The following is a 72,089-nucleotide window of genomic DNA, read 5'->3' as shown; positions in this document are numbered from 1 at the left end:
AAGATAACCTGCAAGCCCCTGGTACCAGCTACCAGGTGCGTGAATGATGTCAAAGGGAATTCACTTGACCTCACCTGTCAGAGAAGCCTAGAGGAGGGCCCAAAGAGGGGAGCAAGTGAGGTCAAAGACAAAACAAGCAAAACCAAAAAAACCAAACAAACCAAAAACCATGGTCTTGAAAACTGAATACTTGAGTGACCCTCTGAGGTATCCTTTTGTGTGCTGGCTGGGTGTCACCATGGGCATAAGCAAAGAGCTGAAAAATGCACTGACTAGCCCAGGTAGTCTCATGATTGTTGTCCTTCGTTCTGGAAGAGGACCAAAATGACACTACTATGTTGGAGTCAAGTTAGAGTGTGTCCACGTGTGGCTGATTTAGACCAGTACAAGCTTGGAATGTTCTACCACAGGTCGGGCACAAATAGTCCGTGTGAACATTTGGGATGGGTTCTCTAAATTTGCACATTTCACATTTCTTTTGAGCTACTGCAATTCTGCTTTGCTCACTGAGCACAGCACTTTCTTTGACATAGGCACAACATGCTGAGTGGTCCTGTGCCAGCATCTCCCATGTCTTACAAACAATTCCAAAGTTCTTCAGAGAGATCTTGAGTGTCCTTGTATCACTTCTTCTGACCTCCATGTGAGTGCTTGCCCTGTGTGAGTTCTTTACAAAACGGTCTTTTTGGCAAGTGCATGTTTGGCATTGGAACAATGTGGCCAGCACATTGGAGTTGCACTCTCTGAAGCAGAGTTTGAATGCTTGGCAGTTTTAGTTCAAGAAAGGACCTCAATGTCTGGTATCTTCCTGCCAGGTGAATCTTCAGAATCTTCCTAAGACAATTCAAATGGAAGCAATTCAGTTTCCTGGCATGGCGCTGGGAGACTGTCCAGGTTACAATAATGAGGTCAGCACAATGGCTCAGTGGACCTTCAGTTTGGTAGTCAGTCTAATACCTCTTCTCTCCCACACTTTCCTTAGGATTCTCCCAAACACTGAACTAGTTCTGGTGATGCATGTGTCAACCTCACTATCACTGTGAACGTCTCTGAAAACTACCCTCCCAAGGTAAGCGAATTTATCTGTAGCATTCAAAACTTCTCCATTTGCTGTAACTGATGATTCCACATGTGGATGGTGTGGTGGTGGCTGATAGAGCACCTGTGTTTTCCTGGTGTTAATTGCTAGGCCAAAATTAGCATAAACAGCAGAGAAACGATACATATTTTTTTGCATCTCAGCTTCCGAGGCTGCACTGAGTGCAGTCAACTGCAAACAGAAAACGATGTACCAATACTACCTCCACTTTAGTCTTGGCTTGTAGCCTTTTCCAGTTGAAGAACTTACCATCAGTGCGGTAGCTGACCTTGATGCCATGTTAGTCCTCATTGAAGGCATTTGACAACAAGGCTGAAAACACGCTAAAAATCAGGAATAAGCACACAAGTTTTATTTCACTCCATTGGTGACTGGGAAAGCATGAGAGCACTGTCCAGAGAAGAGCTCTAATCTATTGACATTAATTCTTTTGGTAGCCATTTTGCCTCGGGGCTGCCAATTTTGTTGAAAGGATAAGTCTAGATCAGTCCAGCACTGTGTGCTACACATTGTCTTCATCACTCTCACGTCTTGTCTGTCTCTTCTCCTTACAATCACATAGTCTATTAAAGGCCAATGTTTGCTGCAAGGGTGCATCCATGAAGTTTTATTGCATTTAGACAAATGGAAGACAGTGTTCGTGATGAGAAGGTCATGAGATGCATAGGTCTTCAGTAGTGAGTGACCACTGCTGTTGCTGTTTCCAACTCCATTCCTCCCAAGGACTCCCTGCCAAGTCTGAGCCTACTCTATCATTAAAGTCACCCGGAATTGTAAGCTTGTCCTTTTTTAGCACATTGATGAGAAGGATCTCCAGGTCTTCATAAAACCTTTCTTTGACATCATCAGGGTTTGTCATAGTGAGAGCATAGGCACTGATGATGGTGATGTGTTTTCCTGCAAATGGTAATTGCACTGTCATGTGCCTGTCATTCACTCCTTTTGGTCGGCATACCAGCTTGTTGACTAGATTAGTTTTGGTTGCAAAACCAGCTTCATAGCACTCCCTTCACTGTGGCCACTCCAGAAAAATATGTATCCAGCTCCGACTTCATTAAGTTGGCCTTCATTTGGCAGCCTTGTTTTACTCAGGGCTGCTATTTGGATTCTTGCAACAAGAGCTGTTCATATTTCAGGTCTACTGGATTTTGTGTTGCCCACAAGTGATTTATTATGTTATTGCTCTCTAGACTTGAGAAAATGTTGGTAATGCAGATTAAACTTCAAAGTGTATATTGTGCAAAATTTTTGGAGAGCCAGTTGTTAAACACAGAACAATGCCCATGTGGTCCAAGCAATTTCTCTCTCCATGTTCAGGATGTTCCCAGGGACTTTCCTCTCTGGAATCCAGATGCTTGGACTGACTCAAGAGGATCCTTCTTGAAGTAATCCCTGAGGCTGGTGGAACACCATAAATCTCCTTTGTCTGCTAGAAGATTCATCTCCAGGAACAGATAAGAAAAGAAGCATCTTCCTCCCTGGCACTACTGGCTGGGGTTAGAAACATGGTCTGTGATGTTCTCCTTTACACCGAGTGACCAAGCCTGTGTCTACTTCTGCCGTAGGTTCCTACAGGTCTTTTCTCACTGCCCCGACTACTGTCATCCCAGAGGTCCCATCCCAGAGGCTCTAAACACCTTGAACTTAGAGTCAGAGGACTTGGCTTCAAGGCTCAGCTCTGCTATTTAATTTTTGGACCTCAATGCTAATTAATAAGAAACAGTCCCTGCCCTCAAGGAGCTTACAATCTAAAGGAAGAGAACACATAAATGGAAGCAAGAAAGGGGTGGAGGGAGCCCATGGAGACCCAGTGTGGAGGCATCTTGTTCCTTGGAGTTGAGATCAGGAAAGATAGCAGATCCAAAGTAGGGTGGGCTGAGAGTCGGTTCTGCCCTGCATAGGCGAAAGCATTGGGAGGAGTTTGCTCCTCCACCCTGCAGCCTCCAGTCATGGGGAAGAGGAGGCTGAGGGGGGGGTTGTGTCAGCTAAGGTTTGACTTAGCAGCCTGGTGGTAAGACGAGCAGTGATGAGCTTCTCCCGGGAGAGGTGCCTTGCTCAAACCAGGCAGATCAGCAGCTGCAAAGTGGACTAGGTGACTGTGGAGATATTTTCCAACTCCAAATCTATGGTCAATATCCAGCGAGTGCTTTCTATTAGTTAAATATTTCAATAATTCTGTGCTTAGAGGCTGTTTGGGGAAAATGTTTGGATGGATCATTAATTATTAGCAATAGAAGTTGACAGAAGGAAGCTAGGTAGATAGAGTGCCAGGCCTAGAGCCAAGAAGTCTCATCTTCCTGAGTTCAAATCTGACCTCACACACTTACTAGCTATGTGACTCTGGGCAAGTCACTTCACCCTGTTTACCTCATCTGTAAAATGAGCTGGAGAAAGAAATGGCAAACAACTCCTGTATCTTTGCCCAGAAACCCCCAAATGGGGTCAAGAAGAATAGGACATGAGCACCGGCCCTGGAGTCTGGAGGACCTGAGTTCAAATATTGCTTTAGACATGTGATACTCACTAGGTGTGTAACCCTGGGCAAGTCACTTAACCCTGATTGTCTCACTGAGAGAGAGAGAGAGAGAGAGAGAGAGAGAGAGAGAGAGAGAGAGAGAGAGAGAGAGAGAGAGAGGAGTAGGACAACTGAAAAATGACTGAGCAACAATAGAAGTGTGCATTTATCTATAGTTTAAGTTTTACCAAATACTTTATGAACATTATTTAATTGGAGTCTGCTAATTTAGCAGAGAAATGCTAGAATGGTGAATGAAGAGCCAGCCTCAGACTCAGGAAAGTCTAGGGTCAAGTCCGCCTTCTGACACATCCTGACCATGTGACCTGGGCCAAGTTACTTAAATTCCCCGTGGCCCAGGCAGCTCTCTAAGACTATTAATGGCAGAGTTGTTTTGCACCTGTGTCAATTAATGTGTTTTATCACCATGAGTCCTCCCAGTGAAATGATGGGTCCAGTCCAAAAACCCCCAAAATACAAATAAACCCAGAAAAAGCTCTGGAGGATGGAAGAATGGACACTGTCCTTCACTCCACTTTGCAGATAAGGAAGCTGAGGCTCAGACAGTCTCAGTGACTTGCTCAGGGTCACACAGTATCTCAGGCTTTGGAGGCTTTAGTTCTTTCTGCCCAGTTTTCCATCCGCTACACCAGAAGTGTAGCAGATATCTCCTGCAGGCCAACAATACTTCCAAGTGCAGCCTGGACCAGATTCAAATGCAGTCCTATCTGATTTTAACATGTCAAGTTATAAATAAAGAAAGGAAGTCTATGAACACATGTGGCTTTCTAAGTCCTTGCACGGCCCTCTGGGGTCTTGACGTGCAATTTTATGGCCCTCTCCTGCATCGGAGCCAGACCTCACTGTTCAACACCTGGCTGCCTCTTAAAGAAGAATTTAATAACAATAGGATGTCAAACCGGAAGCAGTTCGACATATTGGGTAGAGAGCTGACCTTGGCATCAGGCTGACCTCGGTTCAAGGCTCTGACACATACTGCTTAAAACCTCAGTGCCCAAATGTCTCTTTAAGATTATAATGTGCAGAGCATCCATCCATCTACACTGGTAAGAGCAAGTTTCCTCACTGGAGAGCTCCTTGCACTGATGAAATCATGGGTTTGGACCATGTCCAACAGACTCCTGTTTCTTCCCCACTTACCCCAACCCTAGGCATGAAGCCTGGAGAATTGTCCTTTTGTTCCTCAATCCATCCCCTTAGAAGAAAGTGCCCCCCTTGAATGAAAGTTTGTGACCGAGTCTCCCATTATGGACACTTGCTGAAAACTCTGCACTGAAAATGGATTACAGGAAGATCTGGAAGAAGTAGAATCAAAATCTCTTCAAAAATTTGGTCTCAGATTTTTTTTTTCATGTGATTCCCAATTTTATAGTGATGTTGCCTTGTGTGATAGAGACAAAAAAAAAATCCCCCTGCTGTTTGAGAAGGGTTATACGGCTCTAGGAAATTCAGATGATCTGGTGCTCATATGATAGCTAACAAGAACAGGACACAGTTCTTTCAATATTTCAAGGATGTGATGAGGATGGCTGAGATGGGCCTTCTACTTCTTAAAAAATTCTAGGTGACCAACTTCACTTGCTTTATACTGGCTTCATCCACCCAATAGCTATTCATAGACTAATAAACAATGAGACAATGGACTAGTCATAAGAATAAAAACATAAGGATTGCTGCTGGATTGATTTGACCGTGTTCTGCCCACTATTTAAAGAAAATACAGCTTGCCTGTCAATGAAAGCACCTCCAGCTTTTCCCTTTGCCCCGAGATCTTGTCCTCCCTCTTCTTCCATGACCCTTCAGTTCCCCAAGCCACAAAGGGAGGTGAAATTTACACCATGTGGATACCACTTAAAGACTCAATCGTATACATGTATCGTGTTATTGGAATAATATTAGATCAACACATGGCCAAGTGCAGTGTCACAACAAGCAGATGTGCAATTATGAGGACAAAAATACCCCAAGGAAATCACCACAAGTCTTATTAATATCCAGCACTGCTGAAGACAACTGTCAGACAATTGGTCAACAAACTACTTGTATCAGCTCGATACGGACTAACCCATTATGATCTTTATGAAGTGTCCTTTTGGGGGGTCTAGATCCTCAAATACGAGTTGGAAGACCCTTTCCTTTTATTAGTTGCTAAGCTCTTTATACTTTTACCATATTGCGGCAGGTTAGAAGTCTAAGCTTTATTGTCTTATGTTATTGAAAATCCAGATTCCTGCAGCCTTCTCCCTCAGGTCAAGATTTGTCTGCGAATACATTCTCATTTTTCCTTGTACAAAGGCTGTCTGGAGAGAGGCAGAAAAAGATTATGACTGTAATATACTTAAATCCAATTTATTTGCCTGACCAGAACCTTCCACACTCCACAATTGCTTCCTACAAAGATTTTGTATTTAATTCTTCTATAACAATAAGAAGCAAGAGTTATTCTAGTTAGCCAACAGGTGACATATATATATATATATATATATATATATATATATATATATATATATATATATATATATATACATATATATATATATATATACATATATATATATACACACACACATACATATATACACACACACATATATATATATATGTTTGTATGTATAAAAATATCTGAAAGCAAAAGAGGCCTTGGCAGAAACATTCTATTTGGAGCTATATCTCAGGATTATACATGTATAATCTATATCAGATTCTTGCTGTCTTGGGGAGGGGGCAGGAAAGGGAAGGAGGGAGAAAAATTTGGAACTCAAAATCTTAACAAAATGAATGCTGAAAACTATCTTTACATGTAATTGGAAAAAATAAAATGCTATTTATGAGCTATTTCTTAGTCATTAACTTTTTTCTCCCATTTCTAAATGACTAATTTGTTGTTTAGAAATAGGTGTTCAAGTCCCAGGGTAAATGTGAACATTTGTCTATCAGTGGAGGATATAAAATTGTTCAGTAGTCATTCTGGTATGATTCTGTCTCTGAGTATCTTTGTCGTGGCCTCCATCCACAACGACAAGCTTTGGGAGCTGGAACCCTTCTAGGCTTCAGCTAAGGACTTTATTAGTCTGAGTTAATATTTCCCTCCTGGCTTTAACTCAGTATATGAGATTTCAGCCTTGGAGAAAAATGATTCTGGAGGGGGAAGAATTATTTTCTTAATTAGTGTTTACTCATTTTAAGTGAATAGAATGTAGATAGAAATTCAATAGTCCAGACTGGATTCTTCACCTTTTGGAAGGGGCTGCCCTTTGCGACTAACATAGGCGATTTGTCAGCCTGGCCAAAAGGGGGCCCACAATGAGCTTCAGCCTCCCCCATTTTTAAGGTGACCCACAATGGCTTCAGTTAGGTTCATGGGTTGACTAGTCTCTATCACTAGGCCTAGGAGTACATGATGGCCAAAGCTCTTAGCTCTCATTTTTCTTATCCCTAATACAAACATTCCCTTTTTAAAGCAAGATACTGATATAGATTGTGCTGAGGCAATATGCTCAGCCTTGGTATCAGAGAACAGCTGATAAAAGACACTTCCCTCCTCTTGGTAAACAGGTGGGGGGCTGTGGGTGGGGAGTGGTGCATGTGTCATGACCACTGTGTCAGTCACTTCAATAAATTTTTTTCTTTGTCATAAAACTGGATTATTTGGAGGGAGATGGGCTGAGGGCAATATCAGAAATAATCATGATGCCAAAAAAAACCCCAATAATTTTTTTTGGAAGTTAGCTGAATTTTTGGAAAACTGCTTCTTTATATCCTTTGACCACTTCCTATAGAGAAATTGTCTTTGGTCTTATATATCTGTGTCAATTCCATTTCTATCTTGGATATCAAATTTTTATCCATGATGTCTGATGCAAAATTTTTTTTCACACGAGTTTCTTTTCTTATTCTATCTGTATTGTTTTTGTTCATGCAAAAACTAAAATAAAATTAATACAATAAAAATTTCCTATTTTATCCCATGATCAACTGTCTCCCTTATTTGGTCAAGACTTCTACTCCTAGAAGATTTGGAACTATGTCCCAAGGGCTATAAAACTGCTCATACCCTTGAACTCAGCAATACCATTACTAGGTCTGTATATCAAAGAGATATAAAGAAGAAAAAAAAAGGAAAAGGACCCATATATGCAAAAATATTTATAGCAGCTCTTTTTGTGCTGATAAAAAATTAAAAACTGAGGGGATACCCATCAATTGGGAGATGGCTGAACAAGTTGTGGTATATGATTGTGGTGGAATACTTAAGATAGAATACTTAAGAAATGACAAGCAAGATGTTTTCAGAAAAACCTTGAAAAACTTAAATGAATTGGTGCAAAGTGAAGTGAGCAGAACCAGGAGAACATTGTACACAGTAACAGCAATATCATATGATGATCAACTGTGAATGACTTAGCTATTCTTAGCAACACAATGATTCAAGACAATTCTGAAGGACTTATGATAAAAGATGCTATCCTTCTCCAGAGAAAGAACTGATGGAGTCTGAATGTGGATCGAAGCATGCTACTTTTTACTTTATTTTTTGCGGGGTTTTTTGTCTGTGTTTTCTTTCTTATAACTAATATGGAAATATGTTTTGCATGATTATGACTTTTTAAATTTAGATTTCATATCCATTTGGAACTATTGTGGTATTCAGTGTAAGATGCTAATCTCCACTTAACATAGGCCAAACTGCTTTCCAGTGTTTCCACAATTCTTATAAAAAAGGAAGTTGACTTAATTTATGTTCATGTACTTATCAAACACTAGACTGTAATTTTTGATTACTCCTGAATCTTGCTTATCTTGTCTGTTCTACTGACTTGCTTTTCTATTCTTTAATGAATATCAGATAGTTCTGATGATTGACAGTTTGAATTATTATGGTATGAAGCCTGATAATATGATGCCTTCTTCATTCTTACTTTTCCTCCATTATATCCCTTGAGATTCTACAACCTTTGTTCCTCCAAATGAATTTTTAAAAATTATTTTGTTTATCTCTGTAAGGTAAACTCCTTTGGTAACTTATTGAAATAGGAACAAATCTGTATATTAATTTAGGTAGTTTCACCATTTTTATTATATTGGCTCAGCCCAACCAAGAGCACTGAATATCTTTCCAATTATTTGTCTTTATTTCTACAAAAAAAAGTTATATTTGCATAAATCTTGGATGTGTTCATAGTTAACATTCACTTATTTTATAAATGTCATGGTAATTTTGAATGGAATTTATCTTTTCATTATTCCTTTCTGGGTTTCGTTAGTACTGCATAGAAATACCGATTTTGTTGTGCGTGTATTTTATATTCATCTACTTTATTGAAACTACTAATTGTTTCAATTAACTTCCTTGAAAATTCTCTGAATAGACCATGAAAAAGAAACCCAACTCTGAGTAAATGAAAAACCAATAACGAACATTATTTGAAAAGAAATAATGAAACACTGCAGCTGTCCCTCCCCCACACACACACACCCTGCCTCATCCATGCCCCACCTCAGCAGAGAGATGGGAGACAACTATGGTGCAATGTTGAATAGGGTTCTGGTCAGAGTTGAGGTTAGAGTGCAGTCAGAGAGTGTTGGCTTAACCATTTTATTTTGTTATGAGAGAGGATTCAGCTCTGGAGGTAATGGAAGGAGGGAGAGTAATTTTCAGAAATTTTTGTTTTTGTTCAAGTCTTTTCAGTCATGTCTGACTCTTCATGACACCATTTGGGGGTTTCTTGGCAAAGATACTGGAGTAGTTTGCCATTTCCTTCTCCAGGTCATTTTACAGATGAGAGAACTGAGGCAAACAGGATTTTGCCCAGCAACACACAGATAGTAAATCTGAAGCCAGATTTGAATTCAGGTCTTCCTGACTCCAGGCCCAGTACTCTATCCATTGTCCCCCACCCCACCCTCCTAGTTGCCCACTTTCAGAAATTACTTTAATGTAATAACTAAGGTATGACTAGAAAAATAAGTCATCCTCAAGTATTTATTAAGGACCTACTGTGTGCCAAGCATGGTATTAAGTGCTTGGAATAAAAGAAAGACAAACCATAGTCCTCCTCCCCAGGAGCTCAGAATCTAAAGGGGAAGACAACCTGCAAAAAACCATGAATGGAAATGACCCATACAGGATAAATTGGAGATGACTGATTGAGGGAAGGCACTGGCATTATGGGAGATTGGGACAGGCTTCTTGCACAAAGTGAATTTCAGCTGGGCTTTGAAGGAAGCCCAAGAAGCCAGAAGCAGAGATTTCACCTGGCAGCATTCCTTTGGACAGAATTCCAATACGGAAGTTCCTGGGAACTTCCTTCTCAGGAAGCTCATTCTCCTGCCAGATTCCATCTGGCTTGGTACTTAGCCCTCATCAATACCCTTAGCCCCCTCTGTTTCTATGATTGAAGAACTCTTCCTAAAGCCTGCATTTAAGAGAGGTCTCCCAGGCCCACCAGGTCTTCATTTTCTTTTCACTGGACTCTATTAGGTCCCTTCCCAGGACCTACCTTCTCTCCCCACCCCCTTTTCAGCATTTTTTGTGTGTGTGTTATCTTCTCAATTGGACTATAAACTCTTGGAGGGCAGGGAATACCTTTTTCTTTCATATTTACCTCCCCAGGGCTTAAGCACAGTATTTGGCACACAGTAGCTATCTGGGTCCACTGGCAAGATATAGATCCAGACTACTGGAGATGGCCCCAGATGCAGTGGGAGGCCTTGGCCTTTTTAAGTTCTTTCCCAGGTCTCAGTTTGACTGTGGCGGTTCCCATTCAGTGATTGAAGCTAGGTAAGAAATGAGACAAACACGTTGTATGATGATTAATATTGATAAACTTAATCCTTCCCAGTGATGCAAGGGTCTAAGACATCTCCAAAGGCCTTGTGATGGAAAATGCTATCCACATCCAAAGAAAAAACTATGGAGTTTGAATGCAGATCAAAGCATACTATTTGTTATTTTTTTCTTCTGTTTTGTTTTGTTTTCTCTTTCTGGTGGTTCTTCCTATTGGTTCTAATTCTTCCTTACAACATGACTAACGTGAAAATATGTTTAATTGGAATGTATATGTATAGCCTATTGCACACTATCTTGGGGGGTGAGGAGGAGAAAAATTTAAAACTCAAAAACTTATGGAAGTGATTGTTGATAAATCAAATTAAATTAATTATTAAAAAAAAAAGAGAAATAAGGCAAAGAATGGCGTCTTTTACCTAGTCAGTTCATTGTTATTTGCTGTGCTATTTTCTCTTAATTAAATGCCCTCTACTTTTGAATTCATGTGTCATTCTATGTCATCTGACATAGAAATGTATTGATGGGGTCCACTCTGTGCTTTAGAATAAATAAGGATCCCCAAGCCCCTGTGACCTTGGGTGTAGCTAAAAGGGGTGTGGCAGTTAAAGGAAAACAAAATGTAAAATAGAAATTCTCCAAAATACGCCCAAATCCCTTGTTGTGTAGAGATTTAGTACATTGTTGGAAAATGGTGCCACTATTTAGTAGACCATTAAAAAAACCTCCTGCCTTATGTTTGAGATCAATGGGATAGTTTATGCAAGGGTCTGTGGCTAAAATCCCGCCCTTTTCTGATTTGCCTCTCCAGGGGCCCAAGGAGCTGTCCTTCAGCTACGGATGCCCCACTGGACAATCAAACACCATGAAATACCTCAGAGATCCATGACCCCAGAGAAAGAGAGAAATCTCTACAACACAACATCCATTCTGGTCTCTCTCTTTTCCTTTTTGGGACACCAAAACATTGATAGCATTTTTTCATTTTATTTAATATCTTCTAAAACATTAAAGAGGAGAATTTGAGCCTCAAAACGGCCTCCTGATAGAACAGGCATTACTCTGACCATTTTGCAGATGAGAAAATTGAGTCACAGGGAAGTTAAGGGGCTTTTGGTCCAGAATCTTTCCCACTCTACCTTGATGGCTCAAGGTCTGAGGAAACTTCCATGATTTGAGGAGGCAGCTCAGAACAGTGGAGTGAGAGGATTAGAGTTCACATCCAAGTTCAGGCACATGCTAAAAGTGTAAACTTGCCAAGCTTGGCTATCTTTCAGGTCTGGAATGTTCTTCCTCCTCCCTTCTGATTACTGACCTCTTTGGCTTCCTTTAAGTCCCAACTAAAATCTTACCTTCTTAGTAGCTGTGTGACCCTGGGCAAGTCATTTAACTCTTTTTGACTCAGTCTCCTCATCTGTAAAATCAGCAGGAAAAGGAAACAGCAGGAAGCCTCCACCAATCCCTCTTACTTCCAGTGACTTCCCCCTGTTAATTATTTCCTGTTTGTGTTGTATATATTTATTTGCATGCTGTCTCCCTTGTTAGATTGCAAGCTCCTTGAGGGCAGTGACTGTCTTTCGCCTCTTTTTGTATCTCCAGCACTTAGCAGAATATCTGGCACATAGTAGGTGCTTCCTGGCTTTCTTCTAACATCACTGGGATGTTAATGGAGCACACAGGCAGTCCTGTCCATCAGGCATCCCTTGCTCTTGCCCCATGAGTCTCCATCTTTCTTTCTCCTCCCAGACCTTCCCTAGAAGATCTCATCTAGGCTGGACCTCTTTCATGATTCGGAGCTTGTAATGTATCCTAGCCTACTTGTCTCCATGTAAAACTATATTGTATATCTCACCCAACACGTATGCATAAATCACAGCAAGGTTAAAAAAACCAGGAGAACTAAACCAGAACGAAATATATCTAGGCAATGCCAAGACCGAGCAAACCCCTGAAAGACCAGAGAGAAAGATTAATAATAATAATAATAATAATAATAACAGTAAATCTACAAACTCCTTTCTCATCCATCATTTCATTAGTCTTCCCCATGAGGAAAGCCACGCTGGTCTTATACCCCCATTCTGCAGATTTGGAAATGAGAGGCATGTCTGGCCACTTCCCCCCATGTCCCCTCCCATACATACTACCCTTTGAAAAGAAATACCTTCATAACTCAAATAAGATGCATTGTAATTTCCTTGCCTATCCTCCTCACCCCCAGTAATGGCTGACCACTGGTTCCCTACCCACCATATAACTTTGTTCTTCCCTTGACTCCTCCCTCATCTCCCTGGTAGGTCAGTCCAAGGGAAGTGAGTGCACCCCTCGTTCCTCCCTTGACTCGCTACCATGGAAGATCCCTCTACCTCAGTTGCCCCTTTCTCCCATTGGTGCATTCCTTCCAGACTCTCCATTTGGAGTCAGGGTCTAGGACAACCACCCTCCACACCTCTCCTGGCTGTGCTTTTCCTTCTCGTCAATCCTCTCCTCCCCCAACCAATGTTTAGCTTCCTGTTAACGTATCATCTTACCCCAATAGAATGGAAGCTCTTTGAGGGCTGGAAATGCTTTTCTTGTTGTTTGTATTTGTATCCTCAGTGCTTGACTGGTGCCTGGCACCTAGTAAGCACTTCTTGTCTCCACTTGACTTATTAGTCATTCTAGGTATTTTCCCAAAGTAGGATTTGCCTCCCTTGTCCACTGGGCCTAATCAGAGCCAACATATGATGGGGAAAATAGCTCCTTTTCCATCCAAAGCATAAAAGAATTTAATGGCAAGGCAATTTTTAAGTATGATGGCAATTTGGGATTTGCCTTCTCCAGAGTCCAGCCACTCTAGAAAGGCCTATAATTGTGAGGGTCAAATGGACCAAGCACCATTTTGTGGGACTTTTAACTGTCTCTCCCACCAACCTCTATTTCCTGGGTTAACCCAGGCTACACTCCAAGACGGTGAACTGGCCCCCAGCTCTGCCAGAGCACAGATGCACAGGCATCCCTGGCATGGTAGGGCTGGGTTTTAATACCTGCCATAAGCACATCCCATGAAACATCATGGCTCCTTTATTTCAAGACATCTAGCTTAGTGACAGTAGGTATCCTGAGGTGAGCCAAGTGAGTGATCCATAACTTGTTTTACAAGTCACAGACATCTGCACCATGAGACTGACTGCATCAGTAGCTCTTCTCCCATGAAATTAGTGAGTGAAAATTCATCCAGTTCATTTTCTTTCAAATTTAAAGGGAGGAAGCTTGGGTGTCAACAACCTGAAGCCCACTTCCTTGAGAGAAACACACAGGACCCCAAAGAACAATTTCCTGGTCACCTCTGAAGATGACTTGAATAGTCTTTGATTTGAGCAGCAAATGATTAGTCCCTGGATGTCTGACATGTGCCTCTAGGCTTCAAAAAGTGCCCCATGAGAGCTAGTGCTTAGCGTGCAGGAGAGTCCAGCCCCACACATCACCCTAATGGATGGTGATAACATCAGTAAGGAGTTCCCATCCACACCTCAAAGCCTTGCTGACAGCTAGTCCTTCAGGTTTGGGAAAGTGAGAATGCCAATTCTCCGATCCCTCCTCCTGGCTAATCTGATCAAACACTCCTTCCCCTATTCTGAGGCAGGCTGATAAAGTAGTTTGATACAAATAAGTTGTATATTAGATTGTGGAAAGCACATTTCCCTAGTAAATCCAATTTCACCAAAGATTGTTTCTGCCACAATATTAGTCACTTGGTAATGTTACAGAAAATGTACTTAGCCTGTTTGGGCTGGAGGAGGCAGAGAGCTCTTTTATCACAAGATGTGGTATAATGAGGCCAGGTGGTCTGGCTGATGGAGGGAATGAGCCCATCACACACTCATCTTTCTGGTCCCTGGAATCTTTGCCATGCCATGACTGGAGGTCAAAGACGACAAGGACCCCCCCCCCCATGAGCAGCTGACCTGTCTACAGGCAGCTTCCCATCTCACTGTCAGCTTCCCAGTCTAGGCATGCATCTAAATGCGGACACCAGAAGGTTTGTAAATTTGTATGCTGGGGTAGAGGCTCTCCAACAGCAATTCATTTTAATTATGTGGGACATAAAAAGACCACCTACAGATGAGACAATACAGCTGCAAGACTCTCAAGGTTACTGTGGGGAATACTTCATAACTGAAGTATGTTTTCCCCAAGGATTTATACCACCATTTGATTTAATTTTTAATTTTTACATTTTAATCAAAAATAGATCAAACGGTATGGCTGTCTCCTGGGGAACATACTTCAGACACGAAGCACTCCGTGTTCTTTTTAAATACGGAAAGCTGCCATTTCAGTATAACTCGCAAGTGACACCCTGTGTTGCCACAAATGCCACATGGGGTTTCTAGGACAGCATTGTTTTACTAGTCACACAATAATCACACCCAGAGAGCTCCCCCCCCACACACATTTGCACACATGGTCTTGGTTGAGTCTGAGAAATGGAGTGTCTCCCAGAAAAGGAGAGAGACAGAGACAGAGAGACAGAGACCAAGAGACAGAGGCAGATGGAGAGACAGATACTGAGACAGAGAGAGAAAGACGTGGAGAGAGAGGGAGAGGGAGAGAGACTGAGAGAAAAAGAGACCGAGACAGAGAGGGACAGAGAGGTAGGGAGGAAGGAGGGAGGGAGAGAGAGAGCATACCTGTGGCTGGGACCCATGCTACATATGCAATATACGTAGATGTATTTCCCATACAATGTCCAAGAGCTAGTGATCTTTTTCTAACTAATTGACCCCCAAAGATGGACTTTACTCTCTTTGTTCTATAGTCATACCCACAAGCTTATGGAGGGATTCAATAACTCCTTAGGTGAGAGGGAATTTCCATTGAAGGATGATAAGACAATCCAACTGGGAAACAATTTTCTCCCCCTGTGCTGCCTCTCCCAACACTAAAGTATCATTTTTAAGAAGCTTGTTTTTAAAAATGCAAATAACCATTTAAAATTGTATATACTATGGTAGGGACATTTCACCTGGATGCTTAACCCAAATTAAAAAGACAAAAAAACAGACACCTCTTTGGTTTCAGTTCCACATTGTAAAGCTCCAGTTGGACCAGCCTTTCCTTCTGCTCAGCTATCAGCACAGCTGTGTTGACTCCTCACACCAGGGCCATCAATCTGGGCCCAATTTTACTGGTTGTGGGGGTTGCTGAGCAGTGATAATATGGAGGTATCAAACATCTACGAAATCTACTCAATAGAGCCTTGGCAGGTGCTGAAAATACAAAGACAAAAAGTAAACTAGTCTTTGTCCTCAAAGAGTTTACATTCTACAGGATGGATGAGAGGGGCCAAACCTACCTCACTCCCCAGGTGCCACCACCATCCCATTCCTTGGCTCCTATTCATTGAATTCTAGATTGTATAGGCTCTCACAATGTTGAGCTACAAGGGACCTTACAGACCTGGTCAACTCCTACCTCCATCAAACCCCTTGAAGGCATGAATGGAGGGGGACAGAAGCAGGGCTTTTCCTTTCCTCTTCTCACCTCTGATGGAACTGTTTTCTCACCCTAGCAGCGTGTCAGCCTACTTCTGAATAAAGCTTGTGAAATCCTTGGTAAACAGAACAAAATTGTGGAGAGCTTTGGTTCTCCATTTCTCTATAGCATCAGATCACTTTTGTTTCCTATGTGGGACAAGAAATAAAGGAGAAGGCTAGGGTGTGAGGCAATGCCATAGCCCAGGCTCTAGTGCAGAAATGGAATAGAAAGAAGGCAACAGAATTCTTCAATCCGAAGCCAAGTGCACCATAGCCAGCTTTTAGACTGGGTGTCCATCACAGACACCAGCCAAATGAGGGATCATCATGGAAAGCTAACCACGGGTGGAAGCAGGTGTGTTTTTCCCATCAGCATCTCACTCTCCTGGGAGTTGCAGCTTTGGAGCATTTCTGTAGCAACAAGGTAAGAAAACCCTGATGCCCTCCGAGCTAACACCATCAATGCTCTAGAGATCCCAACCTGTTTTACACAAACTACCTCATTTGATCTTCAGAACAACCTTCTAAGGGAGGGACTAAAGGTATTGCCCTCCACTATTAAAGACAAGGAATCTAAGAGTCTACTCCAAGAGATTCAATGACTTGCCCAGGATCATACAGCCATTAAGTTTTTTGGGGAAAGTATTTAAACTCAGGTATTCCTGGGACAGCTAGATAGCAGAGTGAATAGAGTGCCAAAGCTAGAGTCAGGAAAATTCATCTTCCTGAATTAAAATCCAGCCTCAGACACCTACTAGCTGTGGGACCCTGGGAAGTCACTTCACCCTGTTTGCCTCAGTTTCCTCATTTGTAAAATGAGTGGCAGACCACTCCATATCTCTGCTAAGAAAATCCCAAATTGAGTCACAAGGAGTTAGGCCTGACTGAACAATGAAACATCCCCAGATCTTTTTCAGACAACTGTCTAAACATGTCTTCGCCAGCTTGTACTTGTGAAATTAATTTTTTGAACACAAGGGTCAGACTTCATCTTGCTTCAGCCCAATGCTCTAGCCTAGAGATGTCAAACTCAAATAGAAACACTGGACTGTCCATAACAATCCCTGGGGACTGCATGATGACTTAGAAAACCATGTGTTAACATTATCTATGCTTTACTGTATTTTTATTTATTTTGTCAAATATTCCCCATACATTGTTTAATCTGCTTCTGGCTGCAATCAGGTATTTGGTGCCAGGCAGCAAGTCTAACACCCTGCTATGACCTGTTAAGATCATCGGGGTCCTGATGCTATCACCTACTGCACAAGCCCTCCCTCCATGTTTGTGTCATCCACACATTTAATGAGGCAGCATCTTTATCCAAGTCAGCGACAAAAATAGTAAAAAGTACATTTTCATATACATTCCATAGGGGCCCTCCACTGAAGACTTCCTCTTCAATCAACATTGAACCATCTACAACTTTCTGAGTCTAGCCCTTCCGTTAGTTCTAAATCCCACTGAATTATATTATCATTTGTATCCCTGGCACTTACCAGAGCGCCTGACACATAATGCTTAATAAATGTTTATTAATTAAGTGATAGATCATCTGGTTCATAGTTCTGCCATCTCCATAAGTATGAGATATATTATCAGCTGCTTTGCTAAGATGTTGGTAAAGTATATCCATGGCATGCTCCTTATTTATCAGTTTAGTAACCCTGTGAAAACAAAGGAAAAAGTTAGTCTGACATGAGTTCTTAATGACTGCCTTGGCAGTCACTGCTTTGCTTTCTGGAGGTTCACTAACCTCTTCTTTAATAATATTTTCTAGAATTTCCCCCAAGAATCCAAGTCAAACTCACTGGCCTAAAGGTTCTGTTTCTGTCCCTTTTTTTTTTTTAAATCATGACATTTGCCCTTTTCTAGTCTTGGGTCCCTCTCCCAGGTTCCACGAACTTTCAGATACTCCTGATAGGGCTCAGTAATCAATTCTGCTAGTTCTTTCAGTATCAAAGGATATAATGCATTTGAGTCAACTGACTTGAATTCATTCATCAATCAATCTACAAATATTTATTAAGTGCTTACTATATACTAGGCACTACCTTAAGAACTGATGTTACCATGAAAAAAAGCAAGAACAGTCCCTGCTCACAAGGAGGTTCTATTCTAATGGAAGGAAGGAAACAAACATTTCTTAAGTGTGTGGTATGTGCCAGACACTGTGCTAAGCACTTGACAAATATTGTCTAGTATGAACTTCACAACAATCCAGAGAGGGAGGTGATGTTATTATCCCGTTTCTCCTTTGCTGACCTTCACTCAATTCCGTGCCACCATGCCCCCTCCTCTTCATTTCCTTGTAGGCGTAGTCCTTCTCAATGGGCAATCCTATCCCACGGCCCCTTTTACCTAACTCATTCTTTTGAATAAGGTAGACCATCCAGAGCCATTGTCCAATCATAAAGTTTAAATTTGCCTCACTGTCTCAGGAATTCAAGTCCCTCTTATTTGTTGTCTAAACTTTGGTCATTTGTGGATAGATGTTTCAGACCAGACACCGTTCCTTTCCAATTGGTTCCTTCCTAAGTTTGTCATCTGGGAGCTTCTGATGTCTCAACTGTCCTTCTTCATTCATTGTAGCTGCCTCTGGGTATCTAGCTTGCAGCCCTCTAGAAGCCATCTCCCCTGCCCCCTCCTCCTCTCCCCTCTCTTACCCTACCCCTTTTCCTTTAAAAAAGATCTAGCACTGGACTTGAGATCAGATCTGGCCATGAGTCTTGGCTCCACCCTTCACTGTCTGAGTGATTCTGACCAAGGAGCTCCATTTTATTGTGCCTCAGTTCCCTCATTTGTAAAATGGGAACAATAATAATGATGATGATGATACCTATAGAAACTACCGCACAGAGTTATTATGAGGATCAAGAGAACCAAGGTCTGCATGGAAAAGTCTTAGTAAGTCACAAAGTGCTGCTGATGCATGAGCTCTTACTATGCAACGCTTCAGGAAATCCCTGATTCTTCCAATATAGGAGAATCAGTCAACAAGCATTTATAAGGTGCCTACTATGTGCCAGGCACTGTGCTAAGCACTGGGGACACAAAGAAAAAATAAATAGAACAGTTCCTGTCCTCGAGGAACTTACATTCTAATGGGTGAGACAGTCTATATAAATGAGAAATATACAAGAGAATACGAAATTCAAGAGAATGAGAATGAGAAATACAAGAGAAACAAAGTAGATGACAGATAATGCTGGGGGGAGGTGACACTTGCAAATGGAGTGGGGGACCAGGAAAGGCCTCTTGCAGGTAATAACAGATGGCAATCTCTTCAAATGTTTTCATCCCATCCAACTCCTGACCATGTCCTTCAAAAAGCTCTCTCTACAGAGAATGCATCAGGGGACCTCAGACCTTCCACCAGGTCTTTCTTACTTTTCCTGTACCCCAGGTCAACACTTGGGCTATTCTTCTGTCATCCCTCATGAAACCATCACTGATCCTTTCTTAATCATATGTAGAGAACATGTCCATTTTCCCACAATACTTGGGACCAAGAGAGCTTCATTTACTGGAGGAAATTCTCTGGACTACATGTCCTAGGAGGTTCTGAATGAGTAGGCAGCTTGATAGTGTCACCAACTAAAGCCTTCTATTGAATGATGAGGCTTCCTATCAGGGGGAGTTTAAGAAAGAGTCACAAAAACAAGGTGAGTGGGAGAAGCAAGAGGAGAGCTCACATCTCAAGACAGAAGTAGGGTTGAGATTAGAACTGATAGACAGCTTTCTACCTGCCCTAAAGGGGAAGAGCTCAAGAAGCAAATCAGCTCATCTCACACCTCAGCTAGTGAGAACAAAAGGAATATATTTTCCTATTATGCTACAGTTAGAAGGACTGAAGGGCAGTTAGCCTGGAACTCCCCTAGGGACAGAGGAGATTTATATCCATTTCTGTCTGGATGCCAAGTGATTCACTGCTTTCTTGTTCACCTTCCTTCAAGTTAATTAAGTGCTTTCTCCAGCAAGACTTTCATGTCTCTGGTATACCTAGCAATAGTGACACATTAATGGGGGCTCAAGCAACAGGTTCCAATAATTGCTTTCACCCAAACAGCATGCTGAACATAGGTGTGAATAAAGGAGTTGTTGCACATACACAGCTTTGATACCTTTTATACCATTTTGCTCAACCCCCTCCTCATAGGTGACATGTTCCAGTCTGATTACCCACCATGTGTCTTCCAACTGTCCTACAGGTCACCTGCAATTCTCAGTCTTTTTTTGTGATTGTAGCATTCTATGATTCATCTCAATGGAAGAATATTGATGTTAAAGGGATAAGCTTTGATCTCAGAATGTGGTTCAGAATTACTGAAAGGTCTGGACCTAAATTCAGTTCAGCCTGCTAGTGGTCATTCCTCCCGACTCTGCTCCTTCTCACCAGTGTGACCTTAGCCAAGGAATCTCCCATCTTAGGACTTTGGCTTTGATTTAAATGAAAGCGAGAGCTTCCTCAGGCCCTTCCCAGCTTTGGGTCCAGGATAGCAGCATCTCTGGCGCATCATCTGGGTTTTGCATGTTTGTAAAGCACTTAGCACAGGTGCCAAATAAATGGTTATTCCCATCCCTCCTCGCCCTCCGCCACTGACTTTGAGAGTCTCATCCATCATGTCTGTACTACGTGAATCTATTAAGCACAGTTTAGACCTAATCAACCAGAAGCCCTGCCTGCTCTATTTTTATCACATCATTTACTCCATAATAAGGAGATAGAGTTAATCCTTGGATAGACACACTAATTTGAGGAATTAAAAAACATATCTCACTATAAATGGTCAAAGTCCAATATCCAAGAACGATGACATCTACAAAAGTAGCACCTCGAGGTTTAGAAGTGTCTTTGCTCACAGCACTCCCCGTGACGTGGACAGGCAAACATCGTCCCATTTGGCTGATGATGAGACTTATTAAGTACCTACTTTACGCTGAGCACTTTACAAATATTGTCTTCATGCTCACAAGTCTGTGAGGTAGGCACTATTAGTATTCCAATTTTACAGATGAGGAAACTGAGGCAGAGGTTAAGTGACTTGCTCAGGGTCATACCACTAATAAGTATCTGAGGTTGGATTTGAATTCAGGTCTTCCTGACCCCAGGACTAGCCCTCAATCTACCGCAACACCACCTAGCTACTTCACCTAAAGGTAAAAAGACTTGTCCAAGGCCATACAGCTAGAAAGGGTCAGAGTCAAGACTACAATACGGGGCTTCTGACTCTGAATCCAGTACCTTTCCAATATGTTAGTTCTGCTTTCTACCCTTCTTGTATTTTTTTATGAAGCCCCTTTCTCCAAGCAGCAATCTGAACCTGGATTTTCTTGTGTATCCCCTTAACTGCTGGACATGGAGTCATGAAGGCATGACATGGGTTTGAAGACCACCTCTGACACTAAAAAGCTGTGTGGCAGTGGACAAGTGACTTAACCACTTTTGAGCCTCAGTTTCCTCTTCCGCAAAATGGGGACAATAAAACTTGTAGTCCATACTTCATGGGATTGTTATAAGCCTCCAATGACAGGATGTATACGAAGCATTTTGCACTATTTACAAGGCTGTCACAAGTGTCTCCCTACTCCCTGCCATCCTCCACTCAGCTGCCAAAATGATCTACCTAAAGCACAGATCGACTACATCACTCTTGTAGTAGGCAAACTCCACTGGCTCCCTCTCCCCTCTAGGCTCAAAGATCCAATCTACTTTGGCATTTAAAACCCTCCAACACCTGTCCCTCTTCCCTTTTCAGGCTGCTGGTACATCTCATGCTTCATCTTCCCCCATGAACACTTTGAGTCAGGGGCACAGGACTCCTCACTCTTCCTTGTACAAGACGCTCCATGTGTCAGCTGAGGGTGGCTTCCCTGGTGGCATCTCATGCCTGGAATGGTCTCCCTTCCCATCTCCATTTCCTGGCTTCCTTCTAGAAGCAGCTCAAACCCCACCTCCTACATACAGGAAGGAAGCCTTTCCTAATATCCCCTCATGCTGATGCCTTCCTCTGTTGGTTAGCTCCACTGTCGCCTGTCTAGAGCTTGTCTGTAGCCTGTCTATTAGACTGTGAGCTCCTTAAGAGCCTGGACCTTGGTGGGGGACCTCCATCACTTGGCACAGGCCCTAATAAATGTTTATCCACTGACTTATAACATTCAGTGGTTGTTTTGTGGTAAAACGGCAGTGCTAGGAGATGGGTCAGCGACCATTTATTTTACACATGATTCCTATACACCTGCTAAGACTCCAGTGAGAACCTCAGCTCTTCTTCTCATGAGTGTTTTACATCATCAATATCAAAATATCAAATGAAAGATCAGAAACTAGGTCTCTAGTCCTAGAATGGTCAGCCCTTCAAGATCACAGGTCAGCAGAGAGCAGGTTAACACAGAAGTGGAGGTGTGTGTATGTGACAAGACTGTGGTTTGGCCTTGACTGGAAACAAGGTTGTGGCCCCGGCATCTGAATGTGATCTGGAGCAAATGAGTTTTCTACTGATGCTGGATTAAATTTCTCTGTATTACTAACATGACATTTCTTGATGACACGGACAGTCAACAGCAGCAATGCCTCTGCGGGCTGGAGAAGGGAGGTGTTCTGTTTGCCAACTGGCTTTTTGGGTTTCTGAAGTCTGAAGTGTTTGCTACAGTTTACTGATCTAAAAATGTACTGCCTGAATTAGATAATAATAATGGCTGACTTTGATACAGCTTCAAGGTTTACAAAGTGCTTTACAAATATTGTCTCACTTGATCCTATGACTACCTTGGCAGGCAGGCACTATTATTATCTCCATTTTATAGATAATATGCATCAAGTCATAGACACATAATAAATATGATAATAGCTTCCATATCTAGCACCTACTATGTGCCAGGCACCATGCTAAGTGCTTTATGATTATATACAACAACCCTGATGTTGGTGCTATTATTATCCCCATTTTGCAAATGAGGAAACTGAGGCAAACAGAGGTTAAGTGACTTGCCCAGGGTCACACAGCAGGTAAGTATTTCAGGTCACATTTGAACTCAAGTCTTCCTGACTTCAACCTTGATGCTCTAGCCACCGAACCAGTGAGGGTGGTGACTCAACATCATGTTTTAATTAGTAAAAAGATTCCCAAGTGAGGAAACCACCTTCACCAATGCAGGGCAGCAAAGTCTCTAGAAGTGTATTGCCCAGAGCATTGAAGGGTTAACTAACTTTTCAGTATGTGTCACAGGCAAGACTTGCAGGTCTTCCTGGATCTGAGGCTGGGTCTTCCCATACAATACCATCTTTCTCAAGGAAATCCACATGGAAATCAAGACTAAAGGAGGGACTGCTCGGGAGGAATAAGGAAAACGTAGTTGCCCTTCCTGCAATGTGCCCACTGTGAATGCCATCGACTCCTCCTGCCTAAGAAGCTACAATCACATTTTAATGCATACGCACTTCTCGTGCAACATTGCTGCTCCCAGCGTTTCCGTGGTTCACATTACCTCTAGGATCAAGGTTTTGCATTCAAAGCTCTGCACAGTCTGGCTCAAACTTTTCTCTCCAGACTGGTTTTCTGTGAATCCCCTCCATACTCCCTACGGCCTCGCTGATTGAACTGCTTGTTGTACCCCTGTCGAATATTCCCGTTCCTGACAGCTTCCCTGGAAGCTTATACTTCATTCAAAAGGATCAGGAGAGAGAAACGTTTGCAGGTTACTGCAGGGGGAACGCTGATGCAGGGGGCCCATAAAAGGTATTCCTACAATCAACTCAGTGAGCATACAAGCAGGTCAGCCTTCATTCAGAACCTTGAAAGCATTGCCCTCTAGAAACTGTGGCCATGCCCACTGGCACCTTGTCTGAGGATAAAAGCTTTTTCCTGATTAGGTCTCAGAAGGATCAAGGAGAATGGGAGAAATACCACAAGAGGACAAAAGGGTAAATGCTGGCCTGATCTTCACCAAAAGTTAGAGAGCAATGTCTGCAAACTACAGGTCACTGCATGACTCTGGCTTGACAAAACTGAAGAACGGAACTGCAGGAATGGTTAGCGAATGCTGGAAAAGCAAATGCTGGCTATGAAGTGCCCAGCAGAGTGTCAGCAAGAACAGGCTATGCCAGACCCTTTAGCTCTCATTAAAATGGGCACATCAGGCAAATACTGAAGGTGTCATTTACCCAGATTTTAACAGCACGTTCCTTAAAGTTTTTAGGAATTTTAACAACCCCTTCTAAATTTTTGCATGTTATTCTTGTGAAAAAGATGGGGAGGATGGCCTAAATCAGTGGTGTCATCCTCAAATAGATTGGATTTCTGCCTGCGTATAGAAAACCACAAGTTAACATTATTTATATTGTAATGCATTTTCATTTATATTGTTAAACATTTCTTAATTACATTTTCATCTGGTTTAGGAAGTAAGGGGAGTTTTAAGGGTTTTGTAGGCATGTGGCCTCAGGCAGTGAGTTGGGCATTTCTGGCCCACTGTGACAGTATAGTTAATAGGTTCAGAACTGAATAGCCAGACCCAAAGACTGGTCACTCATGACTGGTGCAGTGAAAAGAATATTGGATCTGGAGTCAGAGGAGCTAGGTTCAAAACCAACTCTGCTACTTACCTACTGTGACCTTGAATAAATCACTTAATCTTTTGGGACTTCAGTTTCAAAATGAAACTGGAAAATCTGGTTGGACAAGGTGATTTCTAATGCCCCTTTCATCTCTAAGTCTACGATACAGAATCAGTTTTACATGCTGAGCCACTTGACAGGACCAAGGACTTTGATGGCAAGGACTTCCTTTTCTGTGTCTTCAGCAGCTGTGGCTGCAGCCCCCGTGGGAGCAATTGCCAGGGCTGCATCTCCAGAGGGAGGGATTGCTTCCAAAGATGATATCTGAAGACCTATTCCCAAGACTCTTGAGTACAACACCCTGGAGAATCTCCATCACAGTCTGAAGGGAGATGGTGGTCTGAGTGGTGGTTGTGTTCGACCTGTCCGGTACATGCTACCCTCCGCCATCTCTTCCTAATGGTGCTCCACTGCCCCAGCTAGATGGAGTTTCCTGCCCTGTGGGTAGCAAGTAGTGGGGAGGGCTGGGAATGTTTAGCCTGGATAAGCCTTAATAAGACTCTTCTAGCTTTTGAAGAGCTCTCATAGGGAAGGAAGATTAGCACTTTTTTTTTTCCTGCTTAGCCCTAAAGGCCAGAACTGGGAGCATTTAAGTGGGAACTCAGAGGATTTCTTCACTTGATGTAAGGAAGAATTTTCTAACAATTAAGTTATCCCAATTGGGAATGAGTTGTCTTATGAAGTAGTAGGTTCCTTTTGATTGGAGGGATGGCCTCAGGTAAAGGTAAGATGACCACCTGCTGAGTACAGGTTGGAGAAGAAGGCTTCTGAGGACTTCATGAAATTTTGTGATTCTGATGAAATGGCCTAGTTAATTAGGGACAATACGTTTATTTTGTGTGTATGTATGTATGTGTATATGTATATACATACAGACTAAACATGTAAAGACCTAACTAGCTGCTTAGAAAAAACGATGACACAAAGCTCTATGAGATAAGGGAATAACAACACTGGCTCCAAGATGGAATACTTTCCCTGGCCCGGGCTTTCTCTCACATACTCTGTGTGTGTGTGTGTGTGTGTCTCGAATCTTTCTTGTGAAGGAGGAGTTTCAAGGTCAGGATCAGGATGTCTGAGAAGGTGGAGCTATGGAAACAGAGCCAGGCTTGGTGAGCACTGTGTTTGGAACTGGGAAGACACTCAGGGGTCATTTAGTCCAACTCTATCTTTTGCAGATGAAGACACCAAGACTCAAAGGGACTTGCCCAAGGTCATACTAATAAAAAGGGCCAGAATCACAACCAGAAGCCAGGTCTGGTCGATCCGTAGCCCTCATCGTGCCACCTCAAAGAGATCTGAATTCTACTCTTGCCTATGTTACTAATTGGCTAGACGACCAAGCACATGTCTTGTATGGGATTGTTTCTTCATCTGTGAAATCACAGGCTATGAAATATCTGCAATCGGTGGGACTTTGAGCAAGTCACTGCACCTCCTTTGGACTGGGCTTCCTGGTGCCTAAGGTCCCTGTTGAACTTTATGATCTTATGACCCCAATTTTTAAAAAGACGACCTTCGAGTCACTCTTCGCCTTTAAACTTTGAAATACCGGATAGTGCTGATTCATTTACAATGTCTGTGAATTAGCTAGTGGTAAAGGCTTTGTGTCATCTGAGCATTTTGCAGTTCCTCACTTTTGGCACAGAAATAGAAATAAACTTGTTGAGTAAGTGTAGCCCACCTACCATCAATGACTGGTGCTGTAAAAAGTGACTCTGGGGGCATGCAATGAGTGCCACAGAGCAAGGGACACATGGTTACACAGGGACAATTAGTGGAATATCACACCAGTTTCTTGATTAAGTTTGGTTACAATGTATCACCAACACCATTAGGAAACAATGCTGATGGAGGCAACATCAAGTGGCTCTGCCTGGGGTATGAAAAGGGCTGCAGCGGGTTCTCCTCCTCTACCTGTCTCCCACTGCCCACGAACAGATTACAATGAAATGACAATGAGGCCTTTGGTTTGTTTGGCTCTTTCATCGGTGTTGTGGTTGGGGGCATATCGAAATGGCCTTGAGAACCACATTCCTCCACTCCAATGAATCCATGACCTCCCTGAGGAAGGCATGGCCTCCTATTGTGTGGACCTCAGCCCATCCACATCTACTCATCTTCTGAGCCTCTTTCCACGTCCTCCCCTAGCCTTCCCATATAGGATGCACTGAGGGCTCTCCTCAGATCCCTCTGACATGGGAAGGATCCTACTGGAGCATGTGGGGGGTCCTGAAGGGAGTCATCTGTCCCTCTCCACAGAGTCTGCTCAGCTTTTTTGGTCCTACATGTATCATCAAAAGCATTAATAATATTGTTTTTAAATCTCCCAAACCCAAATCCATCCAGTGACCTTAGGATTCTGGCAGCAGAGACCTAAGTCTTTCTTGATGACTGTAATATGCTTTGTAATGTTAGAGAATCCTGACCACAAGCAGCGGCAGAGTCACTTCCGATCAGTTTGCCTTCCATTTCTTCCCTTTTCCCAACATGAAAATGTCATCTGTGATGACTTACGCATTGGGCTCATCAAGATGGCCTTGAACAGAGATAGAAAACATGGCCTCATGTGAATTCCATCCAGGGAGCATGGGGAGTACAAGGTATTCCATCCCACTTTTGATTCTGAAACATTCCAGAATTTGTGGCTGACTTAATCAGCTCACACTCCCCTGGAAGCCTGAGCAGCTGTCTGACTGAGGCCCCTCACAGAGATTTCTGAACTCAAAACCCATCACCTAAAGCATTGGAAATGGGAGAATTAAAATCCTGGCAAAAGAGGGTGTTTCCATTTGACTGTAAACATGGTCCTTTGCCTTCAGCCAAATAAAGAATTACAAAAATGGAGTGATTTCTCCCATGATAAAATTCCGTTTTATGCTGCAGAATAGAATTTCACATTTATAATATGAAAATAACATTTTCTGCTATTAAAAATGGACACAAGTGGTCTTGAATATACACAAGTCAGTGCTCTTGACAAAATAATCTAACAGGAGCTAAGCAGGCTTACTCCAGGGCATGGACTGTAAGCCATCATATTTCTAAGAAATTCCTCCTCATGGAGGAATTGTCATCCTCCTGACAACCTTTTCTTTTTTAAAAAAAATACGAAATTGATCATGACTTAATGACTCCACACTCTTCTACAAAAAGACATATTTTAAGAGTGAGGAATAACAATAAGGAGGTTATTTTGAAGTGGTGTTGATCTTCTGGGCCCCAGAACTGAGAACTGGGGGATTATCTGAATGAGAGAGCAAACAGTTTCCCAGGAAATAACATCCAGGCTGTTCTTTGAACAGGTGGGCCCTTAAATCCATCCATAAGAGATTCACATTCATCACCATGCGGAGGATTCAGGACCAAGACTGGATTCGGCCTTCTTTGCCAACTTGTATCTTCTAACAGTTCATGGCATGGTTAAAATGCCCCTAAAATGATAAAATAAAATTTAAAAAAGGAAAACAACCGCACGTCACTAAAAATGATTTCACGTGGAAAAGAATTCAATGACAGGCTAAAGCTAGGCATACACGGAAAAATGAACGATTCTGCATTTGTAAGGATTTCTCCCTAAAGCTCCATGTGCCATAATTTAATTTGAAAGGTCACATCATTAGTCAGCAGGACAAAGAACAAAAGTGTTGAGTAGACACCCAGCCCCAAATACAGAGAAGCCACTAAAAGCAACATTCTCCAAGTAACAGACCAAGAATTTACAAGGATAGAGGGAGAAGCCTCTGGAACGTTTCAGAGTAACCTGGACAATAGAAATCCTCACAAACTGACTAGCCCCTGCTCATTCCTGCAGGGCTGCAGCCAATGGTGCCTCGTGACTGCACAGATCCAGGGTTGCTAAGGGTTGGGAAGAGAGGGAGGGCCCAGACAACAAGACATTCCATTTCACTTTCTCACCCCAACACTCTGAAGAAGGAACTACTCCCATTTTACAGATAAGGAAGGTGAGGCTCTAAGCAGTGACTTGGCCAGGGTCACCCAGCTAATACACGTCTGCAGCAAGAACCAAACCTGACCCAGTGTCTTACTTGTCTTCCTGCCTCCTTACAACGTGGAGTCATCAACTTACTGATGTACCAATGAGAGAGACCAGAAAGGCTGAAAATGCCATAGGTACAAAGGGGACCTACCCACATGGAAAATGGATTAGTATTTAAAATCAAGTCTGAGGAAATGCAGAATTCCTTCCCGCACAAGTCACAAGATGGTCACTGAGAAGAGATTTCCAAGCACTGTTCAACCAGCTAGAGCTCACTGCTAGCTGAGCCTCAGTCTCCTCCTCTGTGAAATGGACATGACATATGCTTTGCTAATCTCCCCCAGTTACCGTGAGAAGCAAATGACAGAAGGCCACAAAAGCAATGTGAACACCAACAAGTCCTTTGGAAGTGTGAGTGATTGTTATCATCTTCTTTCTGGAGGCTAAATTCCTTGGTGAAGGTGCTCAAAAACCAGGGACTCCAATGCTGTCTAAGCTGTAGAGAAATCTACACATGATAATACTGTTGGCAGAGCCAGACAGCCGCAACATGCCCTGTATGTGGCCAAGCTTCTTCCTCTTCCTTGAGGACATTACTTATAGGGAGGAAAAGAACTATTTGTTCAAAAAGGATTCATGGCAGCATCACATCTGGTAGCAAAACTCTGGGCATTGGCATGGGCCCCAAGAGCAAGAGGTCACTCAGCACACAGGCAGGAACGGCACAGAATCTTAGTATAGTGTGAGAAAAGCCAAGTATGAAGGCTACAAAGAAATGCAAGGAGACAGTGAAGGCATCTAGAAACCAACCCTGCCTCAAAGGGCAGGCCCCGACCTGACTACAACCTGCAGAATTAAAACCAGTCACGGCAACAACATTCTTTTTCTTATCATTTTTAAAATTATGAACTTAACAATTATTCACAAACATGCCAATCTACAAGAAGGAAAAAGGATTGGCTGAGAAACAAACTCAGTTTTGTAATAAGTAGTCATGTCCATCTATTCTATCACACACACACACACACAACACACACACACACACACACACACACACACGAGCTGACTGGAGCCACCATCCTTTCAGACTTTGACTGTTCACTCTCTCAACTCCCACATCTAATTAGTTCCAAATGGGCTTACTGCCCAACCCCACATCTGCCAGTAGACTGTGAGCTCCTACAGGGCAGGGACCTAGTATTTGTCTTTGTTTGCTTTCTAAGAAAGCTCAGATGATGGGACATGGGCAGAAATCTCTTGTTAGTGCCTCATTAATCAATTTTTTAAACTGTGAATATTAGAAGATTAAGGTTTTATTCTTGTTGGCATTTCTGAATGTTTTTGTCGTAGCAATGGACCTGGAGACAGCTTCCCCCATCAGGCCTTTCCTGACCTCTTCCACCAGTAACTAAGACCCCCATGACTGCTAGATTAGCTTGTATTTATTCGGTGAAGCTGGTTGGACTTACACAGGCACACATTGTCTCTCCCTATAGAATGGAAGCTCCCGGGAGCAGGGGCTTTTTCTTTTTTCTCTCCATATGCCCAATATCTAGCACAGTGCCTGGCACAGAGGACGCATTTAATAAAGGTGGGTTGATTTTTTTTTTTGATTCAGAGTGGAAATGGAATTCCTTAATTGTATTTCTTTCCAAGCTTAAAGGTGAGTCACTAGAAAAGGCCAGGCCACAATGTTCTAAAAAATGCCTATTTAAACCAGAGGTAGCCTGCCATGTGGAAAAGATTCTGGCTTCAAAGCCAGAAAGACCTGAGTTCAAGTCCTATGACATATACTTGCTGCAGGATGAGCCCAGGTAAGTCACTCAATGCTTGAGTCCAGAGGCGTCAAACACGGGCAGCCCACCACTGCTTTGGGGCAACTCCCTAAGGCTGCTGACATCGCAGAGGGTAGTTATAGGCACTGGTGGAGGGTGTTCCCTCATGCAGAATTCCTGATTACCAGCGAACTCACAGGTCCACATCACAATCACACCTCAGGTGACCACCTCAGCACCATCCTCGACTTCTTGTACTTTCTCAATCCCCACAGCCAAGCAGTCTTCAAGGATGGTTCATTCTTCTCCCATAAAATCTCATGATGTATGTTTCCTCTCATGATAGAATCCTTGGAGACAGAGCATGCTTTTCCCTTTGTCTAGACTACAAAAGTGCCTGGAACACAGTAGGTGCTTAAGCCACTCCAACTCCTGCCCCCTCAATGAGCTCATGCTTTCAGAAATTCCTGTTTCCAAAATTGGTGACTCTGTCTCTGTTCCCCACTGATCACACTCAATCAATGCTCATCTCCTGGCAGGCCTTTGCAGAGGGCATCCTCGCTGGGGTCATCTCCAGCAGAGCCAGCTACAGCCATCCCTAGCCAGTCTGGGAAGCGAGGCATCTGCTACAGGCTTACTTCCTTCATGCTTTGCTGAAAAGCTCCCGCATTAATACACAGAAATGTTGTCTGCCTGGTTCTGCTTCCTGGGTACTGATTGTGCTTTGCACTAACAGACCTCGGGAGGCCATACTGTATTACAGCCCAGCTAGCCCATCAACGGCCTACCACGGTCACAAAGCAGAAGTGACTTTCTCTGCAAAGACTCCAGGAAAAGTGGTCATATTGTATGACTGTCATGACAACACCACACTTTGTAGAGATCACGGAGGAGAAGACATTCAGATTCATCCAAATCCTCATCTTACAGAGTTAGAAACTAAGGCTAAGGGAGGGGGAGAAGCCTGTCCACCGTCACACCACCAGCCCAGCCCTGGCGCCAGCGAAGGGGGCAGGGCCAGGGTTCCCTCACCGCAGCCTCAGCTATCTCCATCACGCCCTAGCTTTCTGGTCTCCTGAAATGCCCTAAGTTCTCATTTGAAGGCCATTATTTCTTCTCTTCAGAACATTTAATTTTCAGTCCCTTGTGATTTCACTGGGAAGTAAAAGTTGGGCTTTCTGCTTTGAGTCTTGAGCAGGCCCCATCTCCCAGACTTTCACCCTCTGGCTATGAATTAAGTGTTTTTAAACTTCAAAAGGTTCCTATCTGAAGTACAACCATTCCAGCCCTCCCATCCAAATTGCAACGCCACCCTCCCTACTCCCCTTCCCCCACTCCTCCTCACCTAGGCTTTGGAAAGTGGCTTTGTGAGTCGTTGTGGCTTGGCACTTGGTAGGTACTTAACAAATGCTTGTTGACCATCACTTGGTGCCCAGCCCTTCGGTGCCTGAGCTAGATCAGTCCTCCGAGGAGACCCCATCCAGGATGGCCAGGCGGTGAGAAGATGCATCGCTCCCTGGCCCCTGCCCTCTTCCCCTGAGTGGCCATCAGGCCACCATGTCACAGGGCTTGAATGAGAGAGCCATAGTCAACAATCCTATTTCTTTTGATAAGATGAAGGAGTAGCAGGCCTTCCTTCTCCTTTGCGCTGCCGCTGAGTCCCGAGGACCTCCAGGCCTTACCAGGGGCACTTGTTTTTCTGCCCTGCACACCTGTCCTCCATCTGACCTTGTGATGAACCTAAGGACCCTTGGGCTTCGTACAGACTCTGTAGCTGAGCCTTCTGAGCTCTCCCATTTAGAGTGTGAGTGCCTGAGAGTAGGGCCTGGCTAGCTTCTTCCAGTTCTATCCCCAGGGCTTAGCAGAGGGCCTGACATATCCTAAGTGTCTGATAAATGCTCCATCGATTTCATTCTTTCCTTTTTTCCCTCTTTCTTGGCAGTGTGGTGGTACAGTAGATAGAACACTGGATTTGGAGTCTGGAAGACCCCAGTTCAAATTCTGCCTCTGACACCAATTAGTCACATGGCCTTAGGCAAGCTCAGCTTCATTACATGTCAAATGAGAGTAATGGTAGCACTTGCCTCCCAGGGTTGATGACAGCACATGTAAAGTGCTTCATAAGCCATAGAGCGCTACATAAATGCTGTTGGGATCACTTGATGTGAATGAAGACAGCCCAAGGTTTTCTTGCTTTTTGTTCCATTTTGACAAACGGCTGCTGCTCACCTGCCCTTTATCCTAATGCCATAAAAAATAGTCACTATTAACCCGCTGGGATGTTCTTCGATTCCACCCCCACCCCCACCCCAGAAACCTCCACTGGCTCCTCACACACAGTAGGATTCTTTTTAGGACAGGGAGATGATATAATCGGAGGCCATCACAGGACGACACGTGCCCCCCCCCCGTCACATCATCATGCATGATAAAGACCTGATGTTGTTGGTGTTGTTGTTACTCAGTCATTTCAATGCTGCCTGACTCTTCATGACCCCATTTGGGGTTTTCTTGGCAAGGACACTGGCTTTCCCTTTCCTTCTCCAACTCATTTTACAGATGAGGAACTGAGGCAAACAGGGTGAAATGACTTGCCTGGGGTCACATGGCTAGTATCTGAGGCCAGATTTGAACTCAGGCCTTCCGGACTCCAGTGCCCTGGCCACCATCTCACTGAGCTGCCTTTTGTCCATAAAACATACTTTTCTAGGGTCACCCTCTGAGCAGAGGGCTCACTTCTGGCTAGAACCCCAGATACTCCTGTACCCTTGAAGTGTCTGTCCATGCTCCAAAGACTAAATCATGCTTGGCTGAGAGCCCCGAACCTGGCGATGCGGAGCACAGCTCAACACAATCTTACTCATGGCGCTCCTCTTTTCGGAGGAGGGGATCCTCAGGAGGGTGGCAGAGTGGGCAGGGTGCCAAACAAGGAGGCAAGAGGACCTGGCTGAACCAGGCACTTCCCCTGCTGAGCCTCAGTTTCCCCCTCTGTAAAATGGAGATGATAATCGCCTGGGTGTTACAACCACCCTGTGAGGCCCAAGTGAGACACAGCCCATAACTGCTCTGGTAAATCTGACTGCACCATGCACATACCCATCCCTCACTCTCATAACATCCTTTGAGCTGTCTGGAGAAGGCCCAAAGGCTGCCCCTTCTTTTGTGAGGATTCTAGCAACCCTTTGCTAACCTTCAATGATGGCCAACAGCATAGTGATGGAATGATTATCTCCCCCTCCCCCCACCTTGCTCCCCACCAACACTTCCCCCCAAAGTGAGCTGGCTGGCTAGATGAGGGCTATCTTCTTGGCCTGGAGCTTTCTGCCTCCAAATCCTCTTCTCTTTCTAAAATCTTTGTTGGCTGATTTTGGAGACCTTTTGTCGGCCTGGTTAAGCCTCCCTAACTGGCATCAGCCAGAACTACCCCCAGATAAAGGAGAGGAGGGGTCTCTTTGTTACCAACCCTAAGGCCAACTGCTTTGATACCAATTGCTCAGAAGCCTGAAGTTTTCCTGGCTTTGGGCTGCTTTGGTCCACCAGATCCACTGGGGAGCCTTCCCAAGGACATGTGGGATGTTTGTGAGAAGAAAGGAAAGTCTACTGGTTAAGACAGTGGCCTAGCTGGTTTGACTTTGCTCATGAGCTACCCACAACTCATTTGGCCTTATCCAGGCCAGGAGACCACCTAGGTGTACGTGCAAGGGGGGTGGAGGATGTTTGTAAGAAGTTCCCTGCAAAATTGTCCGCCCAAGAGATAATGCCCCTGCTGAATGACTCAAATCTCTGGCCAGATTGGGAGGGCAGGGGGAAGCAGATTTGTTTTCCATTTTTCCAACAAGAAATTCTGTCCCTTTGAATTTTAAAAAAAAACAAGCCACATTGATTATTGTTGTTCTTCCTGATAGCTAACATGTTTATAGCGTTTTACATTTAGCTTCCTCACCATAACTTTATGATTTAGGGGACATTATTATCTCCTTTTTATTAAAGAGGAGAGGAGGCTGACAGAGATGAAAAACTTGGCCAAGATCCCAATGCTAACTCATGGCTGAGGAGGGCCTGACTCCAAGCCTGCCACTCTCTCCACTGGGCCCCCAAACTACCTTTTCCAGAGACTGCAATAGAAAGTAGCTATGGCTTTAGAAAAAGAAGATATAAAATGATCTCTTCTGTCCAAATGCCAAAAGGCACAGCTTTCCAAATTCACATTTCAGTCTTTATTTACATAAGGTTTAGAAAAAGTGGATGTAAATATTGAGACAATTCTGCCTATGTAAAATTGTGCTGAAAATAGCTGCAAATAAAAAAAAAATCATATAACACCCTCCCACACACACACACACATCAGTTTCTGAAATGTAAATGAAAAAGCAAATGGGAAATTAACCACCACAAAAATGACACTTTTATGTACTGAGGCAGGTTCCTGCTCCTAGGTCCACTCCTTATCTCTGAATAAAGGAGGAGATCCTGGGGTTGGTGAAAGCAGGGGTAGCACTGACCACCCTGAGCCCTTGTCAGCAATGGAGGATGGAGTAGACTGCACCTTCAGAACATGCTTCTGCTTGTCCCATGAGGGTGGGGCACACAAAGTCTAAGTCTCCTATTTTTTAAGAGAAACTATTCAAAGGCATCTTCAAAGGTAGAGATGGAGATGGGAAGGTGGCCAGGGACTCTTTCATTCTTTCTTTTGAATCTCCTAGCCTGACACAGAGCAGGAGCTCAATAAATGCTTGCTGGATCTGGTGGAGCGAAGGTTACTTGGCACAGCCAGGAGGTTCTATGTCGTTCCTCACTGCCCTTTCCACCACAGGACCCAGCTGAGACTGGCTAACCCCAATCCTAAGGGAGTCGGGGGCCCATCCTTGGCTCCTCTTCCAGCTGCCCCAGCTGGGAGGGGCTGCAAAGGAAGCAGCCTCCAACCAGGACGGGGCCTCCAAAGAGGAAGAAACCATTGCTTTTGCCAGATGGGGTCTAGCCTGAGCTTATTTCTTGCCAATGTGCAGAATGTCCCCTCTCAGCCGAGGGGGCCAGAGATTTAGCAGGGTGACAGCTGTCACTAGGGGTCAGAGTCGATCAGATTTTGCTGGCCTTAGATGGAAAACCTTTTTCCTCAGGCCATTCCTTGAACTGACCTGTCTCTGAGGAAGCAAGAGGACACAAAACCGGCAAACTGATTAGTGTATGTAATATGCTGATACTCCTCTGCCAGTCAAAACCAGAAAAATGCCCTTTCTCTGCGGCTGAGAATTTTTAGGGAGAATCTTTTAAAAGCAAAACAAAAGCCTTGTTTTTTGGTGAGAAGAGCATTTGAGTCAGAGGACCCTGCTGTGACTTTGGGCAGAGCACTTCTTGGGGCCTCAGTGTCCTCATCTGTACAATGGGGCAGCTGGACCAGAGTCCTCCGAGGCCCATTCCAGCCCTAGGCCCCTTTCCGCAGGCCTGAGGTTAAGGCAGATTTTACCCCAATAAGATGCTTGCTCCAACAACAAAGGGGAAAAGGGTATAGACCTCTTGAGGGCAGAAACAACTGCAGCCACAGGACTAAGCAGAGCACCTAGCACACAGTAGGAGCTTAACAAAGGTCTATGCAAAGGCCACTCAGCTCACTGAAGGAACACGAACTGCAGAGGCAGTGGCCCCTGAAGACAAAGTGCGGCTCCTTTAGGAATCCTGCCCCTGGCCCTGAGCCAGTCCCAGAGGCTCGGAGGATCCCGAGGAATTCCCGAAGGCTCTAAGCTGTAGAGAAGGGAGACACGCCTTGGTTGGGGAGCTTCAAGATGCTTGTGGGAGTTCCCAATAATAATAAAATCACAAGCCTGGTCCTCAATAGACAGACACGCTGTGTGTCTATATACATGAATCCGTACCATACACATATGTGTGCTTTTTATACACATATGTATTGTCTGGATATACACATATGCACATAAACATACACACACACATAAACTTGCTTTAACGGCCATTTTCAAACATCAACAATAACAGCATTGCACAAGTGGGCCGGGGGGAAGAGAGATGAGCTCTCCGTTCAGAGCCCCAGGTCTGAATTCCCTCTTAAACACAAGCAATCACCTGCGTGTACATACACAAGCCCCTTCATCTCCTGAACCTCAGTTTTTCCTCAGTCAAAGCAGGCAGAATGACTGGTCTTCCCTGACTCACCACGTCCCTGACCAGAAAGTGCTTTGAAATCCTCAACGTGCTTGAGGGAAGTGAACTCTTCAGAGTTTGGGCACTCTTGAACTGGAATCGCCTTGGCAGAGCAAAGGGTTCAGGCTATTGTCCTTCCTGGCCAGACCTGGGGTTTATCTGACTTCTTTGGGGGAGGGGGAGAGGAGAAAGGAGAGAAGTTTGGAGAGACAGAAGCAAAGAAGCACTGCGGCTCCTCTGAACATACATGTCTATGCGTGTGTCCCTACATATACATCTGTGCATGTGTCCGTAATCACATGTGTGTCAGTGTGCACGTATTTAGACATATGCCTATATTTTATGAGCAGTTATGGATTTATCTATTACAGAACCATAATCTTCAGGAAGACGTTTAGGTCCTTTCCTCGGCGACACTGTCTTTAAAGCCTCATATTTTCAGCCAGTTCTCAGGGCAGCTGGGAAAGGGGTATTTTTCTCTCCAAAAATGGCTGGCTACTTTCCCAACTGTGCTTTCTAGGAGACCTTCAAGACACTTTTGTGACTTCTCTCCCGGGGCCATAGCCAGACACCCTGGAGTTGGCGCCCAGCTCCAGAACGGCTCCATCAATCTTCCTCCTTTTATTTACGTTGCTCATTCCTGGGAAACGTAATTGTGGTTTTTATTAACTTTGCTTTATGGATCTAATATTTAGGAACAAGCCTATCTTTGATGTCACAGCAAGGAGGTGAAGGCACTTACAGACTCGCCGGCGAGGCATCGTGAGCAAGGCTGGGTGGGACGCCTTTCGTTGTTGGCAGAAATCTATTTAACAAATCACACAGGGGATGAATCAGAACCATAATTATTGATGCTTTTTAAAAAAATATTTAAATAGATTTAACATTACACTGGGGATAATGGGCACCTACCACTGAGCTCTGTCTGCCTTGGATATTTCCAGGCAGGCTCTCCTGTGCAATGAAGCCCTTGGATTCCAAGCCCCAGTCTGTAATCCAGCACCCCTGGAGCAGTTCATTTTGCCCCCGGTCAGTGTCCTCCCCAGGACCAGCTTCGATGCTCCTACGTGCCCGTTTCTGAAACAGACGAGCAAACCAGCTCATAAACTGGGAGCCTTTCTAATTTAATTTGCTTCCTGAAAATTCCAGCAACAGCCCCAGACCCCTGTGGAGCTAGAAAACTTGGCAATGCATGGGAGGAGCTCGACTCAAACTTTATCTTTTTCAGAAACATCCACTATCAATTGTACTTAATGTCATTATTTCCAGCACTGCCGGGATATTTGGTTTTATAGGACCAAAGTCTGCGCTTCCAAGAACCTTCTCGGCAGCTCTGACACAAACCAGTGTCATTAGATTATTGATATTGAAAATGGGCCAAAGGCATTCATTTTGTTCAAGATGTCCCATGAGCCGCTCCCAACATTTCACCTAAATGTCAACTTGTAAAGGACTGGACAATTAGCAAACATGAAGAATCCCCCCCTCCCTGGCTTCATGCAAGGCAGGAAACAAGTGAATTGTATCCGTCCACAAAATTACTCACATGGTATGCACCGTTAACCTTGGGGAAAGGCAGCATTCTGGTTTTCTTTTCAAAAATCAATTAAAAAAGATAAATGAGAAGAATTCTCTAACATTATGGGGGGATAAGGTGGGGGAAACCATTAACCCATGAAATCTCCTGTTACATTGTCTGCAGCTCCTCACAGGTAATCGTAATCATTGTTGTTAATAACCACAACAACAATAACAGCTGACACATGGTGCTTTATGGCATGCAAAGGGCTTAACAGGCAGCATCTCATGGGTGGAGGATCGGAGAATCTTCGATGTGCAAGATACAGAGATCATGAAGCCTAAGGAGGGGGGACAACCCCCCCACTGAAAATCTCTGATGTAATGTTTCCTGCCCCCAGGGAAGAATCACGGATTTAAAGCTCTATCTCCCTCCTCCCCTCAATCTTTTGCAGAACTAATAGGGTGGTAGTCTATGGGTGTGGAATATTGCCTACACTGTCAGAAACAACTGGTGTGTCAGTCTCTCTGAGCTTTTCTCCTCTCTCTAAATCTTTGTTACAAGAGAGGTCTTGCTAGGTAGGGAAGTAGGGGAGGAGGAAAAGAGATAGATAGATAGATATAAGATAAAAATTTGGAAAGGTGATGCAAAAAATATATCAATAAAAATAAGGTGCTGGAAAAGCTTTCCCACTGGCAGGGACCTGTGTGACGTGCCAATCACATCACCTCTCAATATGCCTTAGTTTCCACATATGTCAATTGAAGAGGCAGTGTAAATGATCTCTAGGGTCCTCTCCCCATAAGCTTCCCTTCATCTTATTTTCTCCAGACTAAATATTATATTTCCATTCAAATGACATTTTTTAAAGCATATGATTTTGCCGTGTAGGTGCTATGTCAGGCAGTGAAGATCAAAGGTGAAACAAGGAAGGGGCAGCTAGGTGGGGCAGTGGATAGAGTACCAATCCTAGAGTCAGGAGGACCTGAGTTCAAATCCGGACTCAGACACAGAACACTCACTAGCTGTGTGACCCTGGGCAAGTAACTTAACCCCATTGCCTAGCACAAAAAAAAAAAAAGGTAAAACAAGGAGCTTACAGTCCTGAAAGGAGGAGGTGGGAGGAGGCCTGAACAGGCACGCTAATAACTATGCTACGTGGTCACACAGATACATATACATATATACATGGGTATGAATGTAGGTGTAGGCATAGACTCTAGGTATACAAAGGAGAGGCCCAAAGGGGGTTTGAGACACTCAGGAAGGGAGATCTCACCCTTAGTCAAGGGTGGAAGAAATAAGGAAAAGTGATTACGTAGGACCTGGCAGACGAACTAGGTTTTGAAGATTTCATTGGAAGAGATGGGGGGAATGGGAGGGGTAAAGGATGGTTCCAGACACAGAAGACCTTCAGCACAAAGGCCGAGAGCTGTGAAAGGCCAGGACCAGATCTCGAAAGGATGAGCAGCCCAGCATAGGTGGATGGCTCCAAGAGTGTCAGTTAAACCACAGAATCCTAACTTCAGAGCTCTAAGGGACCTCGGGGGTCATCTAGTCCAATCACTTATTAAGTAACTTCCTCCAAGTCAGACACAGTCAGGAGCAACAGAATCCCACAGGGTCTGAGCCCAGGCTCCCAACTCCAGAATGAGCACTTATTCCAGTATACGCTGCTTGTGCCTCTGGTTGTGACAATACAGTCCCAGGCAATGTACACCTGAATGTTCACAGCCAGGAGAAAAGCCAGAAAGGAGTTGGCCCCACTGCTTGGGACACAAGGTATGATGGCAACGAAAGAAAATGGAAGTAAAATTGGAGAGTTGTAGTTATGATTGCTATCAAGGGGAATGGACTTCAGGCAGGAAGGGGTCACTTCAATTTGGCTAAGAGGCAAACGAAAGCCATGATGGACGGGGATCCACTGATGCCTCACCTGAGTCTCCTAGTCCAGAGCAATTCCACCCTAGGGTTTTGGTAAGCTTGCAAATATACTTGTTGCATTGCTGTTGGCAATCTGTGAGGGATCCTGGGAAGTGGAGTGTCAGAGCCTGGAGACTGACTAGCCAATATACCAGTTTCTGAAGGGAAGAAATTGTGGATCACGAAAGCTATAGGATGGAGGGCTTGATGTCAACCCTGGCAAAACTGCATAAAGACAGAATTAAGAGGATGGTTCTTGATCACTCAGGTGAGTACAAGAAGCTAGCACGGGCTTATCATTAATTACCAGTGCCAAGCTAACTTCATTTCCTTTCCCAATGGTGAAAATGTGCCTTGATTTCAGCAAGAAGTGAAAGAATCATGAGACAAGGAAGTATGGGCTAGATAATAGGAGTTATGTTTGTAATTGGCTCTGTGACTGTACTCAATATATGCTAATTAGTGAATCAACATCAACGTCCCTGGAGGGAGGTTTCTAGTGGCAAACAAGAGGAATCTGTCCTTGGTCCTGATGTACTCAACATTTTTATTAATAACTTAGATGAAGACATAAAAGGCAAGCTTATCAAATTTGTCAATGATACAAAGCTGAGAGAGGTAGCTAATACGTTGGATAACAGAAACAGGATCCAAAAAGACTTTGACAGGCTGGGATGATGGGGCAAATTGAATGAGATGGAACTGAAAAGGCTTAAACAGAGAATTCTGTGCTTAGATTTCCAAAACAAACATTACTTCAGGTGAAAAGGACTTGGGGGTTTCAGCTTACAGTAAGTAAGCTCACTATGAAATAGCAGTGTGAGCCAGCTACTAAAAATCTAAATGCAGTTTGACTAAGCTACAGTAAAAGTATAGAGTGTAGAAATAGGAGGATTCTACAGGCTCAGTCACTCCTGAGACCTTCTGGTCAGTAGTAACCACTATGTTTTCTGTGGATAGCTCCAAACTGGAATCTGCCCAGAGAAGGGATACCAAGACAATCAGAGAACAGAAGAAGAGGAAGAACTGAAGGACCTGGGAGTGTTTGAACCTGGAGAAGAGACCTGCCTGGGAGGGTGGGGGGTGGGGGATGGGGATGACCCAAGTCTTCTGATTATCTGAAGAGTTGACAAAAGAGAGTGAGCTGGGAACAAGAGGTGAGAGGTACAAAGGACATAAGGAAGAATTTTCTACCAACAAGGATCCTCCAAAAAGCAGAATGAACAGCCCGGTGGGATACCTAAACCCCTCACGATGGGAAGCAGAAGTTGGATGACAACATTTCAGGAGGTTTTAGAGGATTTGTGACCAGATTTCCACTGTCACTAGCCCAAGCTGCTCTACGGGTTCCATAGCTCTGCCAGGGGGAGTGGGGAGGATTTCGTCATAGTCTCTGAATTGGTCTTCCAACCTTTAACTTCTCCACCCTCCAAAAAGTTCCCCGGATTTAACAACAGCTCTCACCAGCTCACACTCCCTTACTCAACAACCTAACGACCTTCAGTGATTTTTTAGGGACTAAATCCTATTGCCTTGGGGCGGGGTGGGGGGGTGGGGGGGGCAGCGGGGCAGGTTCCTTGGCCAAGCATCTGAAGCCTCTACAAGCCAGCTCTACCTCCTCTCCCAGCACAGTGTGTCCTTGGTTCCCTGCATGCACTCAACATTCTGGCCCAGAGGTGTCAAATGCCCACCACAAGATTCCCCAGGGTGGCTAGAATTAGACTAAAATGCTGAACAGAAGAAATAAAAATACAATAAAACATAGATAATGTTCATGTGAATATGGTTTAGTAGTCCTGATTCTATTTGTGTTTGACACCTCTGATCTAGCCCAACAAGCACATTTCCCCCACCCCCACCCCATCTCCTGCTTCTGTGGATCCAGCAGCCACCCTGCAACCCTCCAACTTCGAGTATGCCAAGAATCCTTTTCTATCTTCGGGGCTCGCACTCCAGCCTCTTCCTCAGGCCCTACCCACATCTGGCACCCATTCCCTCCTCACCTCCATCCCAAAGAACCCCTCATTTCCTTCAGGAGGCAGCTCAAGCCCTGCCTTCCACAAACTTTCACTTGGGTACCACCTTTGTAACTGTTCCCTTGCATTTATTCTGTTTATATTTATAGATCTATTCTGAAGAGACAAATATACATGCACTTACATATATGTGTAGGTATATATAAGTATACATACCTCCCCACTCCAGCTGACGAGGCTCTCTTCTACGTCAAATAGTCTCAGACAATTTGGGCCATTTTCCCTTTGGTCTCCATCACGCTCTAACTCCTATCCTACTTAATGGGACATCCCCCAGTAGAATAAGTGTCCAGCAGCAAGGGATGGTTTCGTGTTTTGTTTCTGCAGCTCTGGTACTTTGCACACAGTAGGTGTGTGTGTTTCCTGAGTGAATTTAATAACAACAACAACTAACACATCTATAGTGCTTAGTAGGTGCGAGGCATTGTGCTAATAGCTTTACAATTATTATCTCATCTGATCCTCACAACAACTTGTGAGAAAGGTGCTATTTTTATCCCCATTTTACAGATGAGGAAACTGAGACAAGCAGAAGTAAAGTGACTTGACCAGGGTCACACAGCAGGTAATATCTGAAGTCACATTTGAACTCAAGTCTTCTTGACTCCAAGCCCTGTGCCCTCGCTGCGTGGTGTGGCTGTGCGATGAGTGACTTTTTGAACTCCACGCTTGTTGTGGCAGTGGCGATGACTTGGCCTGGCTTAACCTTAATGGATCTTGCATAAACATTTAATGCAGGGGCTTCCTGTGGTAAATAGATTACTGGTCCCAATCACTTCTACCAGGGATCTGCCAGCCTTCATAATAGCAGACAAAGATTTAGCACCAAACTGAAGGGACACTTGCAGTCTATAAACCAAATGAAAATCCTGCATCCATATAAAGATTCCATTACTTAGGAATAATTGAAGGAGATCAATAAAACAGTGACCTAACTGGAGAACAGCTCAAACAGAGAGCAGGGCTGAGGTATAGAAAATATTTAATAAGATAGAGACATTAAGATGTAAAATATGTATCATGGTGCCCAAATGATGGTAACCAAAAATAAAAGATGCAAGTTTAGAAAGGGAAGCAGTGGTTGCAGAAGGTCCTAGCAAAGCAAGCCACCCTCTGGTAGGAAAACCCCATGGGCCCTTTGTTAGGTGACATCTTTTCTTTATTGAAAGTGATGCTACATGAATGAGCTTAATGAACGAAATCTAGTTAAGGGAGGGAGAATTTTTTTAAATGGCTTAACACTTTACTGGAAATTCCACTCAAAGCACTGGTTTACATTCTAATGAGAGAGTCAACACTAAGGAGTATTGTCACCAAGAGCCAATAGCATGTGGGCAAATCCTAGTAAGACTTGATGAGAACATGGGCTCTGGCAGCAGGGTCAGAGCACTGCCAAGGGCCTCACTGCCAACAGGGAAGCCCAGACAAACTGAGGCTCCAAAATAGGAAAGGCTTTGTACTCACAAGGAAGCCATGGTATAAATATTCACTATTTTCCAACAAAGTAAAGAAATGGAGCACTCTGGCCAATTAAGCCTTCCAGAAAATGGAGAGTTAACTATTATAAGCTGGACCTGCAATTCTCTAAGATTTAAACACAAAATGTACTTAATTACAAATACAGGGAAACAGCTGACTATCTGAATTTGCAGACACCTCAGGACCTTTCAGGGCCCCAGACTTATCATAACAAATATAACTTTGTACTATTATCATATGAAACCCTCTTCTATTGTCTTCCTGGAATCTGAAGAGGCCAGAGGTTCCTGAAGGGGATGGTAGCCGCCCATAAGCCCCAGTGGATCCCACAAAGCTGAGAGGGCTTCACGCATGGCACATAGATTCACTTCAAACAGGAGCCTAACTCAATTCCAAGAGGTTCATCAACACAAGGTTGGCCCCAAGGGAGTGACCATGACACAGACAAAATACAAAATGGCTCTCAGGTCCATCTGATATGAGGAACCAAAGGGTGTATTGGGCTGAGGGGTTTCGGGGGAGGGGTGGCAGGGTGGACTGCTGAGACAAATTTATGGGACAGCATGGACAAGAATAAGTCATCTTGCCCACAATAAGAAAGTTAAAGCCATTATCAAATGCTTTGCTAAAAGTTTAATAAATTATATGTACAGCATTTTCCTGACCTACTTGCCTAATAATCCTGTCAAAAAGGGAAATGAGATTAGTCTGGCATGTCCCATACTTAATGAAGTCACACTGCTTCTACAACCACTGCTTCCCTTTCTAAATTTGCAAAAACCAACCCTTTGAAAATGTATTCTAAAGAAGGACCCCAAGAATACAAGTCATTCCCCCACTGATAAATGGCCAAAGGATATGAACAGGCAGTTCTCAGAGGAAGAAACCAAAGGTATCTATAGTCATATGAAAAAATGTTCTAAATCACTATTGATTTAGAGAAATGCAAATCAAAACAACTCTGAGGTACCACATCACACCTAACAGATTGGCTAACATGACAAAACAGGACAATGATAAATGTTGGAGAAGATGTGGGAAAATTGGAACACTATTACATTGTTGGTGGAGTTGTGAAATGATCCAACCATTTTGGAGAGCAATTCGGAACTATGCCCAAAGGGCTATAAAAATGTGCACACCCTTTGACCCGGCAATAGCATTTCTACTAGGGCTGTATTCCAAAGAGATCATAAAAATGGGAAAATGACCCACATGTACAAAAATATTTATAGCAGCTCTTTCTGTGGCGGCTAAGAATTGGAAATTGAGGGGATGCTCATCAATTGGGCATGAACAAGTTGTGGTATATGAATGTAATGGAATACCATTGTGCTATAAGAAATGAAAAACAGGCAAAATTCAAAAAAACTTGGAAAGACTTACATAAACTGATGCAGAGTGAAATGAGCAGAACCAGGAGAATGTTGTACACAGTAACAGCCACATTATGGGATGACTGACTTTGATAGACTTGGCTCTTCACAGCAATGCAAGAATCTAAGATGACCCCAAAATATTCATGATGGAAATTGCTATCCACACCCAGAGAAAGATATAGGGAGGTCTGATGCAGGTGGAAGCATACCATTTGTTCTCTTTTTCCTTTGTTGTTTTGTGTTATTGCTTCATTCTCATGGTTCCTCCCATGAGTTCTAATTGTTCCTTATATCATGACTAATGGGAAAATATGCTTAACATGAATGTATTATGTAGAACCTATATCGGATTGTATGCCATCTTGGGGTAGGGGAAGAGATGGGAGGGGAAGAAAATTTAAAACTCAAAATCTTATGGAAGTGAATGTTGAAAGCTAAAAATAAGTAAATTGAAGGAAAAAAAAAGAATGACCCTCAGGGAAGAGATGAGAAATGCTTTAGCAGAGGTGGAAAACTGTGGGTATGGACCACTGGGCACACTGTTAGACTCACTATGTTGAATGATTTTACTGTGCCAGATGGACCCCTCTGTGGGCCTCAAAAATGCAGTCAAAGTGACTCATTGCTACAGGTAGTTCTGCAGACAAAGCCTTCTACTTCCTTCACAAGACAATTTACTCACAAGGTAATTAAGTTTAAGCAATATTGGATCTTACAGCTCAGCAGATAAGACTTTCTTTGCTTTCCTTCCCTATCTTTCCCTTTCCTTTGTCCCTTCCCTTGCTTCCCTTCCTTTCTTTTCTTCTTTTCACACCTTTCCCACCCTTTCTTCCTTCATTCCTTCCCTGTACCTGGGCCACAACTCCTTATGAAAGTGCCAGATTGGGGCTCAGATTCTTAAAATCTAGCCACTGCTCGGATTCTCTAAGAGTCTGGCTAACATGATGGATGTCCTAATAAACCGTGTCTTTGGCTGAAAGAAGGCTTGGGTAGAATTCTTTCATGCAGGACCCATGTGTTATGATTTTGGGGTCCCAGAACTCCTAAACCCTTTAACTTCAACATTTTGGTGACCCATACAGGGAAACTGCCTAACCCCAAGTTCTCTCTAGCCAAGACTGTAAGCCTCCCCCCACTTCTTTCTTGCCCTGCAGTTGGGGTTGCTCTCCAAGTACCTAGGAAGGCTTGGAGGCGATGTTCGGGCATACATTTACATACATGTCTCACACTTGGCCTGATGCTCTCAGGCTCTCGGTTCATTGGTTCAGTTCAAGGCCATGGACCTGGGTACACCTTCTGAAGCATAGAGGACAAGGACAGATGCCATATCTGGAAATATATGCCCAATTCTGTCAGTTCTCTTGGAGCTAGAGAATTGGGAAAATTGCAGGTGCTTTTTGGTTTCCTGAGGCTTACTTATTCCCTTCCTTTCTCTACAGCCCTGAATCCTCCTTCATGGAGGTTACAGGAAATAGTTAAAACAGCTAAAAAATATCTTAGCAGATTATTCTGGAGATTTTGTGATCAATCATTAAGGAGTTCTCAAACACCTCCTTACAACCCTGGTCACTCCCCTCCCTTAAGTTAAGAGGATATTTGTTAACCTTTCTCATAGGAGAAGAGAGTTTTATCCTCTACCACCCCTCACCCCCAGCTCTGAATATAGGATGGGCCTCACTGGCAATGACCTTGGGCCCTGGGGAAACCTTTGCCTGGAAGCATCACCCAGGTTCAGCACATCCTGCTCAAGATAAAGAAGCTGGTCTCTGAACTTGGGCAAGCACACTCTTTTAAAGTTGTTGTTTTAACTGTTAATGGTGAGATGTTGATTCTCTGTGTAAATTAATTTGGAAATGCATTTAACAAAACTGAAGTCACCTGATTGGTAATGGGTTTGTTCCAAGTTTCAAATTGGTGAACTTTTTGTGTCAGTTATGTCAAGGAATTTTTAATAATTTGGTTACCACTAAAATAATTTGGCTGCTGTTGGTTATTGTTTTAATGTGTAAACTTACCAAAAAGCTTGTTTGGGTTACGTAGGGCTTGCTGAGAATTTACAAGTATATAGAAATAATCTCTAATGATTGGCTTTTTACACTAGGACAAGTTAAGTTTGAGATGTAAATCCTGGAAAAGTTTTTCCTAAGCTGTGATTAGTGAAACTTGCTGTTTGAGGTAAAAGCTCATGGGATTTTATTTTGAGTTGTCTGATGGATCATAATAATCCATCGATAGTCAATAATCCGTCATCTGAGAGAAATGCCACAAGTTATTCAGAGAATATCATACTAGTGAGAAGTCAGCGTTGGGAAAAGCTGAGAGGACAATTTTAGCCTCAGTCTAAGATGCAATCCTCCTGGCTCAGTTTCCCCATTATGTTCCTTTGAAAAGGAATGTTACCCACCTGGCTAGTCCTGAGTCTGGCTATGAGGTGGATTCGATACTACATGGTTGGAAAACTGAATTATCTGAATCCAAACAGAGTTAAGGATGTTTTATCCTGTCATATCTGGGCCCTGCAGTTTTTTCTGTCAGATTTGTGTCTTCCAGACTACAGGTCATTCACTTACAGTTGGTAGCAAACAGCAGGTACCAGCCAATGTCTCCCCATCCTTGCCTGGATGCAGCTTGTGCTCAGTTGCAGTCAACCTCCTCTTTGGAACCCCCTCGAGGCAGGGACAGTTCTATGCCCCTTGCCAACAGGAAGCAATTTCAGAAGCCAAGACCTTCACTCCTTACCCCAAAAGAATTTGGGGTCCATTTGTTTGAGGGAGGAATGATGGAGGTGGGATCTGAACCCCAAAAAGGAAAAACCTTGGACTTTCCCAAAAGGCCAAATCCCTGGATTTCACCTGAGGCTATAATCCCATTATCTGGCCTTTCATTGTGGCTATGTCCAATCTCCCAATTCTGTTACCCTTAACCTAGCCTAGCCCTCCATTGTCTTACCTCCCTATGGCTCCTGGCCACTTCCCACCATTAATCTCCATTCTCCCTTGGCCATGTGGTCCAGGTCCCTAGAATTCTATTACCTCACAGTCCCACAGACTACTTGGCCACTCCTAGATCCCTCCCATAGTCTTTCTGTATACAAGGTCTATCTTGTCCCCCTTAAGGTGCTCAGGTTCTTAAAATCTAGCTACTGCTCAGATTCTCTAGGAGTCTGGCTAATATGATGGATGTTCTAGTAAACCTTGTCTTTGGCTGAGGAAAAAAAAAGAAAGAAAGAAAATGCCAGATTGGAAGTTTACAACAAACTCCTATCACAGTTGAAGCAGTTTCATCAGCATCGTTCCAGATCAAATCTCAAAATCCCCTGCCCTTTTAAAGGATGCCACTTTCTGTTGGCTCTGGACTTTGAGTGGGTGGGAAGGAAAGGAAAATGCCTTCCACTTTCCTGGGTGGATGGACAGCTGTCAGCCTCTGCTAGTGAGGTGACAGGAGGAAAGAAGCCAGCATGGCTCCAACAAGTCGGAAGGGCTGACCAACATCCTCAAAATTCAGCCGTTTTAGGCAGCAGCTAGCTGTTAAAAGGGCTGCTAAAATAACAGAGATGCTACAGAGCACTGGTGCTTATTTTTAGACATAATCCTATAGCTAAAAAATTCCAACTCTCTCTAAGCCAGGAAAAAGGAGTGATAGAAGTTGGAATACTTACCTCATTGTCAGGATTCAAGCTTTCAGCATTATCCCAAAAGGAATTGGCCTGAAAGACCATTAGTCTGGGATGCAGGCCAAGTCACTGAACCTCCCTGAAACTCACTTTACACATCTATCAAGTATGGATGTTCATCTCTGTACTACCTCTCAAAGGTTATTACAAGAAAAAGTGCCTTGCAAACTTTAAGGAGCTAGAGAAAGGTGAATTATTCAAGAGGTGTTCCCCAACAGATATATGGTCAAAGGACATCAAGAGGCAGTTTTCAAAGGAAGAATCTAAGCTACCAACAACATGTAAAAGAAAGCTGAGTCACTAACACTTAGAGAAATGCACATTAAAGGAACTCTGGTGTTCTTTATACCCTTTGGGTTGACAAAGAAGACAAAACAAAAACATCACAATTGCTAGAGACCAGACAAAAGGCACACACGGCTGTGCGCATGGCTGAGGGTTCAGATATTCTGGAAAATAATTTGGAACTCTGTCCCCACATTTGCTAAACCATGTGTATCCTTCAACCTAGCTATACTACTTCTAGGCCTACACCCAAAAGGTCAGTGAAAGAGGAAAAGGACCCTTATGTACAGAAATGTTTGGGCAGCCCTTTTTGTGGTAGCAAAGAATTCAAAACTAAGGAGAGAGGGTACCTCTCTATTGAAGAATGGCTGGACAAATTGTGATGACAAGACAGTGTTTCTGAGAAATCTGGGAAGACTTACATGAACTGCTGAATAGTGCAAACAGCAGAATCCTTTGTACAAGAATAACATTATCAAGAAAAGCAATGTTAAAGGGCTTGAGGACTCTGACCAAGACAGTTCCAGAGGACTGATGATGAAGTATGGCATTGCCTCTTTGGGGGGGGTGGGGGCCTGACTCAAGATGTAGAACAAAACACATTTTCAGACACAACAAAGTGGGAAGGTGTTTTCTCGGCTATGTCTCTTTGTTTTAGGAGATTTCTTTTTCTTCAACTTTGAAGGTGCATGGGTGGAAATGTGAAGGGGAATAAGGAAAGGGAAGTAAAACCAAAAAAAAAAAGGAAAAGAAAAAAAGTTGGTTTATTGAGGTATCTTTTTTCAGAAATTCAGGGAAGAGAACTAAAGGAGGGCCCAGAAGAAGTGCAGCTAAGTAGGAATGAGTGAATAAGGCGTTTATCAAGTACTCACTAGGTACAAAGCATGTGCTGAGGGCCAGGGATAGACAGAAAAGCCAGACAAGTGTCTTCCTCAGAGAGCTCCCATTCTGATGGCAGAGGAGAGGAAAACAAATGGAAAGTGTCAGCTGCCAGCCCAGCAGAAAGGTCCCCTGGTCCTCAGTGGGGCAGCAGCAAGGCAGTTACGATGTTTCTACTTATGTCATTCCCATGATGAAACGGTATTGGCTTCTGATGTTGAACCACTGGACTTTGCACCTTTGAAGCCCAGAACTTGGATGGGGTGGACTTTCTTTCCTAGTCTTCAGGAGCTATGGCTGCAGGAGCTGCAGGAGCAGTCAGTCCCCAGGAAGAAGGCTGAAGACCCTGGTTGGGAGCACATGCTATTCCCAAGGCTGCTGGGGCCAGATCCTGGGCTGTCTCCTTCAAAGAATCTTTGAAAGCTCAGGTTACATTTACTAGAGACCTCCAAGGAAACAAGCTGTACATAACAGACATCTACAGCTTCGCGTGCCATCCTTTTTTTTGTTGCTGTTCTAGTTGTCATTTGTCCTTTGGCTTTGAAGAAGACCAATGACACCACGGAGTGATATCTTGACTCCAGGGTGAATTGCATTCAAGGCAGGCAGAGTGGCACAAAGTCATTAGCCTCATTCTTTCTTCCAGTGTCATTGAAACGCAGAGGCAAGACCAAGTCAAGATGAAGCAGTGATGACCAAGCGCTAAGTGCTCCGCGGAGCCTGCTTCCGCCACCTTCATGGCCATTGGAACAAAGTGTTCTCATCTGCCCATTCCACTGAGGGAAGTCTTCACATGCCTCAGGCAGATATCCCCCTCACTCACTTTGGGTTTGGAACTTGTCAGTTACCCTCAACCTGGCTTAGCCCATCTGTCAAGAAGGTTTAATTGGGGTGTGGCCGCTGTGCATGCTACCGCTTCTTGGAGCCACAGGGGAGAACTGGGTGAAAGGGGTCATCGAAGCCCTCACAACAGAGGTACTAGTTCAAAATGACAAATGGAAAAAAATGAGACGATTTAAAAAAAAGAAATGCAACTTATTATTATAGGTCATCATAGGTATATCTTGCCTATATTAAATGGTTCCAAGAAAACACAGCCTTATGCAAGATGGTGCTTTATGGATAGACATGTCCATAGGAACAATGTTGGATAAATGGATGGTCAGTGGAATGTGGTCTAGGACTTTTCCAACTGACAGAGGCCATCTGGTTACAATACATTAACAACGGTATTTCTAAATTGCACTAGGCTATCAATGACCTCCCAGAACAGAGAACATCTTTGAAACTAATGAGATTTAGCACCAATATGACCACCAGTTTTGCTCCCTCACTCTCTAGTTAAAAATATCAAGTGAAGCATAAAACTGGGAACCTACATTTGCCAAAAGTGATCCCCACTGTTATGAAGGATGCCCCTTGCAGAGTCTACATGGAAGATGGGTTCCAAGAGGAGGTGAGGTCTTCTAGTTGCTCCTGTTGGCAGGGGACATTGTACTGGAGACACCCAGCCTCAGAACCAAGCAGAACCTCCTGAGGAGCCCTATGGCCCCTCCAAAGAGACTGACATAACAATGCCCATGGGTCGAGAGGAAGGACCCGACATCGGGGGCAGACTCCTGGGGAAGATTTGTGGGAAGAGATACTAATGCTGCCCAGGCTGAGAAGGAGTGCTAGATGGGGATGGGACTGCCAGAAGGAGGTGCTGAAGTCCATGCAATCAGAGACTTATTAAAGTGCTAAAAATATCCCCAGTGGACTTGGTTGGGACATCTGGTATGGAGAATTCCCAGGCACTGGCTCTGGGAGACAGAGAAGTAGCAAGGAAAAGGAGCTTACCTCTTCTGAGGCAAACAAGGTTGAGGAAAAAGGATCAAGGACCTGACTGGGGTTAGCAGTCCCCTCTCAGAGCCTTAGTTACGTCATCTGTAAAATGGAGATGATTCTCACACTATGTATCAGTCACTATGACCAGATCACATCATCACACTCCCCTGCTCAAAGCTCCCCAATTGCTCCCAGCTGCCTTCCAAACCTCTTTGCCTGTCATTCAACAGCTCCCCAACAAGTGGTACCACCCATGCCTCCCCACCCCTTGCAGACCCCCATCACCTCACACCTGTGTATTGCAATAGCCTGAGGCAGGTCTGCAGGCCTCAAGCCTCTCCCTACTTCAGGCCACCCTCCATTCAGCCCCCAAAGTCTGACTATGTCACCCCCCCCACACAATAAACTCCAGTGGCTCCCTATTACTTCCAGGAGTAAATATAAAATGCTCCACGCGGCATCAAAAGCCCTTCCTAACTTAGTCCCCTCCTATCTTTCCAGTCTTTTTACCCCTTATACCCCACTATGTATGTATTCTATGATCCAGTAACTCTGACCTCCTGGCTGTTCCACACACAGGAGACAGCTGGTGCCACAGCAGACAGAGCACAAGGCCCAGAATCTAGAAGACCTGAGTTCAAATCCAGCCTCAGGACTTACTAGTTGTGTGACCCTGGGCAAGTGATTTAACCTGTTTGCCTCAGTTTCCTGAACTGTGCAAAGGGGAGAATAATAGAACCTTGTTCACTTTGCACCTGGAGCTTTGCCAGGTTTCAACTCCATGGAACAAGATGCCGCAGGCCAGTTACCCCCAGCTACTCAAACACCCCCTCCGCCTGCCCCCCCCCCCAGCTTTCCAGTCTCCTTTTGAGTGCTACCTTGCCCTGCTAGATTATAAGCTCTGGGAGGACAGGGACAAGCTCTCTTTTTCTTATTTGTACCCTAACAGAGTGCCTGGCACACAGGAGGCACTATATAAACCCTTATTCCCTCTGTCCCCCAGACAAGACTCTCCACCTCTTCTTCATGAATTTCTACTGGCTGTTCCCCATGCCTGGAATTCTTTTCCTAATCATCTGGGGCTTCCCCGGATTCCTTCAGGTCTCAGTCAAAACCTCATCTTGTCCAAGTAGCGTTTCCAGGTTCTCCCTCAGTGCCATAGCCTTCCCTCGGGCATTACCTCATTTTAGCCTTTCTGTTCCTTGTTTGCACATGGTTGTTCCCAGATTGTTTCCCCTTCAACAGGGAGCTCCTTGGAAGCAGGGACAGCCTTTGCCCTTTCTGTAGGTGCTTAATAAATGCCCATTATTTTGTTGACCTTAATCTTATCTAAGTACTCTGCACTCCTTCAGGACCTTTCACCAATCTTTTCAGCCTGACTTCCCACTCCTTGCCTCACCCCCTACCCCATTTATGACGATCTTGCATCCTGTACCAGCACATACCTAGACATGTCCCATGCTCTTTCACATGTACCTGGGCTCCCCTCAGTCCATAGCCCTGGCCTGTCTCCTTCTTTGGACAGATCATTGATAAAAACATGCAAAAGCAAAGGACCAAGCACAGACGTGGAGGAGACACCACTAGGGACTTTGCACACTGACCTCAAACTATTAAAGACACTTATTGGCCCAGCCATTCTATCAGCTTCGAAATTCTAAATGCCCCATAACATAAGCAGCATCCCTCAGACCTGTTCCCTTCTCTCCACTCCCATGGCCACCACCTGAAGGCAGGCTCTGAGCACCTCTCACCTGGACTATCTACTGCAATAGCTTCCTAATTAGGCTTCCCTCCTCTCCCCAATCTGATCCCTTCTCCAGACCACTGCCAAAGTAACTTTCTTGGGGCAGCTAGGTGATACAGTGGATAGAGCACTGCCCCTGGATTCAGGAGGACCTGAGTTCAAATCCGGCCTCACACACATAACACTTACTAGCTGTGTGACCCTGGGTGAGTCACTTAACCCCATTGTCTAGCACAAAAAAAAAAAGGGAATTTTCTTTTGGCAAGATCCTGACCATGTGACACACACACTCCCTCCATAAACTCCAGTGGCTCCCTATTACTTCCAGGAGTAAATATAAAATGCTCCACGTGGCATTAAAAGCCCTTCACGACCTGGTGCCTTCCTACCTTTCCAGTCTCGTTACACATTGTTCCTCTTTATGAACTCAATGGTCCAATCATACTAACCTACTTCCTGTTCCTCACACTTGACATTCCATCTCCCATCCCCACACTTTTGCATTGGCAGTGCCCCATACTGGAATGCCCTCCCTCCTCACAACTGCCTTTTTGTGTCCCTGTCATTCTCCAAGATTCAGCTGAAGTACCACCTTCTACAAGAGGTCTTTCCTGGTCCTGCTAGCTGCCAGTGCCTTCCCTTCTAAAGTGCTAGGTCCTGCTTACCGTGAATGATCAATTCCTTAAAAAATTCAAATTTGTGTTATTCCAAGTTATAGCTATGCAAAATATGATCATCAGTTTCAGTCCCAATGGAATTATGCAGAGCAAATTTAAATGAGACCACTTCAGAGATTTCATCTTCTGTACTAATCAGGATCCAGTTATACCCTCCATCTACTCTGTATGTATCTTATATGTTGACTCTCTCAGAAAATGTAAAATAATGTAACATAATAGTAAGACATACCCTAGGATTTGTTTTTTTAAGAATAGGACAATTAGAGGCAGCTAGGTGGTGCAGTGGATAGAGCACTGGCCCTGAAGTCAGGAGGACTTGAATTCAAATCCGGCCTCTTGACACTTACCAGCTGTTTGACCTCGGCCAAGTCACTTAACCCCAATCACCAAAAACAACCAACAAACAAACAAAAGGATAGAACAATTAGAATAGCTCCTTGAGACCAGGTACTGGTCCTACTTTTTCTTTCTGTGCCACCCCACCCCTGCCACCCAGCACTTACTCCAATGCCTGGCACATACTATTTCATTGATCGTACAAGTGCATCAGTGTAGAAATCCTGTCCAAAAATCTTCCTTCTCCTATTAGACAACAAGGCACAGGAAGACAAGAGCTGTCTGATTTAATGCTGAACGTTTTGTTGACTCAGAATACAATCCTAGATCTTTTAGAGCAATACAGTTTTGATACTTTCTTACAATGTAATGCTTATTCTAGTTTAAGAAACTTGTAACAAGAAAATAAATACTTTTTTGCTATTCCACAACAATAAAGGTCTGGAAACCAATAGTAATGTCATTCAATGCTACAAAGACCTGTATTGGGTCAGAGAATGCCAGTGGGGATATCACAGCCCCTCTTTGTCTTGGCAGACACAGCCTAAGTTGTACGTGTTTGTCTTTCTTAGTGGTATCATTATTTGTTAGACATCCAGTGTAAAAATTGCTGAAATTTTTAAAAAATTATAATTTACAAAATTTTGCCAGTTATTGGCCAATATGGACTCCAAACAACCATATTTTAGATCATATCTAAATGTAATTCTTAGCAATATATATATTTTATGTTTGATGCATGCTGCAATTCTGAATATCAGCTTATAAATTTGTCCCATGAATGAGTCTTTCTGACTCCACTTGAGCATGTTTCTGCCCTTTGACAATCTGACAGTGTCATTTTGTTCAATTGTGTGCACTTACATTTTCCCAAAAATAATTGTTTTCAAAATATAGATTTTATGAATAAAGTTACATGTTGGCGATTTGGGGTACAATTTTGTTATGATACAGTCTGTATTTGAAAATTCTTAAGCTAATTTTCATTACGAAAGGTTAAATGGCTTACATATAAAAAACCCAAAATATAATTAACTTAAAAATATTTCTAACCATATTTTCATTTTTAAATAAACAAGATCTCATATCAAAGAATTTATAAGAATTTAGAATTTGAACACTCTAGAAAAAACAAGTTAGTTGCATTTTGCGAGTAATTAAGTTTACATATGTAGCATTAAAGGAGTGTTGGGATTTGGGGAAAGTTGGAATTTTCCAGTTACATTTTGCCAGTATTTACTGCAATATGAATTATCATGTCTTATAGTGTGATTTTATTTTTTTTTAATATTCTTTAAGAATAAGTGGTTTCTTTTCTTATTGCAGGCTTCACGTTGATTCTAGGTATGACATATTTGTGAGGGGTTTCATGCATCAATACAGACTTCCCATTCAGATGCTTTAGCTGGCTGGGGTCTCGACTTTGCTCCCCTCAGCATCTTCCTAGTCACTTGAGTTCACAACATGATGTCATCCTTGATTTCTCTCACTCCACAGAACCAAGCGGGTGCCAAACTTTGTCCCTTCTTTTGCCACAATCTCTTACAAACATCCCCTTCCTTCCACTCATATACCTACCAGTCTAGTCCAGGCTCTCCTGATTTCTCTTCTAGACCAATGGGTGAACTCCTAATTGGACTCTCTGCCTCAAGTCTCTCTCAGTTCCAATCTAGCCCTCCCACAGTCATCAAAGTTATATTCCTAAACAACAGCTCATCCTCAACCCCAATCAATCCCCAATCAAACCCCAGTGGCTCCCTATTATCCCCTCCAGGTTCAAATATAACCCCCTATTTGGCATTCAAAGCCCTTCACAACCTGGCCCCTTTCCACCTTTCCAGCCTTACTGCACAAATTCCCCTTCCAACCACTTCTCCCCATCCCAGTCCTGCCAAACAGGTCTGCTTGGGCTCCTCACTCTCGCAGGAAGACATAACTAGAATAATGAAACATGAACAAATTTACGTGGAAAACTTTCTGCCAAGTGGAAACCAGAGACAACTCTTATTTCTTCTTGTTTTTGCCTTGGATTGGCCCATAAAACAACACTATTGATTTAGAGAAATGCAAATCAAAACAACTCTGAGGTACCACAGCACACCTATCAGATTGGCCAACATGACAAAACAGGAAAATGATAAATGTTGGAGATGTGAGAAAATTGGAACATTATTGGTGGAGTTGTGAACTGATCCAACTATTTTGAAGAGCAATTTGGAACTATGCCCAAAGGGCTATAAAAATGTGCATACCCAGCTTAGATTCTTATAATCTAGCCAATTGCTCACAGACTTTCAGATTCCTTAAGAGTCTGCTCAATATGATGAATGTTCTAATAAACCTTATCTTTGGCTGAAAGAAGGCTCAGGAAAAATTCTTCCAGACAGGACCTGTATATTGTGATTTTGGGGTCCCAGAACCCCTAAACCTCTAAACCTCATCACTTTGGTGGCCCATATGGGGAAACTGCCTAACCTCAAGTTCTTCTCTAGCCAAGACTGGAAGGCATGTAAGTCTCTCCTGCCCCCCCACCCCCTTCTTGCTCTGCAGTTGGGGTAGCTCTTCAAGCGCCAAGGCTTGGAGGTACTTTTTGGGCAGACAGGTGCGAGGCTGTCTCGCACTCGGCCTGACCACTCAGGCTCTCAGTCTACTGGGTCAGTTCGAGGTGATAGACCTGGTACGCCTTCCACAGCACAGTGGACAAGGATGGACTCCCATCCAGGAAGCATATGCCCAATCCTGTCAATTATCTCCGTGACAGCCAATGGAAAACTGCAGTTGCTTCTTGCTTCCCTGAGGCTTCCTTACTCCCTTTCCCTCTACACCCCTGAGTCCTCCTTTGTGGAGGTTACAGGGAAAGTTAGAACAGCTACAAGTATCTTGGCAGATTCTGGAGGTTTTGTGATTGATCATTAAGGAGTTTTGAAACACCTCCTTACAACCCTGGTCACTCCCTTCCCTTGAGTCAAGAGGGTATCTGTTACCCCTCTCATAGGAGAAGAGATTCTCACCCTGTCCCCCTCACCTTTGATTTCACCCTCTACCACCTGGGGAAAAGAAGGAGGAGGGAGGGGCATCAGCTACAGCATGGGCCCACTGGCATGTCCTTGGGCCCTAGGGGCAACCTTTCCCTGGAAGCATCACCCAGGTTCAGCACATCCTGCTCAAGGTAAGGAAGCTGGCCTCTGAACTTGGGTAAGCAAGCTCTTTTAAAGTTGTAGTTTTAACTGTTAATGATGAGATACTGATTCTATATGTAAAGTAATTCGGAAATGTATTTGACAAAATTGAAGTGACCTGATTGGTAATGGGTTTGTTCCAAGTTTCAAATTGGTGAACTTTTTGTATCAGTTACGTCAAGAAACTTTTCACAATATGGTTACTGCTAAAATAATTTGATTTACTGTTGGTTATTGTTTTAATGTGTAACCTTGCCAAAAAGCTTGTTTGGGTTATGGCTTGCTGAGAATTTACAAGTATATAGAAATAATCTCTAATGATTGGCTTTTTACAAAACTAGGACAAAGTTAAGTTTGAGGTGTAAATCCTGGAAAAGTTTTTCCTAAGCTGTGATTAGTGAAACTTGCTGTTTGAGGTAAAAGCTCATAGGATTTTATTTTGAGTTGTCTGATGGATCATAATAATCCATCGATAGTCAATAATCTGTCATCTGAGAGAAATGCCACAAGCGATTCAGAGAATATGATACTAGTGAGAAGTCAGCACTGGGAAAAGCTGAGAGGATAATCTTAGCCTCAGTCTAAGATAGGATCCTCCTGGCTCAGTTTCCCCATTATGTTCCTTTGAAAAGGAATGTTACCCACCTGGCTATTCCTGAGTCTGGCAATAAGGTGGATTTGATACTGCAGGGGAGGAAAACTTTTACCAGGAGAAGTGTTACTTAAACTTCAGAGAAAGTAACAAGATCAGATAATCCTGCAGGTCAAATGTAAATGATTTTAATAATTTTAATTTTAACACTTTTACTTCACTATATCTGGGCCCATCAATTGTGGAATGGCTGAACAAGTTGTGGTATATGAATATAATGGAATACTACTGCGTTGTATGAAATGATGAGCAAGCTGACTTCAGAAAAACCTGGAAAGACTTGCATGGACTGATGCTGAGTGAAGTGAGCAGGGCCAGGAGAACATTGCACACAGTAACTGCCATGTTGTGAGATGACTGACTTTGATAAACTTAATCCTTCCCAGCAATGCAAGAATCTAAGACATCTCCAAAGGCCTCATGATGGAAAGTGCACATCCAAAGAAAGAAGCATGGAGTTTGAATGCAGATGCAAGCATAGTATTTGCTTTTTTTCCCCTTGTTTTGTTTTGTTTCCTTTTTCTGGTGGTTCTTCCTATTGGTTCTAATTCTTCTCACAACATGAATAATGTGAAAATATGTTTAATAGGAATGTATATGCATAGGCTATTGCACGCCATCTTGGGGAGGGAGGGGGAGAAAAATTTAAAACTCAAAAACTTATGGAAGTGATTGCTGATAAATCAAAATAAATTAATTTTTAAAAAAGAAGCCTTTAGTGTGTGCCAGGGTGGTGCTGAACCAGGTACATAGAAAAGCAAGTAAGCCAGACCCTGCCCTCAAGGAGCCTACCTGAAGACAGAAGAAGACAAGGTATGAACTAAGGGGAGGGAAACCACCAGGTTAGCGAGTGGAGGCACATGGCAGCTCTGAAGGCTAGCTGGCTGCCTTTCCTCTTTTCCCAACTGCATTATTCAAAGCCTCCTCATTCCCACCCCATCCAGCAGAATTCAAAGGCACCATTTTTTCAGCTTACTTGTACACATACAGGTTTAGCCCTGCTTCTCCAATTCTGCGATTCCCATAGGCTAAGAGTATTTATTCAGGGGGCATCCTGAACTGCCAGCCCTGGGACACAGCTCCTTCAGCACTTCATTATACGGACAACACAGAAAACTCAATGGAGAAGTGGAAGAGGCAGCCAGAGTCGGTGGGCTCGGGCTCTGCCCCCCACCCTCATCTCAGTCTGAACAAGGAGCGAGTTCTCTGACTTGTACAAAACCTTCGCGCAGTAGAAGGAGCCCTGAAAGCCCTGAGTTCGAGACAAGGCCAGACAGGAGTGTGCGCTCGGCTCTGCAGCCAGCGGGACACAGGGCGGCCTGGAGATGAGGAAGTGTGTGGGACAAGTGCACAGTGCCCTTTTCCCTGGGCAGGCCTGCTGCCAGGGCCAGTGGTGCCCTTCGGCCCAAGCTCCCAGCCGCTTCCTGGGCCCGCCCCACCCCACACCGCAGTCCAGGCGCCCGACATCTCACCTTGGATCGCCTTTCAGGGGCAGGCTCACCCTGAATTTGGACTGGGGGGGGCTGCGGGGCTTGGGATGAGGTCCCCCCCCCACAGCTGCTTAGTGACCTAAAGCATCCCGCTGTGGACCTCGGGATCCCCTGTTCCAGGGGCATGACCCACACTCCTCGCCGTGCACAGGAAGTGCTTTGTGGGCCGGGGCAGGGTGGGGGGGGCCACAAACCCTATTTGGGGGAAGGGGCTTCCTCCTGGATGCAGCCCCCGGCCAAAGTGCAGAATGGCCGGCCAAGCCCCACTAACCCCACAGAGAAAGGAGGCAAAGGGAGAGCCCCGGATCCCTCGCTCAGCCCCACAGCCCCTGCGCTCACGGGGGGCAATGCCAAACCTGGGACGGTCTCAGAGGCCGCAGGACTCCCACAGAGGGCTGGAGAGAGGGAAAAGGAGGCGGAGGGCGAGGGGGAGGGGAAGAGGAGGAAAAGGGGGAAGAGAAGGAGCAAGAAGAGGAGGAGGGGGAGGAAAAAGCGCGGCAGGGGAAGAGGAGGAGAGGGAAGGGGAGGGCGACCCCCCCCTTGAGCCCACCCCATCCCGGGCCCCACCGCGCCTCACCGTGTCCCGGAGGCCACCCCGCTCCTCCTCCACAGGCCGCCGCCTCAATCCGGCCAGAGCGCCGCGCTCCATGTGGTCAGAGGCCGCGGCCCGCTGGGCCTGAGCCCCGCCCCCGCGCGAGGCCCCGCCCCCCTCGCCCTTCCCGCCACAGCTCCACGCCCCGTCCCCGGTTCCACACCCAAGGCGCGCTCGATCCAGCAGGCGAGCCCCAGGCCCCATCCCTCACGCGCCGGAGGCGGGGCCAGCGCCCGCGGCAATGGCGGAGGGCGAAGCTGGGTCCCTGCCCTCCCTTCCCGCCCCGCCCGGCGTGAGCGTTCTTCGGGGCTGGTGGGAGAGTGGGACCTCTGGTCTGATTGTGCGCGGCCTGGCACGTAGCTGTTCTGGGTCTGAGGGCTGGCACCTGCTCCGCGCTGCTGGGTATCTCTTAGAGGCCAGGCACGTCCTCCTCCAAGCAGCGAAGCCACCGCCTGGTGGCTGGGGCAAGCCCTGAGCCTTCTGTCCCTGTCCCTCCCTCCTGGCCCTGCCCCACCCCTCTGAGCATGCCCCGCCCCTCCTTGGTATGCCCCTCCCTCTTGGGCCTGCCCTGTCCCTCCTGGGCATGCCCCCCTTCCCTCCTAGGCATGCCCCGCCCCTTCTGGCCCTGCCCCTCCCCCCTGGGCTGCTGAGCCCTGCTGGGCATCCCTCAGAGACCAGGCAAGTTTCTTCTTCTCTCTGGGCCTCAGAAAAGTGGAAGTTGGGACAGATGACCCCGAGGAGCCTTGAAGGACTTTGCACCAACGTCCCTGTACACACATCTTCCTATGGGGAAGCTTTCCAGTCTTTCCTTGTATTCGCAGACCCTCCTTTGGCCCAGAAAAGGTTTAGTTATTGATTTGGCTTTTTCTGCTTGACCTCCCAGTGGAAGGTCTACGAAGCCCCTGCCCTTCTCTCATCCTCACTGACTTTACGTAAAGCCAGAACTTTCTATGTCTTCATCTTCTTCTGTTCCTTTCTTCACACTCTTTCTCCTGATCTTCCTTCTCCAGTGTCTAACCACCTACTGCTTTTTAGGGCTACAGAGGTGGATGGGTCCTCCCAGGTGCTGAAGAAACTGAGTCCCAGCAAGAGAGGGAAGAAATGACTCGGTCAAAGTCACACAGCTAGTTTAGTTTGTGGCACAGCAGAGACTAGAACCCAGGTCCCTGAACTTCCCATCCAGTCCACTTTTCACCATACTGCACTGCTGCTCTTTTGTCCTTTTCCTAATCAGGTTTTCCCCACAGTCCCTCCCTCTCAACTATCTGTGGACATTTTAAATATGTGATGATGCTAAGTGGGATTGTGACGGCCAGGTCTTGAAGCATGTGCACTTATCCAAGCCTGGTTTCAGTGGTTGGCAGGCCAGCATGTTGTGCATTGTCAGGAAGTCCAGCATGTACCAGAAGGAATATGTGCCTGTAATGACTTTTTAACAATTCAATACTATATAGTTACATGATATAGTTACAATATTGCATCATTAAAATTTCAATGCAGGAAAAAGTCATAAATCAACAATAAATTATTATATTTAAGATGCATCATTTCAAAAAATTTTTTGAAATAATGCAAATTTTAAAAAGGTTAGAGTTAAAGAAGATAGATTTCCAGAGGGTTTTTTTTTAAAGGGGGCACAAGGCCAAATAAGTTTGGGAACCTCTGGATTAGATCTTCTATCCTGAATTCCATTTAGATTCTATCTCAGAGGGAGGTCTCCACCCTCCCAGGTCTCAGGTCCCACTTTGTCATTCTTATAAGATTATACACCAAAGTGGAGGGAGTGTTGGTGCTTACTTTTTTGTTTGCAGATAATTGTGCACTCATTGAAGCCTCTGAAGCAGAGATGCAACAGAGTATGGATTGATTCTCTGCTGCTTGTGCTAATTTTGGCCTAACAACTAACACCAAGAAAACACAGGTGCTCCACCAGCTAGCACCACACCATCCACATGTGGAACCATCGATTAAAGCAAATGGAGAAGTTTTGAATGCTGTGGATGAGTTCACTTACCTTGGTAGTGTACTTTCCAGGGATGTGCACATTGATAATGAGGCTGACACATGCATTGCCAGAGCTAGCTTAGTGTTTGGGAGGCTCTGAAGGAAAATGTGAGAGAGAAGAGGTATCAGACTGACTACCAAACTGAAGGTCTACAGAGCTGTTGTGCTGACCTTGTTGTATGCCTCTGAAACCTGGACAGTATAGACACTGAGGTCCTTTCTCAAACTAAACTGCCAAGCATTCAAATTCCAAGAGAACCCTGCTATTCTCTGTCTCTTGGGCTTATCTGCCCTAGCAGCAGGTGGGGAATGTTGGCCCAGGATCCTGGGTTGTCTTTTCTGGGGCCTGAGGTGAGATTTGGGGTTATCAGGGAAGGCTTTCCAGAGAAGCTGACATTCAAGCCGAAACTCGAAGGAAGATAAGGATTCTAAGAGGCAGATATGAGGGGGCAGTGCGTTCCAGTCATGAGGCACAACCTGTCTAAAGGAGAAGAAGCCAGAGATGACTGTCAAGTTTGGATCAAGCCAACAGGCCATTTGGACGGAACAGAGTACGGTGAAGGAGAGTGGAAAGGTGAGAGAAAGCTGAAAAGGCAGCTGAGATCTCCATTGCAAAGGACTAGAAGCCAGCCTGAGCAATCTGCATTTTATCCTGCAGGCACTAGGGAGCCAAGAGGAAGATGATTATTTTGCAGTTATGTTGAGAACTGATTGGAGAAAGGAAAGACAAGAGCTGGGAAGCCCAACTAGGAGGCTAGGGAAGTCATCTAGGTAAGAGATAACTGGTGCTTTACAAAGGACGATGGACATGAATGGAGCTCAAGTCTGACGATGCCACTCCATGATTCAGGAAGATTCAGGGGCTTCTCATTGCCCTTCAGAGAAAATCCAAACTCTGGTTTGGCATTGAGATCGCCAGATTCTCTGGTTCCAGACTATCTTTCTAAGCTCACTCTCATTCATTCTGGTTCCAACCAGTTCCTTTCAATAATATTCCATCTCCCACCTTCAAGCCCAGGCTGTCCCCTGGTCCTCTTGGAACACCTAGCTCCCTTCAAGAGTCAGCTTCTTCAGGCATTTCTTGATTAATAGCGCCCCTCCCCCAGCCCCCAGATCATTTACTCTGCATGTACTTCTCTATCCACAAGTGAGGGGAATGCAAGCTCCCTGAGGGCAGGAAATGTTCCTGTTACCAGGGCTTGGTAGTATCTGCCTCGTTTGCATTTCTTTGACCAGTGTACCAGTTATTTCCCTCCTAGAGTGGAAACTCTTCGAGAATTGGGGCTGGCTCAAGTTTCTGTTTTTGTTTTGCTTTGCTTTGCTTTTGTCCTTCTATCTCCAGCACCTCACACAGTGCCTGGTATGTAGTAGGCACTTAATAAATGCTTGTTGATAATTTCACAAGCACATGGTTGTGGCATGAAGAATGACTCTTAGAAATGAAATATTCAAATCCAGCCTCAGACCAAACACTTCACACTTACTAGCTGTGTGACCCTGGGCAAGTCACTTAACCCCAACTGCCTAAAAATAAAAATTAAAAAAAAAAAGAAATAGAGGGAAAAGGAGGTGGAGCACACAGGCCTTCCTTCTGACTTTGTTGTCCCACCTGGAAGGAAAGAATTTATAAATGACGGAACAGCTATGATTTCATCAGCTTGGAGAATGTCCTCCAGTAACGACAAGCATAACTTGTCTAAGACTTAGGAGCATCATGGGATCTTGGGATCCCCTGCTGCTTAGCATAGTCCTGGCAAAGGAGAAATGCTCAGGAAATGTTGATTGAATGTTTGCTTGATTGATGGCTTGGAACCAAAAGAGACCCCAGAGACTGACTCTGAGCCCTGAAGAGGTTAAGTAGATTGCCTGAGGTCACACAGGGTCTTAGGAAGTGGCAGGGCAGGATCTGAATCCAGGTCTGGCTGACTCCCAGCTGAGCACTTTACCTACTCTGCCAGGCTGCATCATACATATAAAGAAGTATGGCTAAAATTATTCTAACAAGGTTGAGTTTGGACTTTTCTGGGATGGCTACTTTCGCTCAGATCCTTCAATTTCAAGATTCCCAGGTTTGGTCCAAGGGGGTGCAACCCATTGGCACCGCCTATCACCTGCAGCATTGCAGAATGTCAGCCATGAAAGGTACCTCAGTGTAGGGTTGTGCCACTCAAGTCCCAACCAGCAATGCCCCCTGCAACATTCCAGCCTTTGAAGACCGCAAGTGTCAAGCACTCTTCTGCTTTGGCATCAGTAGCAGGGTTAGGAAGCTTTCCCTCACATCTGTTCAATCTCAATCAGCCTCTTTGTAGCTCTCACACCTTGTTCCTGGTTCTGCCTTCTGGGACCAAACAGAAGACATTCTGTTCCACCTATGGAAGCTCTCAGGAGCTTCCAAATTCTCTTCCTCAGGCTAAATCTCCTCAGTTCTTTAGCCAGTCTTCATATGGTATGAGCCATTTCTAGATAGCTTCCAGCTTACCAGCTTCTTCAATGTGCCACCAGAAGCAAACACCACACTCCAAATGTGCTCCAGATATGCCAAGGTAGAGCAGAGCACAGTGGGCCAGTAGAGTCACTCATCCTAAATGTTTGCACTTTTCGGAATGCAGTTCAAACTTTCATTGACTACCATATCACAGAGGTGACTCATATTGGGATGAAATTCAATCAGTGTCTCCAGAGCTTTCCATGTTTCCAGATGAACTACTTCTTGCTCCTCGTCTTATACTTGTCACAGGAATCTGGGCATAAGACTTTACATTTATTCCCATTCCATTTTCTCTTATTAGATTCACTCTCGTCAAAGGAAGGAGTAGTGGATAAAAGACTGGAAATGTGTGATGCGACTGGATTAGGAAAGTTTTGGTTAAAGAGGAAGAAAAAAAAAACCAGGGCCTTGGTACCCTATCTGACATTCTTCCAGAAGACTACTCTACAAAATGACTATAATTAAGGATGGGGCCGAAGATTTGCATAGATAAGGAGGGAGCCAAGATAAGAATGATGAGTTGAAATCTGATTTCGTAATTTCCTTTGTCTTTGCATCCCTAGTACCTGGCACAAAGCCTACACACTAAAGAAATGCTTGTTGATGCAGAAAGATGCTCAAGGCATCTTTTCCAAGTCTAAGAGTTAGGCAACTATAGTTCTCATCTCATTGATTTTAAATTTATTCTTAGCTATTGAGTAGTTAGAGAAAAGAATATGAAGTATAATTTTAACAAGCCAAAAATCCTGTCAAAAAGTATCACTTCCATTGGTCAGTTATGATACTCCCATTCCCATTATTTAGATTTCTTACACTATCTACCAAGACCTAAAATGTACACATTACCTAGGAAAAAAGAAAGGGACCTGCCAGTCTCCTTTAGCTTTTCTCTTGAGACTATTATCACATAATTGCTTATCAAACTATTTTGTCATCTTAGAAGGCACAGAGAGCTTGGCACTTAGAAGATAAGATATGGGACTAAGAAATTTCACAAGTGAGTGGAGACCACGGCCACAGTAAATAGTATGGAGATGATCAAACTGAATATGGAACCCTAGAAAGATCTTGGCACTGCTGATCATCTTTCCTCATGGATTCTCTCTCCTCTCCAAATTTCCAAAACACTGCTTTCTCTTGGTTCTATGCTATCCATCTGACCACTCATCTGACTACTCATTTGACTACTCCTTAGTCTTTTTGGTAGATTGTCATCCATACCCTGCCCCTAACTGAAGGCACATAGCAAAGCTTTGTTTCAAAAACTCTCCTCTTTTCTCTCTCCTTTCTTTTTCTTGGTGATCCCATTAGATTTTATGAGTTTAATTATAATCTATCTCTATGTCTGTGACTCCTATTTGTCCAGCCTTTTTCTCTCTCTTGAGCTGCAGTCCTACATTACCATTTGCCTTTTGGACATTTTGAACTGGATGTTGTTTTTTTTATTAATTAATTTATTTTTAATTTTTAACATTTACTTCTGTAAGCTTTTGAGTTTTAAATTTTCCTCCCCCTCCCTCCCCACCTTCTTTGTCAAGACAGCATGGAATCTGATATAGGCTCTACACATACATTCCTATTGAACATATTTTCACGTTAGTGATGTTGTAAGGAAGAATTAGAACCAATAGGAGGAACCACCAGAAAGAGGAAACAAAATACAACAGAAGGAAAAAATAGTGAATAGTATGCTTCGATCTACATTCAAACTCCATAGCTCTTTCTTTGGATGTAGATGTCATTTTCCGTTATGAGACTTTTAGAGATGTCTTAGGTTTTTGCATTGCTGAGAAGAGCCAAGTCTATCAAAGTTAGTCATCATACAACTGGCTGTTACTGTGTACAATGTTCTCCTGGTTCTGCTCACTTCACTCAGCATCCGTCCATACAAGAGTTTCTAGGTTTTTCTGAAATCTGCTTGCTCATCATTTCTTATTGCACAATAGTATTCTACGACATCCACATACCACAACTTGTTCAGCCTTTCCCCAATTGATGAGCATCCCCTCAATTTCCAATTCTTGGCCACCACAGAAAGAGCTGCTATAAATATTTTTGTACATGAGGGTCCTTTTCCCATTTTTATGATCTCTTTGGGATACAGCCCTAGAAGTGTTATTGCTGGGTCAAAGGGTATGCACATTTTTATAGCCCTTTGGGCATAGTTCCAAATTGCTCTCCAAAATGGTTGGATCACAACTCCACCAACAATGCATTAGTTAAACTGGATGTTCTATAGCCATCTCAAACTTAACAAGTCCAAAATAGAGTTAATTTTTTCACCTAAAAAACCCATTGCTCCCTGGAACTATATAAACAGAATTACAAACACCTTTCATGGAAATAAAGACAGATCTAAACAGTTAGAGAAATATTAATTGATGAGTAGGCTGAGCCAACATAATAAAATCACAGTTCTACATAAATTAATTTACTTATTCAGTATCATACCAATCAAATCACCAAAGAATTATTTTCTAGAGCTAGAAGAAATGATGACAAAATTCATCTGGAAGAACAAAAGGTCAAAAATATAATGGAAATTGGTGGGAAAAAGATGAAGGATGACTTAGCAATACCAGGTCTCAAGCTATATTACAAATTGGTAATCATCAAAACAATCTGGGGCTCTCTAAAAAATAGGGTGGTAGATCAGCAAAATACATTAAGTACATAATATACAGATGTAAATGACCACAGTATTCTAGTGTTTGATAAACCCACAGATCCAAACTTTTGGGACAAGAATTCAGTATTCGAGAAAAACTGGAAAGCAGTCTGACAGAAATTAGGTACAGGGAAACATCGCTCACCATATGCCAAGATAAGGTCAAAATGGGTACATGATTTAGACATAAATAGTTATGTCATAAATAAAGTAGAGGAGTGTAGAAAAAATTACCTGTCAGATCTATTAATAAAGAAAGAGTTTATGACCAAACAAAGGATAGAAAGGATCACAGGAAGTAAAATGGATAATTTTGATTATACAAAACTAAAAAGGTTTTTCACACAAACAAAACCAACATAGCCAAAATTAGAAGGAAAGTAGGAAACTGGTGTGTGGGGGGGGAATTTACAGTACATTTCCCTGACAAAGTTTTCATTTTTCAAATATACTGAGTCATAGTTATAAAAATGAGCTGTTCCCCAATTGATAATCAAAGGATATGAACAGGCAGTTTTCAGAAGGAGAAATCAGCTATCACTAGTCATATGAAAAAATGCTCTAAATCACTAATGCCTAGAGAAATGAAAATTAAAACAACTCTGAGGTACCCACCTTACAACTATCAGACTGGATAAAATGAAAAAAAAAAAAGGAAAATGACAAATGCTAGAGAGAATGTGGAAAAATAGGGACACAGTAAGGGCATCTAGGTGGCACAGTGGATAGACTGCCAGCCCTGGAGTCAGAAGGACCTCGAGTTCAAATATGACCTCAAATACTTACTAATTGTGTGATCTCGGGCAATTCACTTAACCCTATTTACCTCATTTCCTTCTCTATAAAAACAAGCTGGAAAAGCAAATTGCAAACCACTCTAGTACTTTTGCCAAGAAAACCCCAAATAGTGTCACAGACAGTCAGACATGACTGAAATGACTCAACAACAAATGTACTGTTGGAAGAGTTGCGAACTAGTCCAATCATTCTGGAGAACACTTTGAAATTAAGCCCAAAAGGCTATAAAACTGCACAGCTTTTGATCTAGCAACACCAATACTAGGTCTGAATCCCAAAGGCATCAAAGAAAAAAAGGAAAAGGATGCATACATACAAACATATTTATAGTAGCTCTTTTCGTAGTAGCAAAGAATTAGAAATTAAAAGGCTGCCCACCCATTGGGGAATAGCTGAATAAGTTGTGGTATATGATTGTGATGAAATACTATTATGCTATAAGAAATGATGAGGGAAATGGTTTCAGAAAAACCTGGGAAGACTCATATGAAGTGATACAAAGGGAAGTGAGCAGAACCAGGAGAGCATTGTACATAGTAACAGCAATATTATGATGATGATGAACTGTGAAAGACAGCTTTTCTGATCAATACAATGATCCAAGACAACTCCAAAAGAGTTGTGATGAAAAATGCTAACCACCTCCAGAGAAGAACTGATGAACTGAGTGAAGATGGAAGCATATTTTTCCACTTTCTTTATTTTTCCTGTGAGTGGTTTCATTTTTTTCAATATAGCTAACATGGAAATATGTTTTACATGAATTTACATGTATAATGGGTATTGTGTTGCTTGTCTTCTCCATGGATGGAGGAGGGACTGGAAGGAGAGAGAGAATTTGAAACTCAAAATTTTAAAAAATAAAATTAAAAAACCCACTGCTCTTCCACACTTTCCAGTTTTTGTTGAAGTCACCAACCCTCCTTTCCATCACTCAATTTCACCACCTCAGTGTCATCTTCAACTCCTCTTTCTTGCTCACCTTATAAATCCAGTCAGTGATCCAACCTCATCAATTCTATCTTCACAACTTCTCCAATAATGGTCTTCTTCTCATTGCTCACACATCCACTGCCCTAATTTAGGCCCTCATCTCCTCTTGCCTGCACTATCATAGAAGTCTCCTATTGGAACTCCCTACCTCAAACATCTCCCCCTTCCAATCATCTTCCATACAGATGTGAAAGAGGGCTTCCTAAAGTCCATGTCTGAAAAGGTCATAACTCTAGGACACAGTGCTGTATCAATATTAATCATAATAACATACAGTTTTGGAGTTGGAAGAGAGATCTCTGTAGGTATTTAGTCCAACTTAGATGTGAAAAGAATCCTCACTATAACATCTTCAGCAAATGGTTATCCAGCATCTACCGGAAGTACTCCAAAGAAGGGGAAGCCACCCACTTCCACGGCAGCCCATGCCACACTGGAACAGCTCTCATTGCGAGGACAACAAGCCCAAAGTGGCTCCTTTGCTACTTTCTCCCTATTGCTCCTGGTTCTGGCCTCATGTAACTATGAGTAGAGGAGGTGATTTTATCCCAGGAGGATTCGAAGTTGAAGTTTTGCCAATGGAGATGGTAAACCACTTGTGTGGCCGAGAATCTCCATCTTGTTGCAGTACAATTTATTTCAGATCATGTGTTTTTAATGACATAAACTAGGGTAGGATTTCCTGAAGTGTAATGCTTACTTGGGTTAAGGCAGATCTTTCCAGCTGGAAGATGCCATTAGGAAATTTCAAAGCAAGAAGCTTCCTGTCTTTGTCATTTCAAGCCAAGCTTCCTAGGTTACTCTGCTTTCTATGTTGTGTGTAAGTTAGCTCTTCAGGAATAGCAAAGAGGTAGAGCTATTGGATTTTGGCCTGTTTTGTGATGCTTACTGGCTGACTAGAGATTTTGATAAGACTGCACGGGGATTGTGCCTCTATGCTGAACCAGCATCCCTGCACTGGTCTAAATTGTTAACTTCAACACTAAATGCTTCAGTGCTTAGAAAACACAGGGATTGTTCAAAATGCTCTATTGTATATACTTCCTAAGAATTATTATTAGGAAAAAAACAACCAAAAAGCCAAGGTATATTCTAAAATGAACTCTCAGCTCCTATTTACATTCCCACAGTCAAACATTAATTGTGCTGATTACTAACCTCTCTTGGCCACTTTGTCCACATCCCTAATGTCCAGTGTCCCCAATGCCACACTCCAGCTGAGCGAAAGAGGGAATTTTTAGCGTGAGGTTTTATATCTCAGTTAAGCTGTTCTTATTTCCAAGAGTCTGAAGCCAGGTTGGTTGTGTTATTTTAAACCATTTTTTGCATGCATTTTCATATAAATTATAGTTGGAATCTCATGCCTGTCAGCTCTCTCCACATAGTAAGGGGAAAAATACCGTGTGGAAATATGACTGATGCTGCCTTAGTGTGGGGGGAGGAAATAAAACGGATTATAAATGACACGCTAGGTATAGAAAATAAGAAGACGTATCGAGGAGAAGTAAAAAAGCTCTCTCTCTTTACGCACAGCCTAAAGAAGGCAGCGTGAAGGATATATTGCTCGTCAACTGGTTTTTATTCCTAAGGTGTTTTTTATTAACCCCTTTTTATCAATCAAAATAAATTGATAGCCAGCAAGTACAACATTGAAGCTGTCTGAATTATAAAACAGACATACACACATGCTAACAACTTGTGAGCTCTGAGCAGCGTCACATGAAAGAGAAACTTGAGGGAATAAAGAGATGTTCCAGACTGGTGATGTTTTTAATGAAAAAAAAAACATTGATAAATGGGAAAAAAGTGATTCAGGAACAAAAAGTTAGGGTTCAGGTTTGGCTTCTAGTGAGGGAGCAGCCTGCTGGTTCCCAGGCTGGGTTTGTGACCGGACGTTTCAGAATGGCGGCACTGAGCGTCCCTGTAACAGCAGCAAGGAGCCTCATTGGTGGTGCCAAAGTCGTTATGCCCAAGAAGTGCTAAGTTCTTGCCAAGAAACCACAAAGCACGGGGTCATCGATTCAGCTGGGGAGAGTCTTCAGAAGCATTTGAGTCCAATCTCCTTATTTCACAGAGGAGCAAACTCAGACCCAGACATGGGGTGATTTACTCAGAGCAGAATCAGGTTTGAACCCTGGTCCTTGGAATCCAGGTCAGGGTCACTCTCCACTGTACCATGCATGAGGCATAGTGCTTAATGGTACAAACCAAGAGAAAATTAAATTGGAGTTTATAGGAATTCATCCATGGGAAATGAAAGGCTTTATGGGACAGGCAAGCATGTCAGTATCCTCCAGGGCAGGAAGAGAGGAAAGGAATTAGAAGTAGTCCTTTTCTCCACTGGCTCAGACACCAACATCTTTACTCCTCAGTCTTCACAGGAGCGAAAAAAGTTATCTCTCTGTGGCCTACCAATGTTGTGCTTGCTGGCTATCAATTTACCTGGTGATAAGCCTCGGCAAGCTTAGCTAGGTTGATTCTGGGTCACACAACAGACAGGCCGTCCTTTGTTGGGCTGGAAGAAAATGGTAATTGATAGTTGTCCAAGGCACCAGAGAGGTCAAGAAGGATGAAGATGGAGGAAAGGCCATTAGATCTGGTGATTAAGAGATCATTGGTAAGTTTGGAGAGGGCAGTTTCAGTGAATGATGAGTTCAAAAGCCAGACTGGAGAGAACTCTGGAGAGTGGGAGGAAAGGAAGTGGAGGTGTCTACATTTTATGGCTTTCTTTAGGTGTTTAGACATAAAAGAGAGAAGAGATAGAGGGGGATAGATCGCAAGATAGATGGCATTGTTTCTGAAACTTTGGCCCCTTGTGGGACATCGTGGCTCAGTCCTCTCCCTCCAGAGTCCTCTTGGGATGTTGGGGGCTGCCAGCTCCCTGCTCCAGCATGGATCCCCAGCTGGGACCAGGCCTGGTGACTGAGGGCTCAGGGGTGGCACCCCTCTGCATAGGGAAGAGTCCCAGGCCTC

The 72,089-nt window shown here is 43.8% G+C and overlaps 1 protein-coding gene and 1 pseudogene across 1 annotated transcript; both read right to left on the bottom strand.

Annotated features, from left to right (window-relative positions):
* Positions 1-17,456: 17,456 nt before the first annotated feature.
* CUNH10orf143 (chromosome unknown C10orf143 homolog) lies at positions 17,457-60,369 on the bottom strand. Its single transcript, XM_078150651.1, has 4 exons — positions 60,151-60,369; positions 37,402-37,566; positions 37,232-37,294; positions 17,457-17,608 (listed from the first exon to the last, which is right to left on the bottom strand). Exons 1-4 carry the CDS (start codon positions 60,367-60,369, stop codon positions 17,600-17,602), a joined length of 456 nt encoding a protein of 151 aa, XP_078006777.1. The 3' UTR covers positions 17,457-17,599.
* Positions 35,909-37,128, bottom strand: LOC144456212 (uncharacterized; annotated as a pseudogene).
* Positions 60,370-72,089: the final 11,720 nt, after the last annotated feature.

The sequence above is a fragment of the Phascolarctos cinereus genome, unplaced genomic scaffold (genome assembly GCF_003287225.1).
Source record: "Phascolarctos cinereus isolate Bilbo 61053 unplaced genomic scaffold, phaCin_HiC Scaffold_3;HRSCAF=262, whole genome shotgun sequence".
In the NCBI taxonomy this organism is placed as follows: domain Eukaryota; kingdom Metazoa; phylum Chordata; class Mammalia; order Diprotodontia; family Phascolarctidae; genus Phascolarctos; species Phascolarctos cinereus.
The sequence above is the reverse complement of the archived record's forward strand: the minus strand, read 5'-3'. Positions and strand labels throughout refer to the sequence as shown.

What these genes read in the sequence shown, in the direction of transcription:
- CUNH10orf143 (XM_078150651.1), bottom strand. Translation starts at nt 60,369, where the DNA reads ATGGGGCCTGGGGCTCGCCTGCTGGATCGAGCGCGCCTTGGGTGTGGA. An exon ending in GGGGTGGCCTCCGGGACACG is followed by an intron (nt 37,567 to 60,150) that starts GTGAGGCGCGGT and finishes CGTCTGTTTCAG; the next exon opens with AAACGGGCACGTAGGAGCAT. An exon ending in AAGGCAGACAGAGCTCAGTG is followed by an intron (nt 37,295 to 37,401) that starts GTAGGTGCCCAT and finishes TTTGTTAAATAG; the next exon opens with ATTTCTGCCAACAACGAAAG.